This window comes from Nicotiana tabacum, chromosome 13, assembly GCF_000715075.1.
Source record: "Nicotiana tabacum cultivar K326 chromosome 13, ASM71507v2, whole genome shotgun sequence".
Lineage (NCBI taxonomy): Eukaryota > Viridiplantae > Streptophyta > Magnoliopsida > Solanales > Solanaceae > Nicotiana > Nicotiana tabacum.
Window position 1 is genome coordinate 3,782,412 of NC_134092.1, and position 72,089 is coordinate 3,854,500.

The 72,089-nt window shown below is 39.0% G+C and overlaps 3 protein-coding genes across 4 annotated transcripts; 2 read left to right on the forward strand and 1 right to left on the reverse strand.

Annotated features, from left to right (window-relative positions):
* Positions 1-9,192: 9,192 nt before the first annotated feature.
* Positions 9,193-13,374, forward strand: LOC107793240 (B-box zinc finger protein 24). 2 transcript variants are annotated; one of them, XM_075227680.1, is made up of 4 exons: positions 9,193-9,532; positions 11,119-11,430; positions 11,507-11,711; positions 13,242-13,374. In XM_075227680.1, exons 1-3 carry the CDS (start codon positions 9,350-9,352, stop codon positions 11,693-11,695), a joined length of 684 nt encoding a protein of 227 aa, XP_075083781.1. In that variant the 5' UTR covers positions 9,193-9,349; the 3' UTR covers positions 11,696-11,711; positions 13,242-13,374. The 2 variants fall into 2 exon arrangements, with proteins under 2 accessions (XP_075083781.1, XP_016471039.1); XM_016615553.2 differs by lacking the exon at positions 13,242-13,374 and having other exon boundaries at positions 11,507-11,754.
* On the forward strand, positions 12,056-14,011 carry LOC107793239 (uncharacterized). The gene has a single exon (XM_016615552.2). The coding sequence runs from the start codon at positions 12,635-12,637 to the stop codon at positions 13,895-13,897; it is 1,263 nt and encodes a 420-aa protein (XP_016471038.1). The 5' UTR covers positions 12,056-12,634; the 3' UTR covers positions 13,898-14,011.
* A 34,233-nt stretch (positions 14,012-48,244) lies between these two features.
* Positions 48,245-53,210, reverse strand: LOC107776176 (uncharacterized). Its single transcript, XM_016596025.2, has 4 exons — positions 52,738-53,210; positions 49,399-49,758; positions 48,455-48,604; positions 48,245-48,368 (listed from the first exon to the last, which is right to left on the reverse strand). The coding sequence occupies exons 1-4, from the start codon at positions 53,208-53,210 to the stop codon at positions 48,245-48,247; spliced, it is 1,107 nt and encodes a 368-aa protein (XP_016451511.2).
* Positions 53,211-72,089: the final 18,879 nt, after the last annotated feature.

A 72,089-nucleotide genomic window follows, 5' to 3' on the forward strand; every position in this document is an offset into this window, starting at 1 on the left:
CTTTTCTCTACGCTAATTCAAATAATATCACATAAATATAAACAAAAAAAATAATATCTAATTTTATATACAATATAATTTTCTGACCAACGTTTCAAATGAACACCTAAGTCTATGTAGTTCTGTTACTGATCATAATCTTTAATACTCATCTTTGGATTATTCAGGCATTCAACAGCTAAGTTGCTCGGACACGGGTGTGATATGGATATAAAAGTCGAAACCTTCAAGATATAAATTTTAAGAATCGGAGATACGGATCCTTGTACGGATACATATGCGGGGATCCGGCTTAAAATAACTAAAAAAAATAAAAATATAGAAATATCTCTAATTTATGAAAAAATTTGTAGAATACTTACGTCTAACTTGTAAAGTATGAATTTCTTTTTTTTATAAATAGAAGATTGATATCCTAGTTAAAGTATGTTATTTTTTTTAAATTTATCCTAGTTTTGGTTCTGATTTGGGGAATCAAATTGTATCTCGTCTCGAATTTTCCGTCCGTCGTGGTCAAAATAAAATTATTTGACCAGTTCCGATACGGATTTCATACCCACACTTATACTAATATCGTGTTGACATGAATGCGACACTTAAACTATCGTATCAGAGCAACTTAGATCAGAACTATTAATTATGATTATTTTTCCCCAGTTATAGATATTTTCTGTTTTATAATAGACCCAATTCGGGTATTCTTTAATTCTTGAAAATCACTAAAACCTCCGTTCACCCTCATCAATCTATCCCCCCGCCCCCCACCCCCAACCAATTTCTCTTCATATTCCTTTGTTTTTAAGTCCAAAGGGTATAGCCTAAATTAGCTTTAAAGAGGAACTAGTTGAGATTATTATTAGAAAATTAAGATGAAAATCCAGTGTGATGTGTGTGAGAAAGCTCAAGCTACTGTGATTTGCTGTGCTGATGAGGCAGCTTTGTGCACAAAATGTGATATTAAAGTTCATGCTGCCAACAAATTGGCTAGTAAACATCAAAGGCTTCTTCTTCAGTGTCTCTCTAACAAACTTCTTGTTTGTGATATTTGCCAAGTAAGCAAAATCTTATATTTTTTCTATTACCTTTTAAATGGAATTAAGTAGTTTATTATTTTTTTTTCTGGAAAATTCTCAGGGTAATCCGCAGTCGCTATCCTTCGGGTGCGCACTGGGTAATCTGCTCACGGTACAATAGCTCGCAAACCACATAGGAGATATAAACCGCACTAGGCACGCCCGGTGCGACGAGTTCTGACTGAGGAGGGTGCTGGTGAGGAGAATCGTGTGAAAAACCACTCACCTAACGAACTCAGCCAACTATTGCGGGCAGATTATTGTTATTATTGTTCTGTTGGTAGTTGCTGTTTTGACTGTTGGAATTTTAACTTGACTTGTTTCTTGATTAAACTCTGTTTAGAATTATTAGAGGTAAAGGAACTAAGGAGATCTTTTCTCTACCTTTTATATAAGGCAGTAATAGAAAAGATAAAAGTAGCCCTTAGCCATCAAACTCTGCTAGTCCTTAATTTGTTTTCTTCTCGTCGCAGGATTTGAATGTTAAGGATGCACTTTTGCTTTCAACCAAAGTTTATTTTATATATAGGGTGCCACTATTAATATATCATTATTTTTTAAAAATATATACATATATTCATGAAAAATTTGCTGGTGACCTCTCACTTGATAACATAGGTCCACCTCTACCCCACGTAAACCTGGGTAGGTAGAGTTAATCGGTACCTATGTTGGTAGAAGATAGCAGGCAGGAACCGGAGCTAGGGGGTTCATCATCCAAAAAAAAATTACACTATATATAGAAGGTCTTTATTAATTTTCTTATATATAAATAGTAGATGTTGATCCCTTGGCTTCTTTGTGTTGAATCCCCTTAGTAAAAATACTTGCTCCATCACTACTAGCAGGTATCTGATGGCATCATCGAAGTGCGTACTAGCTATCCCTCATAAAAGAAGTAGAACATTTTCTTACTTGCATAGTTGTATTGTAAGCTTGGAAGTAAAGTGATAAGTTCTAATCTGTAAGGCATCGGAGAAGAGAGAAGAGTGGCCTTCAAACTTCTAAAGAGAATGTATAAAGGAATATTTCTGTAAATAAGGTAGTAGTGAAAAGAATTATGAGACATAAGGGCTCGTTTGGTACGAGGGGAAGGAATAATTAATCCTGGGATTAAATTTGAGATGAGTTTATCCCACGTTTGGTTGCCAGGAATAGTTATCCTGGGATTATAGTGTTATTTTTGTCCCTACAGATTTGTATGCGCACATGAGCGCTCGGTATCAGTTGTGCATCGCCGGCTTGTGATTCCATGGTTGGGGTGCGAGATGTGATTTTTGGCGTGCTGATGATGGGCCAATCTTGAGGACTTGAGGCCGGGTTTTGACTGTGGCTTGAGCGCAGAGATGTTGATTGCGTGAGCACGTGCTTTTGGATATATATGTCTGGTAGTGTCCCTATTAGTGAAACTTGTGGTTCGATGAGCGGTAGAATGGCTTTGTGATGAGAATGATGTGACTGCGAGATGTGTTCATATGGTTTGAATGTGACGAGAGGAGTTTACTTGAGATGTAGCAAGAACTGTTGGGTGTTTGATTTCTCTCTTGATTTGGCATATGGTCTCGAGTTATGGGTGTGTTAAGGGATCTCTCAAATTGTTTAGTTGTGGAGTGAAGTAGATTCTCATATCTTTTTGATGAGTTTAGACTCAGGACGATTAAGTGATTGCGTAATAGTTATGACTGTGGACGAGTATAGAGAGATGTCAGCTTGAGGCAGAGCAAGTAGGTTATCTCCTGCGAGGTGTCCTGAGATTGTGTGGTCCTTATGATGTTTTGTAGAGAGTTCTCTTTTTTCAGTAAATGATATATGTTGCAATTTTAGTTTGGATCGCTTGTGGAAGTTGTCTTGACTATTACAAGGGTGAATGCGAGATTTGCAGACGATTTGAGGTATTATATGGTTTGTGTTACATGGACTTACGAAGGATTTAGTTGAATTTCAGTGTGGGATTCTGGAAGTAATAGAGTATGGGTATCGTGATGTTATCGACTGTTTTGATCTATGACATTGAGCCAAGTGGGGGAGTCTTCTATCGACGAGTTATTTGCACGGTTATGTGTTGTATTAGTTTCGGTTCGGGGTATACTGGTGAATCAATTATGACTTACAGAGGTCGAGATCGAGGATGACTCGGGTAAAGAAATTTCTGGATACAAGTTGTATTACACTCTATGGGTATATGAGAATCATAAAATAATTGAGTGGTTATTCGCGAAGGATGTAGTATACATGGAGCGGGAATTTGCACGGTTACGTAGGAGTGTGGGTTACTCTTTATTCCCTTGGGTATTTGGTGTGCTAATGGGGCACAGGTCGTTCGGTCAGTTCGATCGGTTTAATTGAGATTTGAGTAGAGTGGGTGACTCTCGAGAATGGTTCTAATGGATTCAAGATTTATATGTAGCGATTTGAAATTTTCAAGATTTATATATGGCTAGAAACTGGAGTTGCATTGGATGGTGTCGAGACTTGTGATATTTTATATCATTGTGGATTGTGCATTTCAGTATCAAGAAGGTGAAGGAAATATTTTTAGGTTTACATAAGGTCTTTTTAGAGTGTGTGTCTCGGTTGTGGTGCTTTAGGGTGCTTAAGAGGGAAGTCAACGGCTTATGGGCCTTAGGACGTTGTGGTTTTATACTAGGGTCTCTTGTGTAGTGAACTTTAGTTAAGGATCGTGGTGTTCTAGCAAGGAGAAGTATCAATTTGAAGGCAATTTGTAAAGGACTTGGAGAAATAGGACAGCTTGGTAGTAAGTTGGATTAGCACAGTAATGGGTATGATCGGTTCTTTGGGTACTTATGACGTGGCTATTCTCTACAGGTGTTCCGTGGAAATGCTCTTGGTTTGGCAACCTGCGTGGCTAGGTTGGGTTAGAGAGATTCGGTTCCAATAGCTTAGTTATATGCAAATGGGTTTCAAAGAGTTCTCAATGGTTTTTATCACGGTTTGAGAAGTATATTTCCTACCGGCGTGAGAAATATGTTGCGTATTGGGATTTTCTCCGGGATGAGATAAAATGGAAGGTCCTTGGCTAATTGAGTATGTAGTTGCTTGTGACTCGGAGTGGACTATGGAGTTCTCATATTTTTCATATGATGGCATGGTATATGTGGTTTGTTGTGTGGAACTGAGATTTTCCTGAGCGAGGTCACAGTTCTGTTTGGATGGGAAGGTCGTAGGCAGCATGGATGGTTTCAGATGACTAGGTAAATGATATTACTATTTGGTATGGCTTGATGAGAGCATACATTTCAGGAGGGGCAATATGTTTTGATGTATGAATACTTCACTGGTACTGCGACACTCTTCTGGTTGATCGACTGCTTAAATTCAAATTTTGCTATGTGGCACAGAAGAATTTTAGAAGTCCTCGTGGGATGATCGTATATGAGAGATGCGTTAGACATTCTGGCGGTGGAATTGGTATCAAATATGGTGATTCATGTGTTCTATGAATTTGGAGATTGGGAGTTCTCAGGAGCAATTTGTTTTATGGTTGTGGACTGTGAAGTTGTAGCCGAAGCTAGCCAGATGATAGAATGTGTTATGATTCAGTCATTGGGGACTTTCAGAGGTTATTTATCTATTGGTGGGTGACCAGAGTTGATTTGGGGGTCCATTGGTAGGCCCAATTAGGATGTGTATTCTACACCAAGCTGGATTGGTTGGCTCCATACTACTATTGTTGAGGGATATGCCATTCGGTTATTTTGGAGCTTATTCGTGTTCTGAAATGATCTGTGAGTTACTCTTCTATGCTATGAAGAGTTGTGGTTCGTTAGTTATATGCACATATGGTGCAATTCTATTGTGGCCTTATAGCGGAATTTGAGCGAGAAGAGTATTGGGTATTGCTTGGTTGATGGTGTATTGGTTAGGTTATTTCGGGTTTTGTGTGGCATGGTGTCATTTGCTTCTCCGTGGTTATGGTAATGCACTTTGACTACTTGATGTCGAATTGCATATGGTTATTGATTTTTAGCAGGGGACTTGAGGTATTTCATATGGACCAGTAATTGGATAGGGTCGCATATTGCAGCAGAGTTATGTAGAAATATGATCCTTTGTGTTAGATTCGTATGTTATGGTTCTACAGTGTGTGATGGGTTTCTTAGCATTGCGTCGGGGTGGTACCCGTCGAGCTTGCGGGACTGTTCTCTTGTTTGAGTCATTTTCACGATTGAGTATGTTTGGGCGGGGTCCTGAGGGGCTCGGGCGTGGTTCAGATTGATTTCGGGCTATTTTCCTTCATGTTTTCAGTGCTGGTGTGTTCTGGTGTCTGGTGTCACATTTCTTCATCACGTTCACATGGCAAGTATCGCGAACGCGTTGTGTATTTTGATGGCAGCAGCAATTGTTCTTCGCAATTATGTCCCGCATTTGCGTAGAGTTGGGGGTAAGTCTTCTTCGCGTTCGCGTATGAAAGATCGCGTTCACGTAGTGTTGAGGTGTGGCAACTGGAGCCGGGGAATCCTTCATCACGGTTGCATAGTATGAGTCGCGTTCGCGAAGCTTTGACAACAATGGTCATCGCGTTCACGTGGGGTATATCGCGAACGCGTAGAGTCTTTTGTGGCAGTGTCTATTTTGTTCATCGCGAACGCGATGGTCTTCCCGCGTTCGCAAAAGAGGACATTTGGGCAGTGTATTTAATACTCTATTTTGAAGGTTTCGACCATTTTAATATTTTGGGAGCTATGGAGCTCGGATTGAGGCGATTCTTGGAGCAATTTTCATCACATGGATTGGGGTAAGTGTTCTCTACTCGGTTGTGGTTAGATTTCATGAATCTACCTTCATTTTTGGTAATTGGATTGTGAATTTTAAAGAGGAAATTGAGGGTTTTGGCCTAAAGTTTCATAATATGAATTTTTGAGTTTTGAACATTGAAATGGAGTCGGATTTGAGTGAAACTAATATGGTTGGACTTGTAATTGAATGGGTTGTTGGATTTTATAAATTTTTTCAGTTTTCGAGGTGTGGGACGGATTAGCCTTTTGGCCGATTTTGAGCTTTTGATTCAAGATTTGATCTTTTAGATCGGTATTGGTTCCTTAAGCATTGTTTGGTGTATTTGAGTTGTTTTTGGTTAGTTTTTGAGCCGTTCGGAGGTCGGAACGCGCGGGATGGCATTTTGGAGCATCGCTTGGCTTGCTCGACATTGGTATAGGCTTGTTCGAGGTAAGTAACTCTTCTAATCTTAGTGCTGAGGATATGAAATCCCGAAATACGTGTTATGTGATTGGTATTGAGGTGACGCACATACTAGGTGACGGGCGTGTGAGCGTGCACTATGTGAATTTGGATTCTGTTATTTCCATGGAACTGTATAATGGTCCTACTTTATTGATATCCGTGTTTTCACCATGTGATAAAGTAGTTAAGCTGTCAACCATGCTAGATATCATGTTTAGGCATTATGCCGATACTGTTTGGACTTATAGTGGTCATTTCTTACTGTCATCTCACTGATTCCATTGATATTTCATACTCAGTCATATCAATGCATTCATACCATATCTCAGTCTCAGATATTATTTATTGATACATCATATCATTATTGTCGGGCTAGTTTCATGACCTTATGAGCCTGTGAGTGAGACTGGAGAGATTGATGACTGAGTGAGGCTGAGGTCCTGAGTGAGAGTGATATTTTGGAATCGGGCTGTACGCTGCAATATGATATATTGATTATATTTATGGGATCGGGTTGCACGTCACAACGAGCCTTAGGGCTGTATATGTATATGGATCGGGTTGCACGCCGCAACGAGCCTTATAACTATTTATATATTATGGGATCGGGCTGCATGCCGCAATGATATAGCGCTTGGGCTGAAAGGAGCCCCTCTAGGAGTTTGCACACCCCCAGTTAGCGCAATCGATTATAAATAGGGATCGGACTGCACGCCGCAACGAGTATTGTACATCGCTGAGTGATTGAATGAGCTGAGCACAGTAAGAGAAAATGCGAGACAGTGAGATTGAGTACTCTGAGAGTGTGAGTACATGAGTTCATCCTTGATATGCATTGCATTTGATATGCGTACTTGAGATACATGTATAGAGATGCATTTCCTTCTGCTACCCGATTTTGGGACATTTATGATTTTACTTGTATCTTGACATATAGGCATAGAGAAGTACTTTCCTCATGCTATCTGAAAATGAAATATCTTACTACTTGTTGAAAGGAGCTTTGGGAAAAATTATAGTTTTTACACTGACTCGTATTTTGGCTTTTTCGGTAAAAGATTTTAATTTTTACTGAGATACTTGAAAAGAAATGCCCTTTGTTTTTCTGAAAACTGTGAATAGACTGAGCCTTTTATTTCTGAGATACTCTTTTGTTACGTGTACTATGCTATTGTGAACTGTTGTGGAATATTGGTATTGGACCCGACCTTTCTGTTAGCACGTCACTACTTTCAACCTAAGGTTTAGGTTTGTTACTTATTGAGTACATGAGGTCGGTTGTACTCATACTACACTTCTGCACCTTGCGTGCAGATGTTGGCTGTTGTTGTTGCTGGGTTCGATGAGAGCTGGATTGAAGATGTACATGCATCCCGGATGTAGCTGCCTCTTGTTTGTGGTAGCTTTAGATATGTAAAACCCTGTTTATGTACTGTTCAAACAGATTATGTATTTATTTCATTTTCGCTTTGTAAACTCTATTCTTAGAAGCTCATGATTTGTACTACCAGTTTTTGGGGAATGTATAAGATTAAGATTTTTTCTTTACTTAAATTGCTTTAATAATTGTTATTCGAATTGGATATTTGATAATTGACTTACCTAACAGGTTGGGTTAGGTGCCATCATGACTAGTCGGATTTTGGTTCGTGACACTTTTCCAGATCCCACTTGTGGGATTACACATGATTTGTTGTTGTTGTTGTTGTTGTATCTATTATAAGATTTTGATCTTTTATTTTTGTGCTTTTGAGAAATCTCTCTAAAAAGAGGTGGACTATAGAATTATGTTGCAATGAATGAGCTAAGCACAAGTCATTAGAAGTGGCGGAAACATGATTTTTATCGAGGGGATTCAAAAAATAAAAAAATAAATACGCAAAAAAAATTAAGGAAATTCATTGATCTGTGATATATATATATATATATATATATATATATATATATATATATATATGAACATGAAGCGCTCGGAACCGTATATACACAATACAATGTTTAAGCAAAGGAGTTCGGCTAAACTCCCTCTCCTCCACCTAGCTCGGCCCTGATCATCACAGTAACATTTATGAGTTAAGAGATAAACAATGCCCAAATGTTTGGAGATGACTAATACTAACGGCAAGCACAAAGCCACACATACAGTAGTTGGAGAAGTGGGCTCCACTAGAGCTGTACTCAATTAATCATATTTTAGCTTGTCTGTACGCTAATTCAAATAATATCACATAAATATAAACGAAAAAAATAATATCTAATTTTATATACAATATAATTTTCTGACCAACGTTTCAACTGAACACCTAAGTCTATGGTTCTGTTACTGATCATAATCTTTAATGCTCATCTTTGGATTATTCATGCATTCGACACCTAAGTTGTTCGGATACGGGTATGGGGTCCGGCACGGATATGGATATAGAAGTCGGATCGTTCAAGATATAAATTCTAAGACTCGGAGATACGGATCCTTGTACGGATACACATGCGGAGATCCGACTTAAAATAATTAAAAAAAATAAAAATATAGAAATATCTCTAATTTATGAGAAATTTTGTAGAATTTTTACGTCTAACTTGTAAAGTATGAATTTCTTTTTTATTATAAATAGAAGATTGATGTCCTAGATAAAGTATGTTATTTTCTTCAACTTTATCCTAGTTTTGATTCTGATTTGGGGAATTAAATTATATCTCGTCTCGAATTTTCTGTCCGTCGTGGTCAAAGTAAAATTAGTTGACCAGTGGATCTCATACCCACACTCATACTAATATCGTGTCGATACGGGTACGACACCTAAACTATCGTGTCAGAGCAACTTAGATTAGCACTATTAATTTTGATTATTTTTCCCCTGTTATAGATATTTTCTGTTTTATAATAGACCAAATTCGGGTATTCTTTAATTCTTGAAAATCACTAAAACCTCCGTTCACCCCTCATCAATCTATCCCACCCCCTCCCCCAACCCCCAACCAATTTCTCTTCATATTCCTTTGTTTTTAAGTCCAAAGGGTATGGCCTAATTTAGCTTTAAAGAGGAATTAGTTGAGATCACTAGGAGAAAATTAAGATGAAAATCCAGTGTGATGTGTGTGAGAAAGCTCAAGCTACTGTGATTTGCTGTGCTGATGAGGCAGCTTTGTGCACAAAATGTGATATTAAAGTTCATGCTGCCAACAAATTTGCTAGTAAACATCAAAGGCTTCTTCTTCAGTGTCTCTCTAACAAACTTCCTGTTTGTGATATTTGCCAAGTAAGCAAAATCTTATATTTTTTCTATAAACTTTTAAATGGAATTAAGTAGTTTATTGTTTTTTTCTGAAAAATTCCCAGGGTAACCCGCAGCCGCTACCCTTCGGGTGCGCACTGGGTAACCTGCTCATGGTTCAATAGCTCGCAAACCACATAGGAAATGTAAACCGCACTAGACACGCCCGGTGCGACGAGCTCTGACTGAGGAGGGTGCTGGTGAGGGGAATCATGTGGGAAACCATTCACCCAACGAACTCAGCCAACCATTGCGGGCAATTTATTGTTATTATTGTTCTGTTGGTAGTTGCTGTTTTGACTGTTGGAATTTTAACTTGACTTGTTTCTTGATTAAACTTCTGTTTAGAATTATTAGAGGTAAAGGAACTAAGGAGATTTTTTCTCTACCTTATAACTTATATATTAGGCAGTAATAGAAAAGATAAAAGTACCCTTCGCCATCAAACTCTGCTGCTAGTCCTTAATTTGTTTTCTTCTCGTCCGTGCAGAGGCGGACGCAGGATTTGAAGGTCAAGGGTGCACTTTTGCTTTCAACCAAAGTCTGTTTTGTATACAGGGTGTCACTATTAATATATCATTATTTTCTAAAAACATATACATATATTCATAAAAAATTTTCTGGTGACCCCTCACCTGATAACATAGGTCCACCTCTACCCCACGTAAGCCTGTGTAGGTAGAGTTAATCGGTGCCTATGTTGGTAGAAGATAGCAGGCAGGAACCGGAGCTAGGGGGTTCATCATCGGAAAATTACACTATATATAGAAGATCTTTATTAATTTTCTTATATATAAATAGTAAATGTTGATCCCTTGGCTTCTTTGTGTTGAATCCCCTTAGTAAAAATATTGGCTCCATCACTACTAGCAGGTATCTGATGGCATCGTCGAGGTGCGTGCAAGTTGTCCCTCATAAAAGAAGTAGAACATTTTCTTACTTGCATAGTTGTATTGTAAGTTTGGAAGTAAAGTGATAATTTCTAATCTGTAAGGCATTGGAGAAGAGAGAAGAGTGGCCTTCAAACTTCTAAAGAGAATGTATAAAGGAATATTTCTGTAAATAAGGTAGTAGTGAAAAGAATTATGAGACATAAGGGCTCGTTTGGTACGAGGGGAAGGAATAATTAATCCTGGGATTAAATTTGAGATGAGTTTATCCCACGTTTGGTTGCCAGGAATAGTTATCCTGGGATTGTAGTGTTATTTTTGTCCCTACGGAAGGGTGGGATAATAATCCGGAATAACTGATCCTAGGATAGCTTGTTTTCCAACTAAACGACCCCTAAGAGTATAACGATAACGCGGCCTGGATATTCTGAGCCATGAAAGGTTGTCAAATTGTGGAGAAACGAATAAGAAATGCCAAACTTGAGTTTTTAAAGAAACTTAGTTACTGCAGACTTTCTCAGATAACTGACTATCTGATTCAAGAAAGAGTATAGGAGTCTGATAAGACAGTTTCTGATGATAATAATCCACCATTAGGGAAATACATTTTAAATAACGCGCGATGCATATAGCGCTGATCATATACTTGGAATTTTGACACTAAACTATTCTTGAATGCAGGACAAAACAGCCTTCATTTTCTGTGTTGAGGATAGAGCTCTATTTTGTAATGTGTGCGACGAGTCAATCCACTCAGCTTCTAGCAGCTTATCTGCTAAGCACCAACGCTTACTAGCCACTGGAATTCGGTTAGGTTTGAGCTCAAGCTACTATAATGATGCCATAAAAAGCCAAATGGAGCGACAACCTCCCAAGCAGAGTTCTCAGCAGCTTTCCATTGAAACAACTTCTCAGCATTTGCCAAATATTGCATTACCATCTTTGGCTGTTGATGGCTTACTAGGTTTTTCAGAACGCGAGTCCAATCACAAGGTCAGAGATACTTACTCAATTTATATTTTGGCCAAATACATAGACAAATACTGATAAATTGTATCCTTCTCTACAGAAGGAGCAACTTGAACTCGACGAACTTAAGTGGTTGAAAGACATTGGTCTGTTTGGTGAACAACCGGCAGCTGCAGTACCTGACATGTCAATATCTCAATCAAGAAACGTCGACATGCCTAATAAAAAGCCCAGAGTAGAAATCCCATATCACAATGAGTACTATTTTACAGTCCCGAATCTTGGTTGAACTCCAATGTCAACAAGTTAGTATATGTTACAAGTTACAACATGTTAGCATTGGTTTCATTATGGAGTATTTGTGAAAATATATGTAATTGTGCATGCATGTATTAAATAATTAGTGACCTCATGATCAGTGGCGAAGCCAAAACTTTTACTAAAAGTGTTCAAAACTTCATATTATGTATAAAACTAATATTTGACCTATATACATAGTATAATCTTCCGTCAAAAGGGTATTACTAACCACCTTTCAAGGATTGTAGCTTCGCCCCTGCTCATGATTGTTTACACTATGGAATATTTGTGAAAATATGCAAGTGTACTTGCATGTATTAAATAATTGACCTTATGATCAGTAGCGGAGATAGGACTTTCAATAAAGGTGTTAAAAACTTAATATAGGTATAAAAATAATATTTGACCTATACACACGGTGTAATTTTCCGTCAAAGGGGTATTCAACTAACCACCTTTCAACCGTTGTAGCTAGAAACGGTCAAGTTATTTCCGTGTGACCTACAGATCACGGGTTCGAGCCGTGAAATCAGCCACTGATGCTTGCATCAGGGTAGACTACCTACATCACACCCCATTGGGGTGCGGCCCTTCCCCGGACCCTGCATGAATGCGGGATACTTTGTGCACCGAACTGCTCTTTTTTTAAGTTAGAAAGGAAGTTTTAGTGAGAGGTTCTAATTCTCATTTGATTCACTTTATGTTTGCTCTAGATACTTATTTTTCACAACTTTAAAATGATCAACTTATACATATTGAGGGTTGGAACAAGACTAATGAAGCACACTCTCCACACTTGTAACCTACTTTCAAGAATCCATTTTCCATGACCTTGCTACAATTTTCCAGTTCTGACTTCAAAACTTCATATAAAAAAAGTAGCTCTTAACCAGATTATTCAATCACTCAAAGCATTTTTCTAAACAAAATGGCCAAATTACTTAACCCCATCTTCTTCTCTTGCCTATACACAAGTTTCATATTTACTCTTTCAAACCTAAACTCCCGTTCGATCTTTGTCAATGCAAAAACTCTACCATCCGATATTCAAGCTCTACAAGCGATCAAGATGTCAATAGATCCAGTTTCAATCTCCTCAGAATCATTTCTCAGAAGTTGGGATTTTGCCTTAGATCCTTGTGAGACGACGGGAGCAAGTTTCTTAGGCATTCTTTGTACAATCCCTCTTGACAATAACTCCACAAGCCGGATAATGGAAATCGATTTAGAAGGAGATGAACTAGAGGGGTTCTTAACACCAGCAATAGGAAACTTAACAGAACTTGTTGCTCTAAATCTTGGTAAGAATAAATTCAGAGGACCGGTGCCAGAGACTATTACTAATTTAAGAAAACTCACAAGTCTTCAACTTTACGAGAACTTTTTCTCAGGTAGTCTGATTAATGGCATAGGTTTTCTAAGGAAACTTGAAGTTCTTGACGTTTCAAATAATAGATTATCTGGTTCAATACCTATATCTATTACTTCACTTAGAAGTTTAACTCAGTTGGATTTGTCTAACAATGAATTCACAGGTAAAATTCCTCAACTTAATGGCTTATGGCAACTGTCTTCATTTGATCTTTCAAATAACCAGATTTATGGGAATTTACCACAGTTTCCATTGAAGATAAAAACATTATCACTTGGTCATAACTTACTCTCTGGTCACATTTCACCTGTGAATAAACTTCGTCGACTCAGGATATTAGACCTTAGTGATAACAGGTTTTCAGGAGCAATAAACAAGGAGGTGTTTATGTTACCTGACATTAGTCACGCGAACGCTTCAGTGAACCGGTTCACTGTGTTAGAAGTGGTGGAATTCACTGATAAAGCAACACAGCTTCATACATTGGATGTCCATGGTAATCGTCTACGTGGTCATTTGCCTGTAAACTTGGTAACTTATCCGAACTTAACGGAGATAAACCTCGGACATAACCTGTTTTCGGGGCAGATTCCATCGGAATATTGGCCGAGGTTGGGTTTTGCATGGAGAAGTCTTGATTTGGAATATAACTATCTAGAGGGACCTGTGCCCCGAGAGCTTAACAGGACGTTAGAAGGCGTTCGTGGAAGTTTTGCACATAACTGTCTTACTTGTCCTAAGGGATTACAGCTTTGTCATGGAGGACAAAGGCCAGCTTCAGAATGTGTTAGAAGGAAAGGTGGAGGAGATCATAATTGAAATTTATAATATACCTTTTGAATGTTTTGAAATTTACTTCTGCATTATATTTATGGAATGTCTAATGTTTGTTTTCAAGGTTAAGTGTTTTCCTAGTTCCCTATATTATAGTTTTTCAGTTGAAGCCTGTTATTTCAATGGAATAAACAATAGCATGGGAATGAAGTAGATATTTTCCTATTTCGTTTCATCTTTTCTTGAGTCGAGGGTTGATAGGAAACTGACTCTCTACCTTATTAAGATAGGGGTAATATCTGCATACACACTACCCTCCCCATTACACTAGGCTTGTCGTTGTTATTGTATCTTGTGACAACCCATACCACAATATACTACACTACGGCCACATATTACATTCTTTTAATTTCCATTACGATCAACACTGCGCCAAGAAATTTCAAAAGTTTTTTTTTCTTAATTTTAAAATGTTGTGCTCAGTCAAAGTGTATCACATAAAATGAAACGAAGGAATTAGTATTTGATAAGAAAAGAGATATATAATATACCTTTTGAATGTCTTGAAATTTTCTTCTGCATTATATTTATGGAATATCTAATGTTTGGTTTCAATGTAAGTCATGTGTTCCTAGTTCCCTATATAGTATTTCAGCTGCAGCTTGTTATTACAACGGAATAAACAATAGCATGGGAATGAAGCAGATATCTTCCTTTTTTTGTTTAATCAAGAAACCATTTTAAGAGCAAATTTTGTGACAAACCACAATAATTAAATTGCAAGACAATCTATTATATATTTATAAATACCATAATAAACCACACTGAGGCCACATTTCCATTAGGATCAGCACTGCACCAAGAAATTTCAAGTCTTTTTTTTAATAAAAAAATATGCTCAGTCAAAATTTTTGTTATTTTGTGACTTGATTTATTTCTTTATATTTTTAGGAAATCCATAATCCCTATAGGTTTGGGAAAATCCACTGTCCTAATATATTTGGGAAAGGAAAACCTATTGTCCTTATCAAATTGAAAAACCTTTCTCTTATAGGTTTGAGACTTTTGAGGATCTATATATAGGGGTTGTAGTTAGGGATTCGATAGATCATTCATAATGGAAAATTCTCTCTGCTTCTGACCCGAGGATTAGGATCTTTGTGTTGATTTTTCGTCTCTATTTGCTTTGTGTGTGATTGTGTGCTAGTTAACCCATGATCTTTCGCAACAATTGGTATCAGAGCAAAAATACTACATATATATAATCTATGGTTAAGAAATGCAAAAGCACTTTAAATTACATGAAAAAAGTAAATTAAAGTGCTTTTGCATTTCTTAACAGATAAATTTGACGGGGGTTCTAGCTTCAGTCTATGGAAGATTAAGATGAAATCGTCCCTGGTGTTATAAGGGTTATGGAAGGCAATTGATGAGGATTTTCCTGAAGAGATGAAAGAGACAGAGAAGGCTGACTTGAATGAGAGGGCTTTGAGTGCGATCTTCATGAGCGTTACAGATAGCGTTCTTCGGAAAATTGCTGAAGAAACTTTTGCTGCAATGGCATGGAAGAAGCTGGAAGATTTGTATTCTAAGAAATCGATGACAAACTGCCTCTATGTGAAAAAGGGTTATACATTCTCCGTATGAACGAAGGTACACCTGTTAGAACTCACCTTGATGAGTTTAATTCAATTATAATGGACCTAAAGAACGTAATCAAAATTGAGAATGAGGATCAGGCTTTGATTGCGTTATGTTCTTTACCACCGTCTTATGATACTTTTGCCTATACGCTGCTATATGGGAAAGATAGTATTGCACTGGAAGATGTTAGTAATGTACTAAAATTTAAAGAGTTGAAAAAGAGCTTTCCAAACAACAAAACTGAGGGTGATGGTCTTGTGAGTAGAGGAAGAACACAACAAAAGGACTTTAACAGAAAAGAGTCAACCGCCAGATCGAAGTCTAGAGCAAGGAAGCAAAACTGTTATGAGTGCGGGGAGCAAGGTCACTACAAGAGAGAGTGTCCCGAGTTGAAAGTGAAAAGAGGAAAGTAGAAAGTAGATAATTCGGCAAATGTTGTTGACACTAGTAATAATTCTGATGATAGTGATTATGTAGGTGAAGTTTGTGCCATGAGTTTTAGTCATGGGCAGAATTCTTGGGTTCTTGATTCTGGTGCTACTTTCCACAGGTGTCCACGCAAGAATTGGTTTGCAACTTACAAGTAAATCAGTGGGACTTTCAACATGGGAGATGACAATCCATTACCACTAGAGGGGATTTGTAACATCAGATTTAGAATGTTCGATGGAATTATCATAAACATTGAGAGTTGGCATGTTCCTCGGATAAAGAGAAATTTGATGTCTCTTTCAACATTGGATGATCAAGGGTATAAGTTCACTCTGAGAAGGGAATACTTAAAGTGTGTAAAGGCTCTATGGTGCTCATGAAGGGTAAACCGCATTCTAAATTGTATCATCTTCAGGCTAATATAGTTGAAGAGGAAGCTGCTGTAGTTTCTTGGAAAAGTAATATGAATCAGTCTCAGTTGTGGCACTTGCGACTTGGTCATATGAGTGACATGGGATTATCTTTGTTGAGCAAGAAGAATTTGCTGGATGGGTACAAAAATTAAGTTTCGAATTTATGTGAGCATTGTATGTTTGGCAAACAGACAAGGGTAAAGTTCAACAGTAAGGTAGAGCACAAGACCAGAGACAAGTTAGATTATATACATTCAGACTTGTAGAGTTCCCTCCAAGAGTGGTGCCAGGTATTTTATGACTTTGATTGATGATTACCCAAGAATGGTATGGGTGTATTTTATGAAAATAAAAGATGAGGTATTTCCGACATTTGTTAAATGGAAGACGATGGTTGAGAGGCAGACGGAAAAAAAAGTTAAGTGTCTTCGAACTGACAATGGGTTGAAATATTGTAATTCTGAATTCGATAATTTCTGCAGCAAAGAGGGCATAGTGAAAAACCACACTTGTGTCGGAACACCACAATAAAATGGTGTTGCAGAATGTATGAAGAGAACGTTTTGTGATAGGGCACAAAGCATGATTTCACTCTCATGTGTTAGTAGGGATTTTTGGGCTGAAACAATCAATACAACTTGTTATTTGGTCAACAGATCTCCATCCACTGCTATTGAGTTCAAAACTCCAGGTATGGTCCGGTTCGCCTGCTAATTATTCAAATTTAAGGATATTCGATTTTCCTATCTATGCTCATGTAAGGGATGGAAAACTTGAGCCGAGGACAAAGAAGTGCATATTTCTAGGGTATACAATTGGAGTGAAAGATTATAGGTTATGGTGCAAAGATCAAAAGACTCCAGGGCTAATTATCAGTAGGGATGTAACATTCAATAAATCTGCCTCACTAGACAGTCATAGGGAGAAAGCAATAGCAAAAACAGATCGTTGTGTCCGTGACCGTATAAAGCTAGAAATTGAATCTCCTCTAGCTCAGCCCAACAGTTCTAAAGTAGAGGAAGTGGAGGAGGTGCAATGTCACGACCCGAAATTCTCACCTTCAGGACCGTGATGACGCCTAACATTTCACTTGCTAGGTAATCCAACGTTAAAATAATCATAATCATTTTTTTAAACAAATCAAATTAAACAGAAGTCAATTACTGAAATAAAGTGCGAAAGACCATAACAACCGAATCATCCAAATACATCCCCGAATCTGGTGTCACAAGTGCACGAGCTACTAGAATAATGCAAATATAGGTCTGAATAAAATTCAAGCTGTTTGAAAGATAAAACAAGCTAAGATAAGATAGAAGGGGACTTCAGGATTGCGGACGCTCTACAGTTATACCTCAAGTCTCCTCTGGGTAGCTGAATTCGAGCAAGTCTATGGTACGCCCCTGGGACCAACTCTAAAATTTGCACAAGAAGTGCAGAGTGTAGTATGAGACAACCGACCCCATGTACTCCGTATGTGTCGAGCCTAACTTCGACGAAGTAGTGACGAGGCTATGACAAGACACGTACGTAAACAACATGTACAAGCATATACAAATACAAAGTAACAATAACACAATAATTAACAATTTATAAGTTTGGGAGGGAATATGCGAAGGGGAATGATATAGAAATTTCTGCAGGAGAAGTGTCACGTAGCAACCAATTAATTCATCAACAATAAAATGAGCAACTGATAATATAAAAATGGCACGGCACCACCCTTCGTGCTTTTACTCTCATTCTTCCCATAAATTTATAAATAAATAATAAGATTGGCACGACAGTACCCTTCGTGCTTTTACACTCTTTGAAAATGGCACGGCATCACCCTTCGTGCTTTTACACTCTTTCTCACCATGGCAAGGATAATATAAATAATATAAATGGCACGACATCATCCTTTGTGCTTTTACACTCTTCCTTACCATGAAAACAATAATATAAATTCGGAAGAGTATTTAAATGCTGGGATATATACTTATCAATTAATTCAATACCAGAATACCGACCTCACCTTCCAAAATATTAAACAATAATTAAACTAGCAATAATCTCATGAAAAATGATCAAATAAACAATAATAACTTAAGCATGAATATCTTAATTAAATAGGCAATTATTCACAATAACCAAATTCCACCCGCATGCTTTGACTGAACCACAACGCATAAGTACTCGTAACCTCACATATATGTTATACCTGCATATTAAATCACGTAGCAAATAGACAAATAAGTCATACTCCTTCAAGTCAAGGTTAACCATGACACTTACCTCGCTTTGCAACCAACTCAAGATTTCAATAAACCTTTGTCTCGCGAACTGTTGTCTGAATACCTCAAATCTAGTCACAAACAATTCAATATACTCAATACGAATTATAGAAACTAATTCTATATGAAAATACTAAATTTTTCGATCAAAATCCGAAATTCAATTCAAAACTCGACAGTGGGGCCCATATTTCAGAATCCGACAAAAGTTATAAAATATGAACGTCCATTCAACCACGATTCCAACCATATAAATTTTATCAAATTCCAACATCAACTAGACCTTTAAATCCCCAAATCTTATTTTCAAATTCCTAGGCCCAAATCCTCGAATTTCACGTAATCTAGTCGGAATAATCGATGGTAATTCAATATTATTGACTAACAATGATCACAAGTGACTTACCTCAAATTTTTCCGTGAATTCTTGCTCAAAGAATCGCCCCAACCCGTACTTGAAATATCTAAAAATGAGCAAAATCTCGGAACCCTTCTGTTTTTAACACTGTCAGTGTTTACGCATCTGCGATGCACTTGGCCGCATATGCGGTCTCGCATATGTGAGGGTGGAGGTCGCTTCTGCGGACTCGCTTTTGCGGTCCAAGCCCCCTTAGCCCAGGTCGCATCTGCGATCATTGCGTCGCTTCTGCGGTCGAGTATCTGCGATGCCCCGTCCGCTTCTACGAGGCCAGGCTCGCTTCTGCGAGCTCACACCTGCAGTCAAAAAAATCCGCAAGTGCGATTGCACCAGAAGGCCAAAATTTCAGATTTTCCTTAAGTCCAAATTTTGATCTGTTTACCATCCGAAATCCACCCGAGGCCCCCTGGTTCTCAACCAAATACACCAACAAGTCCTAAAACATCATACGAACTTAGTCGAAACCTTGAATCACATCAAACAATGATAAAACCACGAATTCAAGCTTAAGCAACTTAAGCATTTTTAACTTCTAGATTCGATGCCGAAACCTATCCAATCAAGTTCGATTGACCTCAAATTTTGCATACAAGTCATAAATGACATAACAGATCTATAAAAATTTTCAGAACTGAATTTCAACCCCGATATTAATAAAATTCAATTCGTGGTCAAATGTTGAAATCTTTAAGCCTTTAAGCTTCTAGTTTTCGTCAAATGGCGATAATTCAAGCTAGGGACTTCCGAATTTGATTTCGGTCATACGCCCAGGTCTCAAATCACGATACGGACTCACCGGGACAGTTGGAACCGATCCGGGTCCGTTTTCTAAATATGTTGACCGAAGTCAACTTAGTTGAGTTTTAAAGCATTTTTTCTCATTGTAATCAATTTTTCAGAAAAAGCTTTCCGAAAAAATATACGGACTATGCATGCAAGTCGAGGAATGCTAAGTGGTGCTATTCGAGGTTTCAAATCACAGAAATAAATATTAAATTTAAAGATGACCTTTCGGGTCATCATATACAAAATATTGATCAAGATGTTAATATTGATGTACATGTGCAACATCAACCATATAGCATTGCAATAAGTAGAGAGAAGAGATTGATCAACCGACCGCAAAGGTTTGCAAACATAGTTGATGGGAATCTTCTTGGATATACAAATCCTGTGGGATTTGCTTTGGCAGTTGTAGAGACCGTTGATGTGTTTGAGTGTTATAGCTATCCAGAAACTATTTAGAGTACAGAACCAAATTGACGGATTACTGTTATGGCTAAAGATATTGAGTCTCTTAATAAGTTTAGGCGTTGCCTAGACTTGGTTGATGTGTGCTGCAATGGGTAGAGTCCTTGCAAGGGCTGAGGGCAAGGTAGAGAGATGTTGTTCCTGTTGATAAAGAGAATTCAAGCCAAGGGGAAGATTTGTTATTTTGTGTCTTAAATTATTTTCTTGTATTTTTAGGAAACCCATATGTGATGATCCAAAACGTCATCTTTAAATTTAATAAGTAATTCTGTGTTCTAAGACTTCAAAAAGTACTATTTATCATTCCTCGCCTTGCATGCGCACTCCGTAAAATTTTTCGGAAAGTTTTCATGTGAAAAATAGATTAAAATGTGAAATAGAGCCTTAAAACTCAATTGAGTTGACTTTGGTCAATATTTTTAGCAAACAGACCCAGATCAGTATTTTGACAGTTCCGATAGCTACGTATCGTGATTTGGAACTTGGGCGTATGCCCGAAATTTTATGTGGAGGTCCCTAGCTCAAGTTATGATCATTTAACAGAACTAACAATTTAAAGGCTAAAGATTTTCAAGTTTGATCACAGGGTTGACTTTTTGATATCAGAGCCGGAATGTGATTCTGGAAATTTGAACAGCTCAGTTATGTCATTTATGACTTGTATGCCAAATTTGAAGTCATTCCGGATTCATTTAATATGTTTTGGCACGAGATTTGTAAATTAAAAAGTTTAAAACTCAAAGTTCGAATCAGGGTGTGAATTGTAATTCCAACATTATTTGACGTGATACGAGACCTCGAGTAAGTCCGTATTATGTTATTGGACTTCTTGGTATATTTGTACGGGGTCCCGAGTACCCCGAGAGTGATACGGAGTGAAATCGAATCAAGAATTGGACTTAAGCAAAATCTGAATTTTTGCCTTCTATTATAATCGCACCCGCGAATTTTTGACTGTAGGTGCGAGCTCGCAGAAGCGAGCCTTAGATCGCAGATGCCACCCAGGCGTGGCTGGGCAAAAGTCCACAGGTGCGGAAATCTGCACGCACCCGCGCGTTCGCAGAAGCGTGTCCGCAGATGCGCACCAAATCACGCAGATGCGAACATACGCTGGCAGCCCCTTTTCCGCATATGCTAGAGTTTCTCGCAAATGCGAACTCGCATGTGCGAGCTCAGGCACCACATGTGCAGAAATGACTGGGCAGTGTATATATCAAGGAATCCGAAATTATTTTCACATTTTGGTCGTTTTGAGCTCGGTTAAGGCGAAGTTTTGGGCGATTTTCACGGAAAACATTGGGGTAAGTGTTCCTTATCCTATATTGATTATATTTCATGATTTCATACTCGTTTATATCATGAATCAGTGAATTTATGGAAGAAAAATCAGATTTTTTTAAAATCTTTCAAAAACGAAAAGTTAAGATTTGAAAGTCCATTTGATATCGGAATTGGACAATTTTTGTATGGTTGAACTCGTCTCGGAATGGGTGTTCGGATTTCGTAAGTTTTTGCGGGGTTTGAGACGTGGGTTCCACTGCTGAATATTTTAATGAATTTCGGATTTTTATCCGGAAAATTTGTAAATTCATATGGAATTAATTCCTATGATTCGTATTGAGTATATCGAATTGTTTGCGAATAGATTTGAAGCTTTTGGAGACAAATTTAAATGGAAAAGTTGTGGTTGAGTAATTGATTAGAATTTGCAAAGCGAGGTAAGTGTCAGTTAACCTTGACTTGAGGGAATAGCATCCTTAAATTATTTATTATGTGAAATGCATGTGAACGACGTATAGGCGAGGTGACGAGTGTCTATACGTTGTCAAATTAATTGTTTGCGTATTTATTTGAAAAATTATAAATTATTTTAATTTATGAATTAATTGTTATAATAATTGTTTCTCTCCTATTCTTTGTCAAATATTAATTCTTGAATTCCTGCATTAATTGTTACATGCTATTTGAATTATGTGCTTTAATTGTTATTTGACATTTAGCATATTAAATATTAAACTGCATATTTTTTCTCCGATTTCTATAATAATTTGATATTTGCCTTTGTTTGTTTAGTAATTAAAGTATAATTATTGTATGCTTGTTGTCTTATAATTTTTATTAATTATTACATTTATTGGGAAAATTCTTCTATAAGAATTGGTAAATGAATATGTTGGAGGAGCGGGTTGCACACTGCAACAGGATTGATTATAATGAAGATATTGGAGGATCGGGTTGCACGCCGCAACAAAATTAATTATAATGAATACATTGGAGGATTTGGTTGCATGCCGCAACAGACTTATTAAAAGTCCATATTGGAGGATCGGGTTGCACGCCGCAACAGACTTATTAAAAGTCCACGACGCAACCGACTTGTTAAAAGTCTATATTGGAGGATCGGATTTCACGCCGTCCACTTATATATATACAGAATTGATGAAAATGATAAATTGGTTATGACTGCTGAGTTGGCTTCAATTATTATAAACGAATTACCTGATTTATTTCTATTATTGTTGTTGTTACTAATATTGCGTACAGGTAATGTAAGTGACCCGCCTTAACCTCGTCACTACTTCGTCGAGGTTAGGCTCAGCACTTACCAGTGCATGGGGTCGGTTGTACTGATACTACACTCTGCACTTCTTGTGCAAATTTTGGAGTTTGTCCCAGCGACATACCGTAGACTTGGTCGGATTCTAGCTACCAGAGGAGACTTGAGGTATAACTGCATGGCGTCCGCAGTTCTGAAGTCCCTGTCTATTTTACTTTAGCTGTGTGTTTATTTTCATACAACTTTATTTTATTTATTCCTTTATTTGTATCTATTCTAGAAGCTCGTGCACTTGTGACACCAATTATGGGATGGTATTTAGACACCGTTGTTTTTATGAATTATTTCATTATATTTCAAACTTTGCTTCCGCTTTTGGTTTCTTGATTATTAATAATGTAAAGATTGTTTAAAAATTGGTTAACATTATTCTAACGTTGGCTTGCCTAGCAAGTGAAATGTTAGGCGCCATCACGGTCCAAAGGCGGGAATTTCGGGATGTGATAGTTGGTATCAGAGCACTAGGTTACATAGGTCTCACGAGTCACGAGCAAGCTTAGTAGAGTCTGAAGGATCGGTACGGAGACATCTGTACTTATCTCTTAGAGGCTATGAAGTTTAGGAACAATATCATCTCTTTCATTCCTTATCGTGCGGCATTGATTTTGCTTGAAACCTATATCTCACATTCCTTTATATCTACTCGTGTATGACATTGCGCACTCGGTATCAGTTGTGCGTCGATAATTCATGATGCCGCAGATGAACTACGAGGGAGCCAGAGATGCTCAAATATTACCTCAACGTGTGATTCTGACTGAAGATGAAGACGTATAAAGAGATCACCCAGTGAATAATGTGGGGGGTGCAACGTACCTTGGCAACTCATTGTATATAAATAGGGGTAAAGTTTACCCCAAAGAAGAATCGAAGAGTATGTTAAGAAATGGGCCAGCTCAACAGCGTTGAGTCAGCATAAAAAAAGAAGAAATTGGCCTTGGGAGAGATAATTCTCCACAGGTGTCTGTGGCAAGCCTATGAAGCGGGCAGACCAGCTAATACAACACCGCCCACTTGGCTCGGTTCTCAGAAATACTTTTGAAAGAGTTTGTTTCCCGGACTCTCCGTAATGCATGGCGCATAGGGTTTGAACGATTGCATTAGGTCACCATGACGGTGTCATAATATGCCACCATGTTCAATAAGTTAGCCCGCCATATTTCTACTTTGCTTCCTACAGCCAGAGAGCGAGTCCACATAATCATTAAAAGACTCAATTATGATCGTAAAATTTTGTATGAATCGGGAACTACAGACTGATACTTCATTTCCACTAGTGGTAGAAATTGTCAAGATACTAGAACGTGTTCGGGGTGAGGAAAAAGGAAACTAAGGAGACCAGGACGTCTCGAGGTTCTAGGGGATTCAGTGGATTCTACTTTACGAGTATAAATCATTATGGCAGGGGATCGGGCAGTCGGCCAGCCCAGTTCGCACATCGGATTAATAGAGGTGCTCCAGTAAGTTCTTTTAATGCACCACTGACATAAGTGTCATACAATGGTTATTCCAGTTATCTGGCACAGACTCAGTATGAGCAGTCAAACTCGCAAATGGGTTGTTATAAATGCGGTGATACTAGGCACATCATGAGAAAATTGTCCCAGACTTAGGAGAGACATATTTCATCAAAGCACTCAGGCTACGTGCCCCATTGCAGTTACTGCACCACCCACACGACTAGTTAGGGGTGGAGGATAGGCGGGTAGAAGGCGTCGTAGAGGTGGAGGCCCAGCCGTTGATATAATTGTTTTATGGTATGGCGGAGGTCAATACATCAGATGGTGTCGTTACAGGCACAACCTCGATTTAATATAAATGAATAATTTCCTTAACTTGATTTGGTTCTGAGTATCGAGATGAGTCCTCCTATTGTGCTCCACTAATGAGTGAGCTTCGTAATTCTATAATCTACTTATGTGTTTACTCCTGTTGGGAGATTCTATAGAGATAACTATGCCTATCATTCCATGTTGGTCACTAATAAGAGCTGTGAGGCTAAAGGTGGCTTTCTATTACTCATATCGATAAGTTTTTATGTAATTTCCGGATTATTAATTACAAATTATGAATTATATGTCCTACCGGTGTGGGGTTCATTATGTGTTGTGATTTTGTGTAACCGAAATTATTTAAAAGGAGAAAATGGAAATTTTCAATTGGCACGATGTGCATATTACTTGTGATTCAAAACTGAGGACGAGATCCTCCCATTTTAATATAAAATGATATGTTTAAACCGGGCTACGAGCTGTGGTGGAAGTTATATAAGGATGAGATCCTTGTGATAAAAATCCTTGTGTTTAAATCCTCCCTTGTGAAATTAAATTTGTACTATAGTACTAATTGGGAGTCATGCCTGCTAGGCTTATTTTAAAATATTTTTATGAAATTCTCTGTGCATACTTGCCAAATTCGTGTTGTAATATTGAGTTGTAACCTACGAGGTAGGTTCCCGCCCAGGTGGCGTTAAATGTGACTCGTTAATTCGGGTAAACAATTATGAGGTCTTCATGCCTCACATCTTGTTATTAGTATTGTGAAGGTTTGTAATGAGATTTTTGTTAACATGAAGTTAATTGACGATTCTGTAATTGATTATGAACAACTATTAAGACCAGATTAACCCAGAAGTGTGCCCCATTTAGATGGTCAAACGAGTGTGAGTTGAGCTTTCAGAAGCTCAAGACTGCTTTGAATACAACGCTAGTATTGGAATTACCCACAGGTTCAGGATCGTATATGGTATATTGTGACGCCTCTCACATTGGGCTTGGTGCAGTATTAATGCAAGATGGCAGGGTGATTGCATATGCGTCGCGGCAGTTGAAAGATCACGAGAAGAATTATCATGTTCATGACTTAGAACTAGCAGCCATTGTTCATGCACTGAAGATTTGGAGGCATTACCTCTACAGTGTCTTGTGGAGGTATTTACTAATCATCGTAGCCTTTAGTACCTGTTTAAAAAAAGATCTTAATTTGAGGCAGAGATTATGGTTGAAGTCGTTGAAAGACTATGATATCACCATTTTGTATCACCCCCGAAAGGCCAATGTGGTAGTCTGCTTTGAGTAAAAAGACTGTGAGTATGGGCAATCTTGCGTATATTCCGGTTGGTGAGAGGCCATTAGCTACATATGTTCAGACTTTGGCTAATCAGTTCGTGAGGTTCGATGTTTCAGAACCCAGTCGGGTTCTAGCTTGCATAGTCGCTCGGTCTTCCTTATATGAGCGCATCAAAGAGAGGCAGTATGATGATCTTCAATTACTTGTCCTTAAGGACACGGTGCAGCACGGTGATTCCAAATAGGTTGCTGTGGGGGAAGATGGAGTTCTGCGAATGCAGAGCCGTATTTGTGTGCCTAATGTGGATGGGCTTCGTGAATTAATTCTTCAAAAAGCACACAGTTCCAGGTATTCTATTCATCCAGGTACCGCCAAAATGTATCAAGATTTGCGGAAACATTATTGGTGGAGGAGAATGAAAAAGGATATAGTTGTATATGTAGCTCGATATCTGAATTGTCAGCAAGTTAAGTACGAGCATCAGAGACCTGGTGGTTTGCTTAAGAAGTTAGAAATTCCTGAGTGGAAGTGGGAGCGTATAACTATGGATTTTGTTGTTGGGCTCCCACGGACTCAGAGAAAACTTAACACAGTTTGGGACATTGTGGACAGGTTGACCATATCAGCACATTTCATTCCAGTGGCAGTTACCTATTCTTCAGAAAGGTTAGCTGAAATTTACATTCGTGAGATTGTCCGCCTTCACGGTGTGCTTGTGTCTATTATTTCAGATCGAGGTACGCAGTTTACCTCATATTTCTGGAGGGCTGTACAACGTGATTTAGGCATGCGGGTGGAGTTGAGTACAACATTGCATCCACAGACATACGGACAGTCAGAGCGCACTATTTATATATTGGAAGATATGATTTGCGCTTGTGTTATAGACTTTGAAGGTTCTTGGGATCATTTCTTGTCACTTGCGGAGTTTGCTTATAATAATAGCTACCAGTCGAGCATTCAGATGGCTCCATATGAGGCCTTATACGGAAGGTGATGCCATTCGCCAGTTGGCTGGTTTGAACCGGGAGAGGCTCGATTATTGGGTACCGATTTGGTACAATATGCCTTGGCTAAGGTCAAGATTATTCATGATCGACTTCGCACAACTCAGTCTATTTAAAAAAGTTATGCCGACCATAAAGTTTGTGATATTGCATTCATGGTTGGAGAAAGAATATTTCTCCGAGTTTCACCTATGAAAGGTGTAATGAGGTTCGGAAAGAAGGGCAAGTTGAGCCCTAGGTATATCGGACCCTTTGAAATTCTTGAAAGGGTGGGTGAAGTAGCCTACAAGCTTGCATTACCACCTATTTTATCTGCGGTTCATCCGGTGTTCCATGTGTCTATGCTCCGAAAATATCATGGTGATCCGTCCCATGTGTTAGATTTCAGCTCTGTCCAATTGGACAAAGATTTGACTTACGAGGAGGAGCCGGTGGCTATTCTAGCCCGGCAGGTCCGACAGTTGAGGTCTAAGAGTTATCCTTCAGTTCGGGTGCAATGGAGAGGTCAGCCGGTATAGGCATCTACCTGGGAGTCCGAGTTGGACATGCAGAGTAAATATCCACAATTATTCACCAGCTCAGGTACTTTGTTCTAACTCTGTTCGAGGACGAACGTTTGTTTTAGAGGTGGAGAATGTGATGACCCAAAATGTCATCTTTAAATTTAATAAGTAATTCTGTATTCTAAGACTTCAAAAAGCACCATTTATCATTCCTCGACTTGCGTGTGCAGTCCGTAAAAATTTTTCGAAAAGTTTTCATGTGAAAAATGGATTAAAATATGAAATAGAGCCTTAAAACTCAATTGAGTTGACTTTGGTCAACATTTTTAGCAAATGGACCCGGATCAATATTTTAACAATTTCGGTAGCTCCGTTTCGTGGTTTGGGACTTGGTTATATGCTTGGAATTTAATTTGGAGGTCCCTAGCTCAAGTTATGACCATTTAACGGAACTAGCAATTTAAAGGCTAAAGATTTCCAAATTTGACCATGGGGTTGACTTTTTGATATCGGAGCCGAATTCCGATTATGAAAATTTGAACAGCTCCATTATGTCATTTATGACTTGTGTGCCAAATTTGAAGTCATTTCGGATTCATTTAATATGTTTTGGCACGAGATTTGCAAATTGAAAATTTAAAACTCAAAGTTTGAATCGGGGTGTGAATTGTAATTCCAGCATTGTTTGACGTGATACGAGACCCCGAGTTAGTCCGTATTATGTTATTGGACTTTTTGGTATATTTGTACGGGGTCCCGAGTACCCCGAGAGTGATACGGATTGAAATCGGATCAAGAATTGGACTTAAGCAAAATCTGAATTTTTGCCTTCTGTTATAATCGCACCTGCGGATTTTTGACCATAGGTGCGAGCTCGCAGAAGTCAGCCTTCGATCGCAGATGTGCCCGGGCGTGGCTGGGCAAATGTCTGCAGGTGCGGAAATCGACACGTACCCGTGCATTCGCAGAAGCGGACAGCTTCTCGTAGAAGCGTGTCCGCAGATACGCACCAAATCACGCAGATGCGAACATACGTTGGCAGCCCCTTTTCCGCATATGTGAGAGTTTCTCGCAAATGCGAACTCGCATGTGTAAGCCCAAGCACCGCAGGTGCGGAAATGCCAGGGCAGTGTATATATCGAAGAGTTCGAAATTATTCACATTTTGGTCGTTTTGAGCTCGGTTAAGGCGAATATTTGGGCGATTTTCACGAAAAACATTGGGGTAAGTGTTCCTTATCCTATATTGATTATATTTCATGATTTCATACTCGTTTATATCATTAATCCGTGAATTTATGGAAGAAAAATCAGATTTTTTTAAAATCTTTCAAAAACGAAAAGTTAAGATTTGAAGGTCCATTTGATATCAGAATTGGACAATTTTTGTATGGTTGAACTCGTCTTGGAATGGGTGTTCGGATTTCATAAGTTTTTTCGGGATTTAAGACGTGGGTCCCACTACCAAATATTTTAATGAATTTTAGATTTTTATCCGGATAATTTACAAATTCATATGAAATTAATTCCTATGATTCGTATTGAGTATATCGAATTGTTTGTGAATAGATTTGAAGCTTTTGGAAACATATTTAAAAGGAAAAGTTGTGGTTGAGTAATTGATTGGAATTTGCAAAGCGAGGTAAGTATCGTGGTTAACCTTGACTTGAGGGAATAGAACCCTTAAATTATTTGTTATGTGAAATGCATGTGAGCGACGTATAGGCAAGGTGACGAGTGTCTATACGTCGTCAAATTAATTATTTGCGTATTTACTTGAAAAATCATAAATTATTTTAAATTATAAATTAATTGTTATAATAATTGTTTCTCTCCTATTCTTTGCCAAATATTAATTCTTGAATTCCTACATTAATTGTTACATGCAATTTGAATTATGTGCCTTAATTGTTATTTGACATTTAGCATATTAAATATTAAACTGCATATTTTCTCTCTGATTTCTATAATAATTTGCTATTTGCCTTTGTTTGTTTAGTAATTAAAGCATAATTATTGTATGCTTGTTGTCTTATAATTTTTATTAATTATTTCATTTATTGGGGAAATTCTTCTATAAGAATTGGTAAATGAATATGTTGGAGGAGCGGGTTGCACGCCGCAACATGATTGATTATAATGAATATATTGGAGGATCGGGTGGCACGCTGCAACATAATTAATTATAATGAATACATTGGAGGATCGGGTTGCACGCCGCAACAGACTTGATTAAAATGAATATATTGTGAGAGCGGGTTGCACGCTGCAACAGAACTGAATGTGAATATATTATGAGAGCGGGTTGCACGCTGCAACATAATTGAATGTGAATATATTGTGAGAGCGGGTTGCACGCTGCAACATAATTGTGATGACCCAAAATATCATCTTTAAGTTTAATGATTAATTATGTGATCTAAGCACTATTTACCATTACTCGACTTGCGTGTGCAGTCCGTAAAAATTTTCCGAAAAGTTTTCCGGTGAAAAATAGATTAAAATGTGAATTAGATGTTTAAAACATAACTGAGTTGACTTTGGTCAATATTTTGAGCAAACGGACTCGGATCAGTATTTTGACAGTTCCAGTAGGCTCGTATCGTGAATTGGGACTTGGGCGTATGCCCGGAATCAAATTCCGAAGTCCCTAGCCCGAGATATGGAATTTTGATGAAAAATTTAAAGTTTAAGTTCGAATAGTGACCGGATGTCGAATTATATGCAAATGACCCCGGAATAGAATCTTGATGATTCCAACAGTTCCGTATGGTAATTTTGGACTTAGGAGCGTGATCGGAATTTTATTTGGAAGTCTGTAGTAGAATTAGGCTTAAAATGCCGAAAGTTGAGTTTTTGGGAAGTTTGACCGAGGGGTTGACTTTTTGATATCGCGGTCGAAATCCGATTCTGAAAATTTTCATAGCTCTGTTATGTCATTTATGACTTGCGTGCAAAATTTGAGGTCAATCGGACTTGATTTGATAGGTTTCGGTGTTGTTTGTAGAAATTGAAAGTTTCAAAGTTCATTAGGCTTGAATCTATGTGTGATTCGTGATTTTAGCATTGTTTGATGTGATTTGAGAATTCAAATAAGATCGTATGATGTTTTAGGACTTGTTGGTGTATTGGGTTGAGGTCCGGAGGGCCTCAGGTGAATTTCGGATGGTTAACGGATAAAAAATGGGAGTTAAAATGCTGCTGCAAAAGCTGCTGCAAACTTTCTTTCCCCAGAAATCGAGCCGAGGATCGAAGGCAGGCTCGAGACCCATGATCGAAGGCAGGCTCGAGATCCATTATCGAAGGCAGGCTCGAGATCCATGATCGAAGGCCACTGATCGAAGGCCAAGGATCGAGGGCTAGGACCAAGGTCAGTGATCGAAGGCCATAAAGATCGAAGCCATGATCGATAGCCAGGATTGATGGCTGTGATCGAGCCCCAGGGTCGAGGACCATGATCGGACCCCATGATCGGACTCCCCATGATCGGACTCCCATGATCGATGTCCAGGATCGGACCCCATGATCGAGGTCACCCTGGACAGATCTATAAGATATAAAATCAGGGGGGCTTCGTCCCATTCGCCATTTTTAACAACTTGGAGCTTGAGCAGAGGCGGTTTTTGATATATCTTCAAGGAAAAACATTGGGGTAAGTGTTCTTAACTCAATCTTGGTTAGATTACCCGAATCCATTATTGGTTTTAACATTTAATTGGTGATTTAAGTTGGAAAAATTTAAAAACCCTCTTGGATAGATTGGATTTGAGGGTCGAATCGTTATTGGAATTTAGTCATTTTTGATATGGTTAGACTCGTGGTTGAATGGGCGTTCATATTTCGTAACTTTCACCGGATTCCGAGATGTGGGCCCCACGGGCAACTTTTGAGTTAATTTCGAATTATATTGAAAAAAAATATAGTATTTTCATATAGAATTAATTCTATAATTTTTGTTGACTGTATCGAATTAATTATGACTAGATACGAGTCGATCGGAGTCGAAAAATCGAGGAAAAAGTATAATACTTGATTAAATTGGAGCAAGTCGAGGTAAGTGACTTGTCTAACCTTGTGTGGGGGAAATTTCTCCTAGAATTGATATTAATGTGATTATTGAAATGTATTGAAAGTCGTGTACACGAGGTGACGAGTGTGTACACGGGCTAAATGTGAAAGATTATATTTTTAAATTTTGTAGATCATTGTTGCACATTTATTAAATTATTTTATCTTGTTATATTCTTCATTATTGATTTGTGATATATATTTTAAATTTGTTTGCCTTTTTTCTGCTAATTGTTTTACCTATTTAATTGAAACTTGGTTTCTTTTATACTGTGCATTATTTGAAGGTTGATTTTCTTTAAATTAAATATTATTAATATGAAGTATTTGATATTTTCTTTTTTTAAATTTGATATTGAAGCAACGTATTAAAAATTTGAAGTATTATTTTCCTGAATTATTTATTCTCAAATATTTTCATAAGATATTTTTTTGGATTATTCTGGCATGAGCCGCGAGCTCTTTATTGTTGAAAAATATTGTTGTTGATTTGTTTTTTTTGAAAATTGAAATATTGGGCACTTGAGGTGCAAATTGTGATATATTGTGATATTGGTACGCATGCGGTGGTATAAGGTCTGGGTGTTGAAACGCATGCGGTGAGATAAGGGTGGCTTGATACGCGTGGCTAGTAGGGGTGACTACTAGAAGTCATGCGGTGTGATAAGGGTGGCTAAAACACGGGATGCTATTTCAAAAAAAATATTTTCTTTAAATAAATTGTGAAGGCTCCCGCGGTGGTATATGGAAATGAGATATTGTGAAATTATTTATAATTTGGGACTACGAAGAGGTACCTCGGTAGTGCCTTTGTTGATATTGATTAATGGCCATAGTTGCCTTCGATTAATTGTTGTGATTTTCATAAAGTTGAAGGAAATTCTATTTTGATTCCACGAGATATTATTTGCAATTATTTGGTGTCATTAAATGTGACATACTATTTGATTCATTTCCAATGTCATTTTATTTTACTATATTGATAAATATTTTACCATGCCATTATTATATTCCAGTAGGGCCTCACCTGACCTCGTCACTACTCTACCGAAGTTAGGCTTGGCACTTACTGGGTACCGCTGTGGTGTAATCATACTACGCTTCTGCATATCTTTTTGTGCAGATCCAGGTATATTTTACCAGCCTAGACGTCAGTGAGTTACCTGCGCACGGAGACTTCGAGGTATATCTGCCAGCGTCCGCAGACTCCGGAGTCCCCTTCTATCATTTTATGCTGCTTCCTTATATTTTATTTAGACCTTGACATATAGAGACATTGAGAATAAATTCTTCGAAGCTTGTGACTTATTTCTATCGGGTTTTGGGAGTTGAAATTGTTTGAATTTTAGTTTATTTATTTCAGATATTTATTATTATTCCGCATTGATAGGCTTACCTAGTCTTAGAGACTAGGTGCCATCACGACATCCTACGGAGGGAATTTGGGGTCGTGACAAATTGGTATCATAGCACTAGGTTCATAGGTGTTATGAGTCACAAGCAGGTTTAGTAGAGTCTTGCGGATCGGTACGGAGACGTTTGTACTTATCTTCGAGAGGCTATGGAACTGTTAGGAAATATTCACTTCTTTGATTCCTTATCGTGTGTAGTTGTTGACTTCAAAATTTTAAACAATTGTCTTTCTATTCTCTCACAGATGGTGAGGACACGCACAATTGGATCTGATGATCAAACACCCGCGCCCCCTGTTGGAGCCGCAAGAGGCCGGGGTCGGGGCAGAGGCCGAGGAAGACCACGTGGTACAGCCAGAGCACCTGCACGATCTGCTGCACCAGAGCCACCAGTAGCTCCAGTTGGAGAGCAGGCACCTAAGACGCCTGTTACTACTCCTGCACTTTAGGAGACTCTTGCTCAGTTTTTGAGCATGTTTGGCACTTTAGCTCAGGCAGGATTAATTCCATTTGCTCCTGCCACATCTCAGGCTGGGGGAGGAGCGCAGACTCCCGCCGCCCATACTCCAGAGCCACGTGCCCAAGTTGACCATGCCCCAGAGGTTATACCAGTGCAACCAGTTATACCAGTTCGGCCTGATATTAGGACAACAATTTCAGAGGGAGAGCAGCTCAGGCCCGAGAAGTATAAGAAGTACCACCCTCCCACTTTCAGCGGTGTAGCTTTAGAGGATGCTCAGGGTTTTCTGGAGGAATGTCACCGTATCCTTCGTACTATGTGTATTGTGGATTCCAATGGGGTTTCTTTCACTGCATTCCAGTTTAGATGAGCAGCCTACCAGTGGTGGCGGGCATATGAGTTGGATAGTCCTGCTGAGGCATCTTCACTCACTTGGACTCAATTTTTGGATATGTTCTTAAGGGACTATGTTCCTCAGAGTCTTAGGGAAGCATGGCGCGCAGAGTTTGAGCAGTTGCGCCAGGGTTCTATGACTGTGTCAGAGTATGCGGTCCGATTCAGTGATTTGGATAGGCATGCACCAGCCTTAGTTGCTACTGTTCGAGAGCGGGTTCGTAGATTATTGAGGGTTTTCACCCTAGTATCAAATACAGTATGGCCCGAGAGCTAGAGATGGACATCACATACCAACATGTGGTGTCAATTGCTAGAAGATTGGAAGGTATGTGAACTCGGGAGAGGGAAGAGAGGGAAGCTAAGAGACCCCGAGGTTCTAGAACATATAATAATTCTCGTGCCCCAGTTGCGGCCCGTCATGGTAGAGGTTATGTGAGTCATCCTATTCATTCAGCACTTCCAGCTTCCAGTGGTATTCCGACTACTCCCAGACCTCAGGTTCCATATTATGCACCACAAGTGTCTTCTGTACCTCCTGTACGGGGTGCTTTCAGCGGACAGTCTAGTCGATCAGGTTCGAGCCAGTCCCAACAGCCACATCCTCCGAGGGCTTGTTTTGAGTGTGGTGACACTCCTTATATTATGAGAGATTGCCCCAGATTTAGGAGGGGTGCACCTCCACAAATTTCTCAGGCCCCACCTATTCCACAGGGCCCCAGGCTTCTCAGGCCATGATTACTGCACCAGTTGCCACTCCACCTGCACAGCCAGCTAGAGGTGGATGTCGGATAGGTGGAGGTCGCTCTAGAGGGGGAGGCCAGGCCAGATATTATGCCCTTTCTGCTAGGACAGATGTCGTTGCATCCGATTCTGTTATCACAGGTATTATTCCAGTCTGTCATAGAGATGCATCAGTTTTATTTGATCTAGGCTCCACTTATTCTTATGTGTTATCTTATTTTTCTCCGTATTTGGGCGTATCACGTAATTACTTGAGTTCTTCTATTTATGTATCTACACCCGTGGGTGAATCTATTATTATGGACCGTGTGTATCGGTCGTGCTTAATTGTTATCGGTGGTTTTGAGACCAGAGCTGATTTATTATTGCTCAGTATGGTGGATTTTGATATTATTTTGGGCATGGACTGGTTGTCTCCCTATCATGCTATTCTTGATTGTTACGCCAAGACGGTGACATTAGCTATGCCGGGTCTACTGCAGCTAGAGTGGAGAGGTACCTCGGATCATGTTCCTAGCAGGGTTGTTTCATTTATTAAAGCTCAACGAATGGTTGAGAAGGGGTGTGATGCGTATCTGTCCTATGTGAGAGATGTTAGTATTGATACTCTTACTGTAGAGTCAGTTCTTGTAGTAAGGTATTTTCCTGATATATTTCCATCAGATCTTCCGGGTATGCCACCCGACAGGGATATTGATTTTGGTATTGATCTATTACCGGGTACTCAGCCCATTTCTATTCCACCATACCGTATGGCCCTAGCAGAGTTGAAAGAATTAAAAGAACAATTACAGGAATTGCTTGATAAGGGTTTTATTCGGCCTAGTGTATCGCCGTGGGGTGCTCCTGTCTTATTTGTAAAGAAGAAGGATGGTTCTATGCGGATGTGTATTGATTATCGCCAGTTGAACAAGGTTACAGTGAAGAATATGTATCCATTTCCACGTATTGATGACTTATTTGATGAGCTTCAGGGTGCCAAGGTATTCTCTAAAATTGACTTGCATTCAGGCTATCATCAGTTGAAGATTCGGGAGCCAGATATTCCAAAGACTGCTTTCAGGACTCGGTACGGTCATTACGAGTTCCTTGTGATGTCTTTTGGGCTGACCAACGCCCCAACAACATTTATGCACTTAATGAATAGTGTATTTTAACCCTATCTTGATTCCTTCATCATTGTGTTTATTGACGACATTCTGGTGTATTCCCGGAATCGGGAAGATCATGAACAACACCTGAGGACTGTGCTTCAGATTTTGAGAGAATGGAAGTTATATGCAAAATTTTCAAAGTGTGAATTCTGGCTTGATTTAATGGGATTTTTGGGTCATATAGTCTTGTGTGAGGGGATCAAGGTAGATTCAAAGAAGATTGAAGTAGTGCAGAGTTGGTCCAGACCGTCCTCATTTACGAAAATATGGAGTTTCCTTGGTTTGGCTGGGTATTATCGCCGATTTGCAAAGGGTTTCTCTTCTATTGCTGCATCTATGACCAAATTGACCCAGAAGGGTGCTCCGTTCAGGTGGACTGAGGAATGTGAGGAGAGCTTCCAAAAGCTCAAGACAGCTTTGACTACAGCCCCAGTATTGTTATTATTTACAGGTACAGGATCTTATACTGTGTATTGTGACGTGTCACGTATTGGTCTCGGCACAGTGTTGATGGAAGATGGTAGGGTGATTGCCTACACGTCCAGACAGTTAAAGGTGCATGAGAAGAATTATCTTGTACATGACCTGGAGTTAGCAGCTATTGTTCATTCCTTAAAAATTTGGCGGCATTATTTGTACGGTGTCCATTGTGAGATCTACACCGATCATCGGAGTCTACAATATCTGTTTAAACAGAAGGATCTTAACTTACGGCAGCGGAGGTGGTTGGAGTTGCTTAAGGATTATGATATCACCATTCTCTATCATCTTGGGAAGGCCAATGTGGTGGCCGATGCCTTGAGTCGTAAGGCGGAGAGTTTGGACAGCTTAGCATATTTACCGGTAGCAGAGAGGCCTTTGGCCTTGGATGTTCAAGCCTTGGCCAACCAGTTTGTTAGATTGGATATTTCCGAGCCGAGTCGAATTTTAGCTTGCGTGGTTTCTCAGTCTTCTCTTTATGATCGTATCAGGGAGCGTCAGTTCTGCTTGTCCTTAAGGATACAGTTCAGCACGGTGATGCCAAGGAAGTTACTATTGGAGATGACGATGTATTACGGATGCAGGGCAGGCTATGTGTGCCTAATGTGGATGGCTTGCGTGAGTTGATTCTCCAGGAGGCTCACAGTTCGCGGTACTCCATTCATCCGGGTGCTGCAAAGATGTATCAGGACTTGAGACAATACTATTGGTGGAGGCGGATGAAGAAAGACATAGTGGGGTATGTATCTCCGTGTCTAAATTGTCAACAGGTGAAATATGAGCATCAGCGACCAGGTGGATTACTTCAGAAGTTAGAGATTCCAGAATGGAAATGGGAGCGGGTCACTCTGGATTTCGTTGTTGGGCTCCCACGGACTCAGCGGAAGTTTGATGCAGTTTGGGTGATTGTGGATAGGCTGACCAAATCAGCTCATTTCATTCCTGTGATTACTACTTACTCTTCAGAGCAGCTGGCTCAGGTATATATTCGCGAGATTGTCAGACTTCACGGTGTACCAGTATCTATCATCTTTGACCGAGGTACACAGTTTACCTCATGGTTTTGGAGGGCAGTACAGCGTGAGTTCGGTACTCGGGTAGAGTTGAGTACAGCATTTCACCCTCAGACGGACGGGCAGTCCGAACGCACTATTCAGATACTGGAGGATATGCTTCGTGCGTGTGTGATAAATTTAGGGGTGCTTGGGATCAGTTTTTACCATTTGCGGAGTTTGCTTACAACAATAGTTACCAGTCAAGTATTCAGATGGCTCCGTATGAGGCCTTGTATGGTAGGTAGTGCCGGTCTCTAGTGGGTTGGTTCGTACCAGGCGAGGCTAGACTTTTGGGTACAAACTTGGTTTAGGATGCCTTGGAAGAGATTAACTTGATTCAGGATTGACTTCGTACAGCCCAATCTAGACAGAAGAGTTGTACGGATCGGAAGGTTCATGATGTTGCATTCATGGTTGGTGAGCGGGTGTTGCTCCGGGTTTTGCCTATGAAGGGTGTGATGAGGTTCGGGAAGAAGGGCAAGTTGAGCCCTAGGTATATTGGGCCTTTTGAGATTCTTGAGAGAGTTGGAGAGGTGGCTTACAGACTTGCACTACCACCTAGTCTTTCTGCGGTTCATCTGGTATTCCATGTTTCTATGCTTCAGAAATATCACGGCAATCCGTCTCATGTGTTAGACTTCAGTTCGGTTCAGTTGGACAATGATCTATCTTATGTTGAGAAACCAATGGCTATTTTAGATAGGCAGGTTCGAAAGCTGAGGTCAAAGAACATTGCTTCCGTGAAGGTTCAGTGGAGGGGTCATCCGGTCGAGGAGGCGATTTGGGAGGCCGAGCATGATATACGCAGCTGTTATCCACACTTATTCACCATCTCAGGTACTTTTTCTAACTCCGTTCGAGGACGAACGTTTGTTTTAGAGGTGGAGAATGTGATGACCCATAATGTCATCTTTAAGTTTAATGATTAGTTATGTGATCTAAGTACTATTTACAATTACTCGACTTGCGTGTGCAGTCCGTAAAAATTTTCCGGAAAGTTTTTAGGTGAAAAATGGATTAAAATGTGAATTAGATGTTTAAAATTTAAAGTTTAAGTTCGAATAGTGACCGGATATCGAATTATGCGCAAATGACCCCGGAATAGAATTTTGATGATTCCAACAGCTCCGTATGGTGATTTTGGACTTAGGAGCATGATCAGAATTTTATTTGAAAGTCCGTGGTGGAATTAGGCTTGAAATGCCGAAAGTTGAATTTTTAGAAAATTTGACCGAGGGGTTGACTTTTCGATATCGGGGTCGAAATCCGATTTTGAAATTTTTTTAGCTCCGTTATGTCATTTATGACTTGCGTGTAAAATTTTAGGTCAATCGGACTTGATTTGATAGGTTCCGGTGTTGTTTGTAGAAATTGAAAGTTTCAAAGTTCATTAGGCTTGAATCTATGCGTGATTCATGATTTTAGCGTTGTTTGATGTGATTTGAGGTTTCAAATAAGTTCGTATAATGTTTTAGGACTTGTTGGTGTATTGGGTTGAGGTCCTGAGGGCCTCGAGTGAGTTTCGGATGGTTAACGGATCAAAAATGAGAGTTAAACAGCTGCTGCAAAAGCTGCTGCAAACTTTCTTCTGCTGTGAAATCGAGCCCCCAGAAATTGAGCCGAGGATCGAAGGCAGGCTCGAGACCCATGATCGAAGGTAGGCTCGAGATCCATGATCGAAGGCAGGCTCGAGATCCATGATCGAAGGCCCAGGATCGAGGGTTATAACTAAGGCCAGTGATCCAAGGCCATAAGGATCGAAGCCATGATCGATAGCCAGGATTGATGGCTGTGATCGAGCCCCAGGATCGAGGACCACAATCAGACCCCATGATCGGCCCCATGATCGGATTCCCCTTAATCGGACTCCCCATGATCGGACTCCTATGATCGAGGTCCAGGATCGGACCCCATGATCGAGGTCACCCTGGACAGATCTGTAAGTTATAAAATCAGGGGGGCTTCGTCCTATTCGCCATTTTTAACAACTTGGAGCTTGAGCAGAGGCGATTTTTAATATATCTTCAAGGAAAAATATTGGGGTAAGTGTTCTTAACTCAATCTTGGTTAGATTACCCGAATCCATCACTGTTTTTAACATTTAATTGGTGATTTAAGTTGAAAAAATTTGAAAACCCTCTTGGATAGATTTATGGATTTGAGGGTCGAATCGTTATTGGAATTTAGGTCATTTTGGTATGGTTAGACTCGTGGTTGAATGGGTGTTCATATTTCGTAACTTTCGCCGGATTCCGAGATGTGGGCCCCACGGGCAAAGTTTGAGTTAATTTCGGATTATATTAAAAAAAATATAATATTTTCTTATGAAATTGATTTCTATAATTTTTGTTGACTGTATCGAATTAATTATGACTAGATATGAGTCGATCGGAGTCGAAAAATCGAGGAAAAAGCATAATACTTGATTAAATTGGAGCAAGTCGAGGTAAGTGACTTGTCTAACCTTGTGTGGGGGAAATTTTCCCTAGAATTGATATTAATGTGATTATTGAAATGTGTTGAAAGTCGTGTACACGAGGTGACGAGGGTGTACACAGGCTAAATGTGAAAGATTATATTTTTAAATTGTGTAGATCAATGTTGCGCATTTATTAAATTATTTTATCTTGTTATATTCTTCATCATTGATCTGTGATATATATTTTAAATTTGTTTGCCTTTTTTCTGCTAATTGTTTTACCTGTTTAATTGAAACTTGGTTTCTTTTATACTGTGCATTATTTGAAGGTTGATTTTATTTAAATTAAATATTATTAATATGAAGTATTTGATATTTTTTTTTTAAATTTGATATTGAAGCAACGTATTAAAAATTTGAAGTATTATTTTCCTGAATTATTTATTCTCAAATATTTTCGTAAGATATTTTTTTGGATTATTCTGGCATGAGCCGCGAGCTCTTTATTGTTGAAAAATATTGTTGTTGATTTGTTTTTTTTGAAAATTGAAATATTGGGCACTTGAGGTGCAAATTGTGATATATTGTGATATTGATACGCATGCGGTAGTATAAGGTCTGGGTGTTGAAACGCATGCGGTGAGATAAGGGCGGTTTGATACGCGTGGCTAGTCGGGGTGAGTACTAGAAGTCATGTGGTGTGATAAGGGTAGCTAAAACGCGGGATGCTATTTCGGAAAAAATATTTTCTTTAAATAAATTGTGAAGGCTCCCGCGGTGGTATAAGAAAATGAGATATTGTGAAATTATTCATAATTTGGGACTACGAGGAGGTACCTCGGTAGTGCCCTTGTTGATATTGATTTATGGCCATAGTTGCCTTCGATTAATTGTTGTGATTTTCATAAAGTTGAAGAAAATTCTGTTTTGATTCCACGAGATATTATTTGCAATTATTTGGTGTCATTAAATATGACATACTATTTGATTCATTTCCAATGTCATTTTATTTTACTATATTGATAAATATTTTACCATGCCATTATTATATTCTAGTAGGGCCTCACCTGACCTCGTCACTACTCTACTGAGGTTAGGCTTGGCACTTACTGGGTACCACTGTGGTGTACTCATACTACGCTTCTGCACATCTTTTTGTGCAGATCCAGGTACATTTTACCAGCCTAGACGTCAGTGAGTTACCTGCGCACGGAAACTTCGAGGTATATATGCCAGCGTCCGCAGACTTCGGAGTCCCCTTCTATCATTTTATGTTGCTTCCTTATATTTTATTTAGACCTTGACATATAGAGACATTGAGAATAAATTCTTAGAAGTTTGTGATTTATTTCTACCGGTTTTGGGAGTTGAAATTGTTTGAATTATAGTTTATTTATTTTAGATATTTATTATTATTTCGCATTGATAGGCTTACCTAGTCTTAGAGATTAGGTGCCATCACGACATCCTACGGAGGGAATTTGGGGCCGTGACAATAATTGAATGTGAATATATTATGAGAGCGGGTTGCACGCTGCAATAGAATTGATGGAAATGATAGTTGGTTATGACTGCTGAGTTAGCTTCAATTATTATAAACGAGTTACCCAATTTATTTCTATTATTGTTGTTGTTACTAATATTGCGTACAAGTAGTGTAAGTGACCCGCCTTAGCCTCGTCACTACTTCGTCGAGGTTAGGCTCAGCACTTACCAGTACATGGGGTCGGTTGTACTGATATAATACTCTGCACTTCTTATGCAGATTTTGGAGTTGGTCCCAGCGGCGTACCATAGACTTGCTCGGATTCCAGCTAACAGAGGAGACTTGAGGTATAACTACATGGAGTCCGCAGTTTTGAAGTCCCCGTCTATTTTACTTTAGCTGTGTGTTTATTTCCAGACAACTTTATTTTATTTCAAACCTTTATTTGTATTATTCTAGAAGCTTGTGCACTTGTGACACCAATTCCGGGATGGTATTTAGACACCGTTATTTTTATGGATTGTTTCACTATATTTCAAACTTTGCTTCCGCTTTTGGTTCCTTGATTATTAATAATGTAAAGATTATTTAAAAATTGGTTAATATTATTCTAACGTTGGATTGCCTAGCAAGTCAAATGTTAGGCGCCATCACGGTCCGAAGGTGAGAATTTCGGGACGTGACACCATAATCTTTATAGGTTTGGGAAAACTCATTGTCCTAATAGATTTGGGAAAGGAAAACCTATTGTCCTTGTCAAATTGGTAACCTTTCTCTTATAGGTTTGAGACATTTTGGGATATATATATATATATATATATATAGAAACTTTTCTCATATATATTTGGGATCTATATATAGGGGTTGTAGTTGGGGATTCTATAGATTGTATTGTGCTTTTCTTCTCATTCATAGTGGAAAACTCTCTCTACTTCTGCCCCGAGGATTAGACTTAGCCGAACCTCGTGAAATCCTTATGTTGATTTTTCTTTTCTATTTGCTCTGTGTGTGATTGTGTACTAGTTAACCCACAATCTTCCGCAACAGTTTTTCTCATAAAATAAAACGGATAAAGTAGTATGTAATACCAAACAGATTCCACAGTTCGAAACCAGCCAAGCACGTCCGAAGGGGAAAGACAAAAAGTATGTCGACTCAATTCACAATATTTTTAATTAATTAGTCTATCACTTTGCTTAGTTTAATTGCCATGCCAATTATATCAATAATTTATGTTTCTTAAAGGATGTATTGCATTACAATTTTCGGACAGAAGAATAAGTAAATGCCAGTGCCGGCTTGCCGTAAAATTTTATTTAACTTTCTGCAGGCTAAGCTATATATCCACTTATATTTTAAGATAGCTCTCCTTCCTTCTGTCCTAATTTATGCGGTGATGCTTGATTTAATATAAAAAAAAATTAAAAATAAAGATTTAAAAGTTATGATCTAAAACAAGTTTTAGATAATTGTGTTAAATTATCTCATTAAATAAGAAATTTAAAGTTAAATTATTTTTAAATAAAAAAGTATGACATTCTTTTTAGGATAGACTAAAAAGGAAAGTATGACACATAAATTAATGTCTAACTTCTAACAGCTTGTTCGGATGGTTGTTACTTATTGTATTGTATCGTATTGTTACTTTAAATACAATGTTGTTTTGATTGTTACTTAAATTTTATTGTATCGTATCGTTAAATCCATCGTTTCGTAAAGACGAAAGTGTATGGAACGACAGATTTGGTGTGGTGATGTTGTTTCCTTACTTTTTTCTCTCATCTTGCCCTTTCTTATTATTAAATAATCATATTTTATCTTTTACCCTACATTTTTATATAATAATTCTACTATGTATCCTATTTTTTCTTAGTAATGTTGCAAGTTTATTCTTCGTATTGTTGGTGCAAGTAGAGGCGAATTTAGGATTTAAACTTAATGGGTTCAGCATTTAAGGAATGAAAGAGATATAGTACAAAGGAATGTGAGATATAGGTTTCAAGCAAAATCAATGCCGCACGATAAGGAATGAAAGAGATGATATTGTTCCTAAACTTCATAGCCTCTAAGAGATAAGTACAGATGTCTCCGTACCGATCCTTCAGACTCTACTAAGCTTGCTCGTGACTCGTGAGACCTATGTAACCTAGTGCTCTGATACCAACTATCACATCCCGAAATTCCCGCCTTTGGACCGTGATGGCGCCTAACATTTCACTTGCTAGGAAAGCCAACGTTAGAATAATGTTAACCAATTTTTAAACAATCTTTACATTATTAATAATCAAGAAACCAAAAGCGGAAGCAAAGTTTGAAATATAATGAAATAATTCATAAAAACAACGGTGTCTAAATACCATCCCATAATTGGTGTCACAAGTGCACAAACTTCTAGAATAGATACAAATAAAGGAATAAATAAAATAAAGTTGTATGAAAATAAACACACAGCTAAAGTAAAATAGACAGGGACTTCAGAACTGCGGACGCCATGCAGTTATACCTCAAGTCTCCTCCGAGTAGCTGAAATTCGAGCAAGTCTATGGCACGCCGCTGGGACCAACTTTGAAATCTACACAAGACGTGTAGAGAGTAGTATCAGTACAACCGACCCCATGTACTGGTAAGTGCTGAGCCTAACCTCGACGAAGCAGTGACGAGGCTAAGGCGGTTCACTTACATTAACATGTACGCAATATTAGTAACAACAGCAATAATAGAAATAAATCAGGTAACTCATTTATAATGTTTGGAGCCAACTCAGCAGTTATAACCAATTATCATTTTCATCAATTCTGTTGTAGCGTGCAACCCGCTCTCACAATATATTCACATTCAATTCTGTTGCAGCGTGCAACCCGCTCTTACAATATATTCACATTCGGTTCTGTTGCAACGTGCAACCCACTCTCACAATATATTCACATTCAGTTCTGTTGCAGCCTGCAACCCGCTCTCATAATATATTCATTTTAATCAAGTCTGTTGCGGCGTGCAACCTGATCCTTCAATATGGACTTTTAATAAGTCTGTTGAGGCGTGCAACCCGATCCTCCAATATGGACTTTTCATAAGTCTGTTGCGGCGTGCAACCCGATCCTCCAATATATACTTTTTATAAGTCTGTTGCGGCGTGCAACTCGATCTCCCAATATATTCATTATAATTAATTCTGTTGCGGCGTGCAACCCGCTCCTCCAACATATTCATTTACCAATTATTATAGAAGAAATTTCCCCAATAAATGCAACAATTAATGTAAAATTATAAGACAACAAACATACAATAATTATAACTTAATTATGAAATAAACCATGACAAATAGCAGATTATTATGGAATTCAGAGAGAAAATAGGCAGTTTAATATTTAATATGTTAAATGTCAAATAACAATCAAAACACATAATTCAAATAGCATGTAACAATTAATGCAGGAATTCAAGAATTAATATTTGACAAAGAATAGGAGAGAAACAGTAATTATAATAATTAATTTATGATTTAAAATAATTTATAATTTTTCAAGTAAGCAAGCAAACAATTAATTTGACGATGTATAGACACTCGTCACCTCGCCTATACGTCATTCACATGCAATTCACATAACAATTAAATTAAGGGTTCAATTCCCTCAAGTCAAGGTTAACCACGACACTTACCTCGCTTTGTAAATTCCAATCAATTACTCAACTACATCTTTTCCTTTTAAATTTGACTCCGAAATCTTCAAATCTATTCACAAACAATTCGATATATTCAATACTAATCATAGAAATTAATTCCATATGAATTTATAAATTTTTCGGATAAAAATCCAAAATTCATTAAAATATTTTACAGTGGGACCCACATCTCAAATCTCGGAAAAACTTATTAAATCCGAATACCCATTCCGAGACGAGTCCAACCATATAAAAATTATCCAATTCCGATGTCAAATGGACCTTCAAATCTTAAATCTTCGTTTTTGGAAGATTTTATAAAAATCTGATTTTTCTTCCATAAATTCACGGATTCATGATATAAATGAGTATGAAATCATGAAATATAATCAATATAGGATAAGGAACACTTACCCCAATATTTTCTCGTGAAAATCGCCCAAAAATCGCCTTACTCGAGCTCAAAAATGGAAAAGGGTTGAAAATGAGACGAATCCCATTTTCCAGAACTTAAGTTTTGTTTCTTGGGCTTTTACCCTTCGCGAATGCGGTCAGTGCCTCGCGTTCGCGAAGCACAAATTCCTACTGCCCAATTTTACTCTTCGCGAACGTGAGGGCTACTTCGCGAACGCGAAGCTTGCCTGGCTTGGCCTTCACGAACGCGAGATGCCCTTCGCGAACGCAAAGGCAAATGTCCTAGCCAGCCCCTTTCCCTTCGCGAACGCGAGTCTTCGATCGCGAATGCGAAGCTTCGCACCTCAATCCTTCGCGAACGCGTTCTCTCTGTCGCGAACACGAAGCACAAAATGTGCCAGCCCTAGTTTGCTCTTCGCGAATGCGAGACTCCCCTCGCGAACGCAAAAAAGGAAACCAGAAGTAGGTTTCTGCAGTTTCCTCAAGTCCAAAAATGATCCGTTAACCACCCGAAATCAACCCGAGCCCTTGGGGCTCCAAACCAAATATGCACCTAAGTCCTAAAACATCATACGAACTTACTCGTGCGATCAAATCACCAAAATAATATCAAGAACTACGAATCGGACACCAAATCAAAGGAAATTTCCAAGAAAATTTTAAAACTTATATTTTTACAACCGGACGTCCGAATCACGTCAAATCAACTCCGATTCTCACCAAATTCGACAGACAAGTCATAAATATTATAGTGGACCTATACCGGGCTCCAGAACCAAATTACGGAGCCGAGGTCAATAAATCCAACATCAGTAATTTCTTAGAAATCATTAAGCTTTCAAGCTTTTAATTTTTCATCAAAATTCCATATCTCAGGCTAGGGACCTCGAAATTCAATTCCGGGTATACGCCCAGGTCCCAAATTACGATACGGACCTACCGAGATTATCAAAACACTGATCCGGGTCCGTTTCCTCAAAATGTTGACCAAAGTCAGCTCAATTGAGTTTTAAGGCTCTATTTCACATTTTAATTCATTTTTCACATAAAAACTTTTCGGAAAATTGTACGGACTGCGCACGCAAGTCGAGGAATGATAAATAGTGCTTTTCGAGGTCTTAAAACACAGAATTACTTATTAAATTTAAAGATGACATTTTAGGTCATCAGAACTGTATCCGCCTCTGAGTGCAATATATCCTGAAACGATGATAAACGAAACAATCTATCCAAATATTGTATTTATCAAATAATACAATACAATATGATACATTATGAAACAACATGTAATAACAATCCAAACAAGTTGTAAAGTTTCTGAGTCTGACAAGTATATATTAAAACCCTTGTTAGTTAAGGAACAAAGAAGAGCAGGATCAAGATTTAATCATGGATATTAACACTTTAATCAAAGTACTAATATCCCTTATTTTAATCTATTTACTAAAATTGCTATTTAGTTTGTATAATACACTGGTGTTGAAGCCGAAGAAGCTGAGATCAACGCTTAAAAAGCAAGGTATTGAAGGGCCGCCAGCGACTTTTCTGATCGGAAATGCATTGGAATTCAAGAAAGCTTATAAGTTATAACTAAACAGAAGTAGAGAAAGCCACAACAAATTACGCTCCAATTTCTCACAATCTTGAAGCAGTTCTTTTTCCGTTCTTCGGAAGATGGCGCAAACAATACGGTACTACTTTTATGGCACGATAGAAGTCATTTTAAAAAAAAAACAATTTTTTATAAGAAATTAATTGGAAATGTTCTAGAGAAACATTTGTCATCAAAAGGATAAAATTGACTTCCTTCATGGCAGAAGTCATTTAGTTACAACTAGTGGAGGAGTCAGAAATTCCTACAAGGAGTTTCGAAAGACATACACTAGCTATCTAGCTGACTAGCTCTGCCATTGCTTACAATTATCTTAGTTTTTTTTACTTTGTAGAACTTGCTCTGACTAACGCTTATACAAAATCATTAGTTTTTAGTATTCAAAAATTTCATCAAAATACTCATTATTATTATTAATTTCTTTTTGGTAAATAAAGACTTTATTACCAAGTAAAATATGTACAGCTCAACAAAAAAGAAAAAAATTGCTCAATAGAGGAAAATGAACACCACTTCCATTTTCCTGTACATCATCCATTTCCCCCTTACAATGCCCACCTACATACTCAAGGATAAAAATTAAGGTGTTGCAGCGTCCTTGCCATAGTTGCCTCCTTGCTTGCTCTATAGAAGACTTCCTGAACTATTATCTTTGTGATTTTTGATGTACTTCTTTGTATTTGCCTAAACACCCTTTGATTCCGCTCCATCCAAACATGATATACAGTTTCGGCCAGCACCATTATGTAGATTTCCGACTTAGAATCCTTGCCATTATAGTGCATTACAACCCATGCTAGTTCATCCTTCCAGCTCAGTGTTTGTCTTTGGATTCCTTGCCATTCCAGCATTTTACCCAATATTTCAGAGGTTACTTCACATTCAAAGAACAAAGTAGTCTCTCATGTAGATAGTCTCTCATGTGCAGCAATATGCCCAATGAGTTAGCTTGTCCCGTGTAGATAGTCTCTCATGTGCAGCTAGCCGGAGGATGAAAATCCATTTGGAGCAGCCATGTTGTTGCATATCATTCTCTTCCAGGGTACCTTGTCATAAACCCCCCCCCGAGCTTCCTGTACATTTTCCTGATGGAAAACTTTCCTATTCCTAGGAATTCAGTCAAGGTGATGCCAGATTGCTCCTAGTACTTGCCTGCCTTAATGATCTTTTGGACACACCATGATGCTTGATTATATTTTGCCGCCCAGATTGGTCCTTCCTTTCAATAGTAGGCATGAACCCATAAGACCCACAGTTTGTCCTTCTTTTTGCATAGATTCCAAAATTGTTTAAGTATAGCATCTTTGTTCCACGCCTCCATTTCAGTAAAGTTCACGCCACCTGTAGATTAAGGTTGGCACAGAATATCCCATGCTAGCAGTGCCTTGTTTAATCCTTCCTTATCAATCCATAAGAATTTCCTGCAAGTCGAGGTGATCAGTTTTATGATCTTCTTGGGAAGCACGAACACTTGCGAGCAGAATGTTTGGACTGAGAACATGGCACTTTTGATTAGTAGCACTCTCCCTGCATATGATAGAAATTTAGAAGTCCAACTGGTTATTCTTCCTAGTATTTTTTCTAGCAATGGTAGGCATTGAGTGCTGGACAACCTTTTAGAACTCATGGGCACACCAAGATATCTAACTGGCAATTCTCCAAATGAAAAGCCCAACAAGTTGAGTATTTGTTGCTTTAGAACAGGTTTAACCCCACAGAAGTAGATAGAACTCTTGCTAGGATTTGCAATGAGTCTTGAAGCTCTTTAAAAGTGTTGAAAGCATTGGAATAACATCTGGACAGACTGCATATCCCCTTTACAAAATAGTTGTAGGTCGTCTGCAAATCCCAGTTGGATAATCTTCGTTTTGGCACACTTGGGGTGATATTTGAATCTTGGATTTTTGGCCATTCTTTTCAGCTAGGATGTTCGTCGGTCGGTACAATACGGTATTTAGATATTTCGATTCGGTATTATCGGTATTCAGTTTCTTAAAATGCTATACCAATACCGTACCTAATTAAATCCGGTATGGTTCATTTTTCTCCTTTCGGTTTCGATTTATTCAGTTTGGTAACTTCAGTTTATTTGGTTTAAATACTAACAAGTACATATTGCCATAAACTATAATATTCTTAATTAAAATACTCAAAAGTACAAAACCAAAAATGTTGTTGATAAAAGTTTTGTCCAAAACAAGCAAATATTAACCTACAGAGAGAAAAATGCATATAAAGGAATAAATTTGATCATTAGAAATATCTTCTTACTTTCTTAGAGTTGATTAATGAACTTAGAGAATAAAAGAAAGTAAATTTTAGTTTTTTTATATTTATATTATAATTAATAATATGTGTTTTGTGTAATATAATATATATTTCAGTACGGTATTGGTATTTCGGTATTTTATTATAAAATACCAAATATTATACCTAATACTATATTTTTTTTAAAACTTAAATCAAATACCATACCGAATACCAAAATATCGAATATCAAATACCAAAAATTTCAATTTCAGGACGGTAATTCGATATTTACCAAATTATGCACAACCTTATTTTCAGCATTCTGCTGAAGTATTCCATAGCTGGTACAAATAAGAAAGGTGACATAAGGTCCCCTTGTCTCAATCCTTTCCTAGCTGCAAATGGTTTCATAGGTTTCCCATTGATTATAATTGAATATGACACTGTTTGCAGGCAGACCATGATCCATTTAATGAACTTTGTTGGAAACTGCATTCCTTGTAGTACTTGTTCAATAAAGATCCACTCAATAGAATTATATGCTTTTTGTAAATCGACTTTTAGCATGCATCTAGGTGACATCCCTTTCGTGTCGTAGCCTTTAACAAGCTCGTGGTTGAGTATAATATTGACAGCTATGTCCCTTCTTGGTACAAATGTTTCCTGGCTACCATCAATTAAGTCATTCATAACAAGGCATCTTGCTGTGATGACTTTTGATATCAATTTGTATAGCATTATGCAACACGAGATGGGTCTAAATTCCTTGACCTGCTATGGTGTTACAAGGCAAGCCTACTTCCCAAAATATTACTACTAAACCGATTATAAGAATTTAATAAAACAATACCAACATTTGAATTTCTCATAAACTAAATCAACTCTAAATATAATATAGAAAATACGAAAACGAGCCACAAACATCGGGTTGTCACTATATCATGAGCGTCTAAATCTATGAACTAAGAAATAAAATTGTCTAACTATCAATATAGTCCAAAAGAAGAAATAATAAAAGGAGTGATAAGGTCCTGCGGTCGCTAGCAGCTACCTTGCAGTCTCCAACGATAGCCGGCCTGAACTCAACGATCGCCGCGATCTAACTCACCTGGATCTACACATAAAGTGCAGGGTGTAGCATGAGTACAACCACCTCAGCAAGTAACAGAAATAACTAAAGAACTGAGCAGTAGTGACGAGCTAAGTAAAACAGTCCAATTATTTATTTTCACAATTTAAAAATAAACTGAAATAAACAGGTAAATTCTATAACTCAGTAAATGCCACAAAGAAGTTTAACAGATAAATGCAGCAACAACACAAATAAATACAACCTCACAGCAGTGTCACTCCATCACTCATCATTCGCACTCAGCACTCAACACTCAACACTCTGCGCTCACTGGGGGTGTGTATAGACTCCTGAGGGGCTCCCAAAGCCCAAGCGCTAAGCACGGGCAACTCACGTGCTGCACGGACAACTCACGTGCCATAATATCAATACCTGGATCTGCACGGTCAACTCACGTGCTACGCGGATAACTCACATGCTACGCGGACAACTCACGCGCTATGGTATTAATATCCTCACAACCAGGCCCTCGGCCTCACTCAGTCATGTACCTCTCCAGCCTCATAATGCACCACCAATAAGGGGACACAGCCCACATCAAGTATCATAATATATCAGCAAAATAATAGAGACTGAGGTAAATATGTACAATAATTTCTATGACTGAGTACAAATAATGTGAGCATGAATAAAGCCTAAGCATGATCTCTAACATGAAGGCAAACAAGTTCAACAATAATTAAACACCTAACCAAAGATAATAGCCATTAGGCCTCACGGGACGGACCAAGTCTCAATCCCTCGTGATGCACACCCACACGCTTGTCACCTAGCGTGGGTATCACTTCCAAACAGTCACACGATATCAAATTCTCCAAGTTTATACCCTCAAAACCAGAGTTAAAACTGTTACTTACCTTAACAACATAAAATTTTACTCCGGGACTTGGTCTTCAAATGCTCTAAATCTATTCACAATTAGGACAATACCATCAATATACGCTAATGGAATGAATTCCACAAGAAAAACTATCAAATTAGACCAAAATCCGAAATTGGCTCAAACCCGGCTCCTGGGCCCATATCGCGAAATCCGACAAAATTTACAAAACTAGAAAGCTCATTCACTCACGAGTCTAACCATACTAAATTCATCAAAATCCGACATTGTTTGGTCTCTCAAATCCTTAAATTAATCTCTTGAAAATTCCAAGCCCAACCCCTCACTTTCACTAATTACAATGATTAAACAACGGAGAATCACCATATATACAAGTATTAGGGCTCAAGTAACTTACCTCAACGAAACCCCCTTGATTCCCTCTTCAAATCTCTCCCAAAAGCTCCAAAACCGAATAGAAATGCTGAAGAATGCACCAAAATTCGCGAAGTGTGCAATATGTACCCTCTGCCCAGGCTTCTCGCACCTTCGGCCATCTTTCTCGCACCCGTGCGACCGCACCTGCGGTCCAATCCTGCGCAACTCACTTAATTCCCCAGCTTCCGCACCTGCGAACACCTTTCTCGCACCTGCGGACTCGCATCTACGGTCCCAGGTGTGCACCTGCGAAAGTCACTTAGACGCCAAGCTTCGCACCTGCGGCTGCCCCTTCGCACCTGCGGGCTCGTAGGTGCGATCCTCTCTTCCGCACCTGCGCTCAATGCTAGGCCTCCATTTCTCGCATCTGTGACATGCCATCCGCACCTGCGGCTCACCATCCGCAGGTGCGGCCACACCAGCAGCTTCCAGCTGCATTTCTCAACTTCGACAAATCCGTTAACCACCCGGATTCACCCCGAGGCCCTCAGGACCTCAACCAAAAATACCAACAAATCATATATTAACATATCAACTTATTCGAACCTTCGAATCACTCAAAACAACATCAAATCATCAAACAACCTCGAATTCAAGCCTAAGAACTTCTAAACTTCCAAAATTTGCCAACCGATACCGAAACCAACCAAACCACGTCCGAATGCCCTCAAATTTTGCACAAACATCACAAATGACACTACGAACCTATTCCAACTTCCGAAATTTCATTCCGACCTCTATATCAAATTTTTCCACTGCCGACCGAAATCGCCAAATTTCCAATTTCGCCAATTCAAGCCTAATTCTACCATGGATCTCCAAATCACATTCCGAACGTACTCCTAAGTCCAAAATCACCTAACGGAGCTAACGGAATCATCAGAATTCAAATCCGAGATCGTTTACACATAGGTCGATATCTGGTTGACTTTTCCAACTTATGTTTCTACTTAAGAGACTAAGTATCTCAATTACTCTGAAACTACTCCGGTCCCGAACCAACTAACCCGATATAATATAATATAGCTGAATAACACAAAAAGAAGTAAAAATGGGAAAAATAGGGCTATAACTCTCGAAACGACCGGTCGGGTCGTTACACTGTGCAGCACGAGATGGGTCTAAATTCCTTGACCTGCCGTGGGTTCTTGACTTTTGGAATCAAAGTCACTGATGTATAGTTGATTGGCTTAAATATTGTTGTTGTATCAAAGAAGTTTTGGATTGCACATGTGATTTCCTCCCCGACTATGCACCAGCTCTTTTTGAAGAAAAGAGAGTTGAATCCATCATATCTAGGAGCTTTTTGGTCATTAATTTCTTTTAATGCATTACTGATTTCCTCTTTGCTAACAAGGCCTATTAATTGTAGTTGTTGGGCCCTCGTTAGTTTACAACCTTCCTCCATAACATCTTGCTGAACCACATAGATCTTTGTGGTCGATAATCCAAGTAACCTGTGGCAAAAATGAGTGACTTCTGCCTCAATGTCCTTGTGATTTATAATAGTGTGCCCCTCAGCAGTTTCTAATCTCCTTATCTGGTTATGTACTATTCTGTTCTTCATGCTTGCAAAGAAGTAAGCATTGTTAGCATCCCCAAGTTTGAGCCATTGGACTCTAGACTTCTGCTTGAGCATGCTCTCCTCTACTAGTACCCACTTCTCTAGTTGTAGTTTCAACCCCCTTTCTTGTTCAAAAAGAGAGTGGTGATGCATAGGATCTCTCATTTTTGTTTGAAGGTCCATCAATTGCTGCCTAACTTGCTTTACCTTTTCATCAACCTTGGGAAATTGTTTGGCATTAAGCCATTTCTTTGCTTGTTTGACCTGCTAGAGCTTTAATCGTATACCTTGCATTCCTGTCTTGTTATTTGATGTATTCCAACATTGTGCAACTAGGTATAGGAAATCTTGGTGTTGAGTTAAGTGATTGAAAAATCTGAAGGGCCTTGTACTTCTTCATGTAGGTCACTCAATTTCAATAGCAAATGGTGTATGATCTGAGAATAAAGGGTCCATGGCTGCTGCTTCTAAGTGTGCCAACTTGATTAACAATTCACTATTAACAATGGCCAAGTCAATTTTGCTGTGAATGTGGGTGTTGGTCCAGATGTACCTTCTTCATAAAGTTGTTAAAGCCTTCTACCTTAGCTTCTTGCACAGGATTTCCCAGGATTCTATCTTCACTACCTCTGATTGAGTTGAAGTCCCCAATAACTATCCAGGGCTCTTGTTGTTATATGGCAATTGCATTTAATTCATTCCACATTGCTCTTCTATCATCTATGGTGTGTGATCGTATCCAATTTCACTCCTTTATTTGAGGATATAAAAACGATCGATGCAATAGTAATACCCAACAAGAGTCGAGCTCGAATTCCGCAGCGAGCTATGTGAATGGGTGTTAGTAGTATATATCTTAGCGCGTGAGTTTGTATATCTAAATTTGCACTTCTGCAATAATTGCTTTTGTTTGAAAATCAAAATTAAACTACGATTACGATTAAAAAATGAAACTAGAAAATTGTTTTTGGTTGTTTTTCAAATAATATAAAAGGCCTAGGGCTATGACCTTTACCTAGGTGTTTGTCTGGTGGGTTATAAACTTTAAAGCTTGTTTTATTGGTCGGGGTGTATTATAGGTATCAACACTCAAGTACCCACTCATTACCTCTCGGTCAGAGAGTGATTTTGCCCAATTTGTCTTTCTCAAGTCCAATTGGGTATTGAACAAAATAATTGATAATAAGCTCAAGTCGGGTTTTACTATCTCTAGGTTCAACCCTTTAATTGGGCTTATCAATCTCTCGATTGACCCAATTTCTTGCTAGCCAATTTTTCCTAGACTAAGTCTCTCTTTCTCAAGTAGAGACCAAGTCAAATAGACATGAAATAATATTTGCAACCATTAATTCTTCACATACAAGCAAGAACTAGGCTAGATAATCAACACCCAACCATAAACAAGCAATAAATCAAACACCCATTAAGTTTACACACTAGGGTTAGGTCACAACCCTAGTAAAAATCTAGCTACTCATACTTAAATTGGAACAAAAAGAAGAAGAAGTGATAATTAAACCCATATTGATAATTAAAATGATGAAATTTATATTCAAAATGCTCAAAATAGCAAAAACTACTAAAAAGAGCAAAAGAAACTATCTAGTGTGGCTGTTGATGTCAAAAAATTAACCTAAAAAGTGAAACTCTTCTATTTATACAGTGCTGAAATTTTCGGATAAAAATGCCCTTTCGGAGGTTCTGTGGCCGCACAATTCCATGTGCGGAGCACTTTGCTTCTGCCTGATAGAATTTGAAACCTGCGGCCGCACAATTCTGAACTGCGACCGCACTTCTCTGTTTCTGCGGACATCACAAATATGTTTGCGGCCACACCATGTTCTTCTGTGGTCCGCACAAATCTGGTTGCGGCCGCACAATAATTGTACGGTCTGCACTCTTGTTGAACTTGAGATGCAGGTTCTCTGAACTTTGGTTTTTACCCAGTTTTTGCGACCGCACAATTTCATGTGCGGTCCACATTTTGCAATCTTCTCTGATGGAATTGCTTCATGACATACGGCCGCAGATGGTATTCTGCGGACCGCACTTTGAGCTTTTGTGCTGTTTTTGTTCTTAAGTTCAGATTACTCCTTCTTGAAGTGGATTTCATCTTTGGAGCTCATCTTCCAATATTCCTGCAATTAAGCATATTTTATAAGTTTTCGGGAACATAATTAAGCGCTTTTGGACTAAAACGAAAGTAAAAGGCGCTAATAAGTAGTCAAAATCCCCACTTATCAACTCCCCCAAACTTAAGCTTTTGCTTGTCCTCAAGCAAATGAGGTAATTTCTACCTCCACAAGTTAAGAGCCATTCCAGCTAATCAAAGGTGAATCAATCACACATCAATTGGGACCAACAATTATCCACGACACTTATGAATTATCAACAAGGCAACAAGTTAAACTTTTAAGCACGAATAGTTCTAATGTGACCTTAAGCATCAAGAGTTGACTTTATTTATCAAGGAAGCTCGCTTTTTTATGTAGGTCATTGTGGATCCCAAACTCCTCCTCCTCTACTCTTGTTTTGCCTATCTCAGTTAATAATATAACACTTAATTCACAAGTTTGTGTAAAGTTCACTCATCTCTCTCAAAAGAATATCGCAATTACGTCTTTAAGTACCATAGGCTTGCCCCTCGTGTGAATCACCACTAATATAAGCTTACTCGGCTTGAAATCACGTAGGACTTTTTCGGGATGCAATGAAGGCTTTTGGAATAAGGTTGGATAAGCTATGATAGAACGGGTTCATCTTTCCTTAAGCACTCCATTTTTTTTATCGGCTCATGCTTTTGCCAACTCTTTGAAGTATTTTCTTTTCCTTAAGGGAACTAGAGAGACTTAATATTACTCTTTCTTGGCCATGTTATTCATTTTCTCCTTCTTTACTTTTTTCATACTTTGCATCATTACTTTTCTTTGAATCTCTTCAACTTTTCAACTTATTCACTTTCATTGCATTTTTCTTTTTGTTCTTTCATTTTCTTGCCTTTCCTTCTCTTCATTTCTTTTTTCTTTTGCCTTGATACTTTTTTTTCAAACTCCTCGTCTCTTCCCCAAACTTACGTTTTTAGCCAATTGTTTCACAAGAGTATTAAGGTAAGCTCGGGTGTCAAGAGAGGGTCACAACAAAACGGGTAAAGACTTGTAACATGGTGATCAAATGAGAAAGATATTACGCTCAATTGGGTTGACTAGGGATAAAAATATTGGTGGGCCATGAAAAATTATCAAACGGGTCAAGAAGAGCCTACAATCACTTCTCAAGCGAAGCAAAACTTAAAATTTTGCCTAGAAACATATTCGGGACAAGTTCTAGACTATTTGTACGGGTACTTGGACTTGCACTAACAACATCTCACCTCTCACGCAGCTGCATTGTTAAAGAGGATAGAGTCGAGGGCCCACAACGACCATATTCAAGATTGAAAATCACTATGGTTCTACTAAACCACTCGATGATTGTCTAAGTCAATACAAGAGTCACAAGGTCAAACCACAATAGCTAAAGGGAAGTATACTTACTGCAGTTCCCAACCCATTCTATCTCTAAAGAGTAATGTTCTCTTGAAAACCTACATCATCTACTGCACCAATCCAAAACACCAAACCGACTAAAATAATAGAGGATAAAACTCTTCTAGCATAAACATACACTAATAATCCTAAGCTTTTTAGCCATGTTGTTGGCAATACAATTAGAGCAGCTAGAATGACATGTCAGCCAAATTGTATTAGTATTTTAAAAGGATTTATATATAATTGTTTGACAAATGTCATTGCATGAAAAAGTAAAATACAAGTGGTCTTGCTACCAAAATGTGGCAGCCAACCTTTAAGCCTTCAGATAAATGGCACATTCCTTTGGAGAAGTGGCAAATGAAGATAGCCACGTTGCAATCATTCACAAGGATAAAAACATGCACTTATGGCTATAAATAGCCTTCATTAGCCATTCATTCTAATTATCAAAAATCTTCTCATACGTCCCTCTTCTTCCTTCTAATTCCTTTTCTATAATATTTAATTAGCATTACACACGAGTTGTTCTTCCTTTTTCTTTCTACTAGCTGGATTTATAATTTTATATTTTGTTGATTCCTGTATCCTCTTAAATAGAGGTAGACTTGTTTAATCATGGGGAGACATTTCATACCGCTGAAATAGTTTCTTAGGACAGTGTCTAGTACGACTCAAGTCAACCCGTGTATTCGCTTACAAAGAATATTATAGCAGTGTTATTATTGAAATTTTTGCTCTCACTTCCTACAATCTAAGAAACTATGGAAAACAATACTGATGCTGAAAATACTACTGATACTACCAATATTGGCGCTACCTCTACTGTTCTAGACCCATTTGCACTGCCATATGCCATGCCATTTCCAGACGTATCAAATATTTAAATTTTCGCCAATGAAAATTTCACGCGTTGGAGAGAATGTATTTTCTCACTGCTTGATATCCATGGTATTGCACATGCACTGTTGCATCCATAACCTAGTGCAGACGCTGATAATAAAATAGTAGAATCATGGCAACATGCCAACAAGGTATGCCGTCATACCATATTGCAAACTATTTTTAATGAACTGTTTGACGTGTATTGCAGTTATAAGAAAGCAAAAGCCATCTGAGAAGCCTTAATTAAAAAATTCACTACTGAAGATGCTACAAAAATAAAATTTGTAGCAGGAAAATTTTATCAATGGCAGATGAGAGATGATAAAGAGATGAACGTGCAAATTAACGAATATCAAAAATTTCTAGAAGACTTGAACGTCGAGGGGATGTCATTACCAGAAAAGTTTGCTGCTGGAGTACTGATTGAGAAGCTGCCTCACTCATGGAGTGATTACAAAAATAACTTAAAGCACAAACGAAAAAATTTCACCATTGAGGAAATTGTGACCCGCATCCTAATTGAAGATTCCAACAGAAAAGAATCTTCCAAAGCTAGGACGACAACTCTTAAAGGAAATTTAGTGCAAAGCAGCAGCAACAACCGCAAAAGGTACGAGAATAAGTCTCAAGGTTACAAGTCTAAAAATCTTAACCTTAAAAGAAAAAAAGGCTCTTGTTTTGTTTGTGGAAAACTAGGCCATCATGCCTCACAATGCAGGTACATAGCAAGAAATGATAAAGGAAAAACTAATACTCCTAGGGCTAACTTAGCTGAAGGAGGTGATATTATTGCAGCTATCATTTCTCAAGTAAACATTGTAGCACATGCAAAAGAATGGGTGGTAGACTCTGGCGATACTCGACACATTTGTGCAAATCGAGAAGCATTTTCCTCTTATACTCCTGTAGAGGATGATAGAGATGAGGTCTACCTTGGAGACTTAATGTCACGGCCCAAAAATCCTAACTTGTCGTGATGGCACCTATCTCAATACTAGGCAAGCCGACAACACCAATAACCCACAATTTATTTTAAATACTGAAAACATAATAATTTAGTTTAAGAGTAAATCCCACAAATATTGGAAATAAACATACTCCCAAACTTGGTGTTACTGAGTACATGAGTATCTATACATTACAAATCTAGGAAACCCGATCTATAAAAATCTGAGACCAAATACAATAAACAAAAGGATAGGGAAGGAGAGACAAGGTGTGCGAACCATAGCAGCTACCTCTGAATCTCCGAAAAATCAACTGTGTGAAAGAATCAACACCTATTGTGTCCGGGATCACCTGGATCTACACACTAAGTGCAAGGTATGGTATGAGTACAACCAACTCATTAAGTAACAATAATAAATAAGGAACTGAAAGTAGTGACGAGCTTCTCAGCTAAGTGCAAATACAATACTTTCCAACATAAAAGGGTAGGCATGCTCGCGAGTTCAACATTTAAAATTTCACAGAAATTTCATATCAAGTTTGACTGAAACAGAAAATAATATTTTTCCAAAATTTCCAAAATAGTGATATATGGCAGCTGAAATGCAGCAAATAATGAAATCAATGAATCCTCTCAGAGTAACAGTAACTCAGTCCTCCCATTCACTCCAACCTCACAATCACTCTTTCCTCACAGTCACTCATTCCTCACAGTCACTCAGCACTCGACACTCGACACTCGCACTCAGTAGGTACCTGCACTCACTGGGGGTGTGTACAGACTCTGGAGAGCGCTATATCAAGCCAATCATGGCATAAATCAATAAAATATGCTGCGGCGTGCAGCCCAATCTATAAATATCCTCACAATTAGGCCCTCGGCCTCACTCAGTCATCAACCTCTCCAGTCTCTCAGGCTCTTAGAAATTATGATAATCAGCCCAAAATTGATAATATGATGTATTAATAAATAGAAATAGAGACTGAGATATGATATAATATGAAATGAATAAACATGACTAAGTGTGAATAACCCCAGTGGGTACCAATAATAACAACATATATCTAAGCATGATTTTTAATACGAGTCTCAACTCAATTTACTCTAACACATAGAGAATGTACTGGTATCAACAAGTTATTCAAATACACAGTTCCATGGAATTTGACCAAGTCACAATTCTGGCGGTGTACGCCCACACGCCCGTCAACTAGCATGTGCGTCACCTTAAAACCAATCACATAACACATAATCCGGGGTTTCATACCCTCAAGACCAAATTTAGAACTCTTACTTACCTCAAACCATGTAATTCTTTATTCTGCAATGTCTTTGCCTCGTAAATTGACCTTCAAACGCCTCGAATCTAGACACAAATAATCTGATTCAGTCAATAAAAATTATTGGAATTAATTCCATATGAAAATACAAATTTTCCATAAAATTCTGAAATTTAACTCAAAAATCGCCCGTGGGGACCACGTCTCGGAACCCGACAAAAGTTACAAAATCCGAAAGCCCATTCAACCACGAGTCGAACCATACCAATTTTACCAAAATCCAACCTCAGCTCGACCCTCAAATCTTCAAATTAAACCAAGAGGGTTTTCTAAAGTTTTAATCTTAATTTGCCCATTAAATGATAGATTAAAGGGCATAATCATGAAAATTAACCAAAACTGGATAAGAATCACTTACCCCAAACACCCACGTAAGAATCTCTCCAAAAATCGCCTTCTATCGAGCTCACAATTTAATATTGTGTTATGAACTCAAAACCCCCGTTTAAGGACTTTTAATTCTTCCCATATATGCCTTCATCGCGAACGTGGAAGGAGGCTCACGTTCGCGAAGCACAAACTCGACTGCCCAGAATTCACCTTATGCGATTGCAGAACAAACCTACGTAATCGCGAAGAACAACCAAACTGCCCAATATTTTTACCCTACGCGATCGCAAGTTCACTCACGAGATCGTGAAGCACAACACTCTAAGGCCTATGCGATCGTGGACTTGCCCACGCGATCGCAAAGAATTAAGCGCATGGCCCCCGACTGCCTTATTTCTTCTACGCGAACGCGACTTTAGCCACGCGTTCGCGAAGCACAGTCTTTCCAAAACCACGCGATCGTGGTTGCCTTCACGCGACTGCATAGAACAATCTCACCTCTGCCCAAACAAGCCTATGCGATCGCGGACCTTCTCACGTGATCGCATAGAAGGAAACCAGTGACAGAAAATCAGCATTCTTCAGCTGGAATGCAAAGTCTAAAATTGATTCGTTAGCCGTCCGAAACTCACCCAAGGCTCCCGGGACCTCAACCAAATACACCAACAAGTCCTAAAATATCATACGAACTTAGTCGAAACCTCAAATCACATCAAATAACATCAAAAACACAAATTGCACCCGGATTCAACCCTAATGAACTTTGAAATTTTCAAATCCTACAAACAATGTCGAAACCTATTAAATCATGCCCGATTGACCTCAAATTTTGCACATAAGTCATAAATGACATAAAGGACCTATACAAATTTTCAGAATCGGATTCCGACCCTGATATCAAAAGGTTAACCCCCCTGTCAAACTTCTCAAAAATTTAACTTTCGTCATTTCAAGCCTAATTCCACTACGGACTTTCAAATAATTTTTCGGACACGCTTCTAAGTCCAAAATCACCATACAAAGCTATTAGAATTATCAAAATTCAAATCCGAGGCCGTTTACACATAAGTCCACATCGGTCAACTTTTCTAATTTAAAATTTTAATTGTGAGACTAAGTGTTTCATTTCACTCCGAAATCCTTCCGGACCCGAACCAACTAACCCGATAAGTCATAAAACAACTGTAAAATATAAATTGAGCAGTAAATGGGGGAACAGGTTTATAATACTCAAAACGACCGGCCTGGTCGTCACATTTTTCCCCTCTTAAACAAACGTTCGTCCTCGAACGAGTTTAGAATCATACATGAAGTCTCAAATAGGTGTGGATATTTGCTCCGCATATCCTGCTTAATCTCCCAAGTAGCTTCTCCGACTGGTTGGCTTCTTCACTGTACCTTCACTGATGCTATGTTCTTTGACCTCAACTTTCGAACCTGCCGGTCTAAAATAGCCACCGGCTTCACATCATAAGTCAAATTACCGTCTAACTATACTGTACTGAAATCCAAAATATGAGACTGATCCCCGACATACTTTCAGAGCATAGATACATGGAACACTGGATGAACACCTGATAGACTTGGTGGCAAAGCAAGTTCATAAGCCATCTCTCCAATCTTCTTAAGTATCTCAAAAGGCCCAATATACCGAGGGCTCAACTTGCCCTTCTTTCCAAACCTCAACATACCCTTCATGGGTGAAATGTTGAGCAGAACCTTTTCCCCAACCATGTAAGCAACCTCACGAACCTTCCGGTCAGCATAACTCTTCTGTCTAGACTGCGCCATGCGAAGTCGCTCCTGAATCAATTTAACCTTCTTCAAAGCATCCTGAACCAAATCAGTACCCAATAGTCTAGTCTGACCCGGCTCAAACCAACCCACCGGAGACCGACACCGTCTCCCATATAAAGCCTCATATGGAGCCATTCGAATGCTCGATTTGTAGCTGTTATTGTAAGCAAACTCTGCCAGTGGCAGAAATGGATCCCAAGAACCCCCTAAATCTATAACACAAACGCGTAGCATATCTTCCAATATCTGAACAGTGCGTTTGGACAGTCCGTCCATCTGAGGGTGAAATGTTGTACTCAGCTGAACCTGTGTACCTAATTCTCGATGTACTGCCCTCCAAAACTGTGATGTAAAATGCGTACCCTGATCTGAAATTATGGACACTGGCACCCCGTGCAGACGAATAATCTCGCGGATATAAATCTCAGCCAACCGCTTTGAAGAATAAGTAGTACCAACTGGAATAAAATGCGCGGACTTGGTGAACTGATCTACAATCACCCAAACATCATTAAACTTTCTCAAAGTCCGTGGGAGCCCAACTACGAAGTCCATGGTAATACGCTCCCACTTCCACTACAGGATTTCAAGTCCCTGAAGCAATCTGCTCGGTCTCTAATGCTCGTACTTTACCTGTTGACAATTTAAACACCGAGCTACAAACCCAACTATATCTTTCTTCATTCGCCTCCACGAACAGTGCTACCTCAAATCCTGATACATCTTCGCGGCACCTAGACGAATGGACTACCGCGAACTGTGAGCTTCCTAGAGAATAAACTCACGCAAACCATCTACATTAGGCACACATAGCCTTCCCTATATCCGTAATACACCGTCATCTCCAATAGTGACTTCCTTGGTATCATCGTGCTGAACCATGTCCTTAAGGATAAGTAAATGGGGATCATCATACTGGCTCTCTCTGATGCGATCATGTAAAGAAGACCGAGAAACCACACAAGCCAAAACTCGATTCAGCTCGGAAATATCCAATCTAACAAACTGGTTGGCCAAGGCCTGATCATCCAAGGCTAAAGTCTTCTCTGTTACCGGTAAGTATGATAAGTTGCCCAAACTCTCCGCCTTACGACTCAAAGCATCGGCCACCACATTGGCCTTTCCGGGATGATAGCGAATAGTGATATCATAATCCTTAAGCAACTCTAACCATCTTCTCTACCGCATATTAAGATCCTTCTATTTAAACATATGTTGTAGACTCTGATGATCGGTTTAAACCTCACAATGGACATCGTACAAGTAATGCCGCCAAACTTTCAAGGCATGAACAATAGATGCTAACTCAAGGTCGTGGATCAGATAATTCTTCTCATGTACCTTTAACTGTCTAGACGCATAGGCAATCACCCTACCGTCTTGCATAAGCACCATGCCGAGACCAATACGCGACGCGTCACAATACACAGTATAAGACTCTAAACCTATAGGTAACACCAATACTGGAGTTGTAGTCAAAGCTGTGTTGAGCTTCTGAAAGCTCTCTTCACACTCATCTGACCACCTGAACGGAGCACCTTTCTTGGTCAATTTAGTCATAGGTGATGCAATAGATGAGAAACCCTCCACGAAGTGACGATAATAACCGGCCAAGCCGAGAAAACTCTGAATCTCAGTAACTGAAGATGGTCTATGCCAACTCTAAACTGCCTCTATCTTCTTTGGATCCACCTTAGTCCCTTCACTAGACACTGTGTGTCCTAAGCATGCCACCGAACTAAGCCAGAACTCACACTTAGAGAATTTGGCATATAGTTTCTCCTCTCTCAGCCTCTGCAATACAATACCCAAGTGTTGTGCATGCTTCTCCTAGCTACATGAGTACACCAGGATATCATCAATAAATACCATGATAAATGAGTCAAGATACTGCTGGAATACACTATTCATCAGGTATATAAATGTTGTTGGGGCATTGGTTAGCCCAAATGACATCATAAGAAATTCATAGTGACCATAACGAGTCCTGAATGTCGTCTTTAGAATATCCGAATCCCGAATTTTCAACTGGTGATAACCCGATCTCAAATGAATTTTGGAGAATATGCTCGCTCCCTGAAGTTGGTCAAATAAATCATCAATATGCGGCAAAGGATACTTATTCTTGATTGTAACTTTGTTCAGTTGCCTATAATCGATGCACATCCGCAAAGTACCATCTTTCTTTTTCACAAACAGAACCGCTGCACCCCAAGATGACACACCAGGCCTAATAAACCCCTTATCAAAAAGTTACTGAAGTTGCTCTTTCATTTCTTTCAATTCAGCTGGTGCCATACGATACGGAGGAATTGAAATAGGCTGAGTGCCCTGTACCAAGTCAATACCGAAATTAATTTTCCTATCGGGCGGCATACCCAGCAAAGCTGCAGGAAATACATCCAGAAAGTCTCGCACAACTGGTACTGAATCAATAGTAGGAGTATCTGCATCTACATCTCTCACAAAATTCAAATATGACAAACACCCCCTTCCCAACCATACGTTGGGCTTTCAAATAAGAAATTACCCTACTGGGAACATAATCTAGAGAACCTCTCCATTCGACCTTCGGCAACCCCGGCAGCGCCAATGTCATAGTTTTTGCGTGACAGTCCAAGATAGCATGACCTGGAGACAACCAATCCATACCTAGGATTACATCGAAATCAACCATACTGAGCAATAAGGGATCAACTCTAGTCTCCAGTCCCCCAATAGTTACCACACAAGATCGATACACACAGTCCACGATAATAGTATCGCCCATCGGATAATGATTAAAGTACAATGATACATACTAATAAGTAGAACTAGGGTCAAATAATATGTAAGCTTCCCTATGGCACACTGAGACAATACTGTGATCACTGCATCTGAGGCAACGACATCTGGTCTGGCAAAAAAAGCATAGAACCGGGCCTGATCGCCACCTGATCGGTCTCCCCCTCTTGGCCGACCCCTAGTTGACTGAGCCCCACCCCGAGCTGGTTGGGCGGGTGGTGAAGTAACTGGTGCTGAAGTCGTAGTCTTACTCCTCTGCTGCACTAGACCTCCCGGCCGACGAGGACTCTGCCTCCATATATTCCCAAACTCCCCACACTCAAAGCAACTCCTCGGTACTGGTGGGGGTGAGGACTGAATCGGGTCCCGAGAACTAGAATAACTACTAGAAGCACCCGGTGCAAATGAACCCTGAACTGGAGGAGAACGGGACGAACTCTGAACTTGAAGGGCACTGAGAGATGACAGACCCTGATGAGAACTATATGAACCATGGCTGGATGATGGACCATGGTGAGCTGGACGACCCGTCTGAGCGTTTCTGTAAGGACGACTCCTACCGCAGTAAAACTGACCCCCTAAAGGAACACCGCTGAAATCACCTAGTCCATGAGGCCTCTTGGCCTCCCTCTCTCCATGCTCCTAGCTATGGACCATCTCTATCTACCGAGCAATGTCAACTACCTCATCACAAGTAGCACCAGATACCCTCTCCCTAGTCATAAGTAACCGCAGCTGATATGTGAGGCCATCAATGAACCTCCTAATCCTATCCCTATCAGTGAGAACCAACCAAACTGCGTGACGAGCCAACTAAGAAAATCTAATCTCGTACTGCGTCACAGACATGCCATCCTAACGTAACTACTCAAACTGTCTGTGCAAGTCCTCTCTGCTAGACTGCGACACGAACTTCTCCAAAAAGAGAATGGAGAACTCCTGCCATGTAAGTGGTACTGCACCAACCGGCCTACGCCTCTAATAAGCCTCCCACCATCTGAAAGCAGCCCCAGAAAACTAAAAAGTAGTGAACGAGACCCCACTAGTCTCCAGAATACCCGTTATCTGAAGCATCCGATGGCACTTATCCAGAAAACACTAAGCATCATGTGACTCAGTACCGCTAAATGATGGAGGTCGTAGCCTCCCAAATCTCTCAAGTCTCCTCTGCTCATCATCTTCCATAACGGGGACTACCGGGGCCTGAGCAGCTGCAATTGGTTGGACTGGTATTGCCCACGGTATCTGAAGTCTCTGCACTACCTGATCTGGAGTACGGGCAACAAGGGTATGAGTACCTCCCTTGGCCTGAGAAGTGGTAGGTGCGGCCTGAGCCAGAACCACATGAGCAAGACTAGTGCAAACTGTCAATATCTGGGCCAGAGCCTCTTGAAGGCCTGGAATCACAATAGGTACAGCTGGTGCCTGAGCTGGTCCCGCCGGCTCAACTGTATCCGAAATTTGCTCCTGAGCTGGAGCAACTGGTGGTACTACAGGTTCTACTCCAACTGCTGCAAGAGCTAGACCTCGACCTCTACCTCAGCCCCGACCTCTACCACGGCCCCGACCTCTAGCGGCCCTAACTGGTGGCACTAATGGCTGACCATCCGATCCGGTAGTACGTGTCCTCACCATCTGTGAGAGAATAGAATAACTAAAATTTAGTTTCCGGAATCAACAAATTCACACGACAGAATACAAAAAAGTTAAATTTTCCTAAGGGTTTGACATTCTCTCGAAAATAAGTACAGACACATCTCCGTACCGATCTGCAAGACTCTCCTAAACCTGCTCATGACTCGTGAGACCTATGTAACCTAGGCTCTGATACCAACTTTTCATGAACCAAAAATCCTAACCTGCTCATGACTCATGAGATCTATGTAACCTAGGCTTTGATACCAACTTGTCACGACCCAAAAATCCTAACCTGTCGTGATGGCGCCTATCTCAATATTAGGCAAGCTGACAACACCAATAGCCCACAATTTATTTTAAATACTGAAACATAACAATTAAGTTTAAGAGAAAATCCCACAAACATTAGAAATAAACACACTCCCAAAACCCGGTGTCATTGAGTACATGAGCATCTATACATTACAAGTCTGGGAAACCTGGTCTATACCTATCTGAGACTAAATACAATAAACAAAAGGATAGGGAAGGAGAGGCAAGGTATGCGAAACATAACAGCTACCTCTGAATCTCCGGAAAACAGCTTTGTGAAAAAATCAACACCCACTGTGTCCGGGATCACCTAGATCTGCACACGAAATACAGGATGTAGTATGAATACAACCAATTCAGTAAGTAATAATAATAAATAAGGAACTGAAAGTAGTGACGAGCTTCTCAGCTACGTCCAAATACAGTACTTTCCAACATAAAAGGATAGGCATGCTCGCGAGTTCCACATTTAAAATTTTACAGAAATTTCTCTATGCCTACATGTCAAGATACAAGTAAAATCATAAATGTCCCCAAATCCGGGTAGCAGAAGGAAATACATCTCTATGCATGTATCTCAAGTACGCATGTCAAATGCAATGCATCTCAATGATGAGCTCATGTACTCACACTCTCAGAGTACTCAATCTCATTGTCTCGCATACTCTCTCACTATGCTCAATACACTCAATCACTCAGCATTGTACAATACCCGCTGCAGCGTGCAGCCCGATCCCTGTTAATAGTCGACTGCGCTTAGTGGGGGTGTGCAGACTCCTGGAGGGGCTCCTTTCAGCCCAAGCGCTATAATCCGCACGGACAACTCACGTGCTGCACGACAACTCACATGCCATAATATCAATATCTGGAATAGCACGGACAACTCACGTGTTGCACGGACAACTTACGTACCGTAATATCAATATCTGAAATCGCACGGACAACTCACGTGCTATAATATCAACATCTGGAATTACACGGACAAGTCACGTGCTATAGTGACAACATCCTTACAAACAGGCCCCTGGCCTCACTCAGTCATCATTCTCTCCAGTCTCACTCACAGGCTCACAATGTCATGAAACTAGGCCGACAACAATGATATGATGTATCAATAAATAACTGAGACTGAGATATGACATGAATGTATGAATATGACTGAGTATGAAATATCAATGAAATCAGTGAGATGACAGTGAGAAATGACCACTATTGGTCCAAAACCGAGTATAGAACACTTACCCCAATCCTTGTGATGAAAATTGCTCCAAGAATCTCCTCAATCCGAGTCCCTCATCTCAAAATATGGAGAAAGACCAAAACCCTTGATTCTATAGCCTCTGCCCAGCACTTTCCGCATTTGCGGAAAAATAGTCGCATCTGCGGTAACTGTTTCGCTTCTGCTACCACAACTAACCAGCTGGCCCCTCGCACCTGCGGGAACAATTCCACTTCTGCGCACTCGCAGGTGTGACTCCTTCTCCGCATCTGCGATGACCTCCATCCAAGCCTGCTATGCTTCTGCGGCCAATTGTCCGCATCTACGCCCATTCTTCCGCAGATGCGAAAACACTAGATCCAGAAATCTTCAGCAACGCAACATGAAATGAAAATGATCTGAACCCCATTCGAAACTCACCCGAGCCCCTCAGGACCCTGTCTGAATATAACAACAAGTTACATAACACAGTACGAACCTACTCGAGGCCTCAAAACACATATAACAACATCAAAACGACGAATCACACCTCAAATTCAAAATCAATGAACTTTGAAACTTCAACTTCCACAACCGATGCCGAAACCTATCGAATTACGTCCGATTGACCTCAAATTTTGCACACACATCACATTTCACATTATGGACCTATTCCAATTTTCAGAATTAGAGTCCGACCCCGATATCAAAAAGTCAACTCCCCGGTCAAACTTCCCAAAAATTTCAACTTTTGCCATTTCAAGCCAAATTCCATTACGGACTTTCAAATAATTTTTCGGACACGCTACTAAGTCCAGAATAACCATACGGAGATATCGGAACCATTAAAACTCAGTTCCGGTTTCAAATTCACAAAAAGTCAAACATGGTCAACTCTCTCAATTTAAAGCTTCAACAATGAAATCCATTCTTTCAATTCGATTCCGAATAACCTGAAAATCAAAACCGACGATTCACATAAGTCATAATGCATCATACGGAGCTACCCATGCCCGTAAACTACCGAGCGAAGTGCAAATGCACAAAATGACTGGTTGGATCATTACACTAAGATATGATATAAAATGAATAAACATGACTGAGTGTGAAATTACAATTTGAAATATAATTCAACCACATAAATAACCCCAGTGGGTACCAATAGTAACAGCATATGTCTAAGCATGATTTTTAATACGAGTCTCAGCTCAATTTTCTCTAACACATAGAGAATGTACTGGTATAAACAAGTTATTCAAATACACAGTTTCATGGAATTTGACCAAGTCACAATTTCTGCGGTGTACGCCCACACTCCCATCAACTAGCATGTGCGTCACCTCAAAACCAATCACATAACACACAATCCGGGGTTTTATACCCTCAGGACTAAATTTAGAACTCTACTTACCTCAAACTATATATTTCTTTATTCTGCAATGTCTTCGCCTCATGAATTGGCCTCTATACTCCTCGAATCTAGTCACAAATAATTCGATTCAGTCAATAAAAATTATTGGAATTAATTCCATATGAAAATATAAATTTTCCATAAAAATCCAAAATTTAACTCAAAAATCGCCCATGGGGCCCACGTCTCAGAACCCGACAAAAGTTACAAAATCCGAAAGCCTATTCAACCACGAGTCGAACCATACCAATTTTACCAAAATCCAACCTCAACTCGACCCTCAAATCTTTAAATTAAACCAAGAGGGGTTTCTAAAATTTTCAACTTAATTCGCCCATTAAATGATGGATTCAAAGGCATAATCATGGAAATTAACCAAAACTAGATAAGAATCACTTACCCCAAACACCCACGCAAGAATCTCTCCAAATATTGCCTTCTACCGAGCTCCCGATTCAATTTTGTGTTATGAACTCAAAACCCCCGTTTTGGGACTTTTAATTCTGCCGAGATATGCCTTAATCGCGAACGCTGAAGGAGCCTCGCGTTCGAGAAGCACAAACTCGATTGCCTTGAATTCACCTTATGTAATCGCGGACTCCTCTATGCGATCGCGAAGAACAACCAAACTGCCCCAAAAGTTTTACCATACGTGATCGCAGGTTCACTCACGCGATTGCGAAGCACAACACTCTAGGCCTACGCGATCGCGAAGAATTAAGCGTGTGGCCCCCGACTGCCTTATTTCTTCTACGTGAACACGGCTTTAGCCACACGTTCGCGAAGCAGAGTCTGTCCAAAACCACGCGATCACGGTTGCCTTCACGCGATCGCATAGAACAATCTCACATGCCTTCTCACGCGATCGTGTAGAAGGAAACCAGTGACAGAAAACCAGCATTCTTCAGCTGGAATGCAAAGTCCAAAATTGATCCGTTAACCGTCCGAAACTCACTCGAGGCCCCTAAGACCTTAATCAAATACACCAACAAGTCCTAAAACATCATACGAACTTAGTCGAAGCCTCAAATAACATCAAAAACACAAATTGCACCCAGATTCAAGCCTAATAAACTTTGAAATTTCCAAATCCTACAAACAACGTCGAAACCTATCAAATCACGTCCGACTGACCTCAAATTTTGTACACAAGTCATAAATGACATAACGAACCTATTCAAATTTCCCGAATCGGATTCTGATCCCGATATCAAAAAGTCAACCCCGGTCAAACTTCCCAAAAATTTGATTTTTGCCATTTCAAGCCTAATTCCACTACGGACCTCGAAATAATTTTTCGGATAAGCTCCTAAGTCCAAAATCACCACACAGAGCTATTGGAATTATCAAAACTCAAATTCAGGGTCGTTTACACATAAATTCATATCCGGTCAACTTTTCTAACTTAAATTTTTAATTATGAGACTAAGTGTCTCATTTCACTCTGAATGCTTCCAGACCCGAACCAACTAACCCGATAAGTTATAAAATAACTGTAAAGCATAAATTGAGCAGTAAATAGAGAAACAGAGTTATAATACTCAAAACGACCAGCCGGGTCGTCACACTCAAGTACTACCAAAGTCTTGGGTAAGGGTAAAGTTCTCCTGAAACTCACTTCCAAAATTTTTTTTGCCCTTGTTGATGTAATGCATGTTCCTAATATGAGGGCAAACTTGATCTCTGTATCCTTGTTGGGAAGAGCTGGAGTAAAAGTGTTATTTGAATCTAATAAGATCATAATGACCAAAAATAATGTGTTTGTGGGAAAGGGCTATTGTAACCAAGGACTCTTTGTAGTTAATGTTTCTAATATTATCAATGGAAATGTATCTGCTTCTGCTTATATGGTTGAGTCTATTTCTTTATGGCATGCTAGATTAGGATATATTAATATCACATATATAAAAAAAATGCAGTCACTAGGCTTAATATCTGGTTTAGACTCAAACAATATAGACAAGTGTGAAATATATACTGAAGCTAAAAGTACTAGAAAGACTTGTTTTTCTGTAAATAGAGAAACTGAATTATTATCTTTGATTCACACTGATTTAGGAGATTTAAAGCAGACTATGATATTATGTGACTTTTATTGATAATATTTCTAGATTTACTAAGTTGTATTTGCTTAGAAATAAAGATGATACCATTAATGCTTTTATTTCTTACAAAACTGAGGTTGAAAATTAACTTAGTAGAAGAATCAAGAGAATTAGATCTGATAGATGTGGAGAATATTTTTCTTTAAATAATTTTTGTCAAAAGAATGGAATTATTCATGAAGTAACTCCGCCTTATTCACCTAAGTCAAATGGAGTAGCTGAAAGAAAAAATAGAACATTGAAAGAGATGATGAACTCTATACTAGTTAGTTCTAATGCACCTGATAATTTGTGAGGTGAAGCTATATTATTTGTATGTCACTTACAAAATAGAATACCACATAGAAGAACTGGCAAAACTCCTTATGAATTGTTGAAGGGTTATAAACCTAACTTGAAATATTTAAAAGTGTGGGGGTGTCTTGCTAAAGTTCTTTTGCATGAACCTAAAAAGAGAAAAATAGGTTCTAAAAGTGTTGATTGCATGCTTATTGGATATGCTAAATATAGTGCTGCATATAGATTTCTTATTTTAAAAAGTGATGTGCTTGATTGCAATACTATAATTGAGACAAAGAATGCGGAGTTCTTTGAATATATTTATCCACTGTCTGATAAAATTTCTCATACACCTGTTAAAACAAATAATAAAATTGCCTCTAATGAGGAACTGAGACGGAGCAAAAGGCCTAGGAAAGAATATTTTTCTTATGGAAATGATTTTCAGACTTTTCTTGTCAATAATGAACCATCAAATTATCTTGAAGC

What these genes read in the sequence shown, in the direction of transcription:
- LOC107793239 (XM_016615552.2), top strand. Translation starts at nt 12,635, where the DNA reads ATGGCCAAATTACTTAACCCCATCTTCTTCTCTTGCCTATACACAAGT.
- LOC107776176 (XM_016596025.2), bottom strand. Translation starts at nt 53,210, where the DNA reads ATGAGAGATCCTATGCATCACCACTCTCTTTTTGAACAAGAAAGGGGG. An exon ending in CTTTTCTTCAAAAAGAGCTG is followed by an intron (nt 49,759 to 52,737) that starts GTGCATAGTCGG and finishes AATTGATGGTAG; the next exon opens with CCAGGAAACATTTGTACCAA. An exon ending in GTGCCCATGAGTTCTAAAAG is followed by an intron (nt 48,369 to 48,454) that starts GTTGTCCAGCAC and finishes TATCATATGCAG; the next exon opens with GGAGAGTGCTACTAATCAAA.
- LOC107793240 (XM_075227680.1), top strand. Translation starts at nt 9,350, where the DNA reads ATGAAAATCCAGTGTGATGTGTGTGAGAAAGCTCAAGCTACTGTGATT. An exon ending in CTGTTTGTGATATTTGCCAA is followed by an intron (nt 9,533 to 11,118) that starts GTAAGCAAAATC and finishes TCTTGAATGCAG; the next exon opens with GACAAAACAGCCTTCATTTT. An exon ending in AACGCGAGTCCAATCACAAG is followed by an intron (nt 11,431 to 11,506) that starts GTCAGAGATACT and finishes CCTTCTCTACAG; the next exon opens with AAGGAGCAACTTGAACTCGA.